General features: G+C 39.5%; 3 protein-coding genes and 1 non-coding gene across 7 annotated transcripts; 2 read left to right on the forward strand and 2 right to left on the reverse strand.

The window, feature by feature from the left end:
- Positions 1 to 26050: 26050 nt before the first annotated feature.
- LOC122660471 (zinc finger matrin-type protein 2) lies at positions 26051 to 40447 on the reverse strand. Of its 4 annotated transcripts, none has more exons than XM_043855788.1 (11): positions 40240 to 40447; positions 39907 to 39995; positions 39709 to 39789; positions 39584 to 39611; positions 39338 to 39420; positions 38789 to 38821; positions 28221 to 28299; positions 28069 to 28121; positions 27433 to 27493; positions 27118 to 27200; positions 26051 to 26250 (listed from the first exon to the last, which is right to left on the reverse strand). In XM_043855788.1, exons 2-11 carry the CDS (start codon positions 39925 to 39927, stop codon positions 26158 to 26160), a joined length of 615 nt encoding a protein of 204 aa, XP_043711723.1. In that variant the 5' UTR covers positions 39928 to 39995; positions 40240 to 40447; the 3' UTR covers positions 26051 to 26157. The 4 variants fall into 4 exon arrangements, with proteins under 4 accessions (XP_043711723.1, XP_043711719.1, XP_043711720.1 ...); XM_043855784.1 differs by having other exon boundaries at positions 39584 to 39614; XM_043855785.1 differs by having other exon boundaries at positions 39584 to 39614; positions 39907 to 39991; positions 40236 to 40447.
- Positions 40448 to 40531: 84 nt separating this feature from the next.
- On the forward strand, positions 40532 to 40603 carry TRNAP-CGG. Its single transcript has one exon. It is a non-coding gene; the product is annotated as a tRNA-Pro (tRNA).
- A 2832-nt stretch (positions 40604 to 43435) lies between these two features.
- LOC122660513 (dnaJ protein ERDJ3B-like) lies at positions 43436 to 54948 on the reverse strand. The gene is made up of 10 exons (XM_043855850.1): positions 54736 to 54948; positions 54507 to 54655; positions 54277 to 54403; positions 53355 to 53469; positions 48604 to 48720; positions 48308 to 48394; positions 45051 to 45110; positions 44888 to 44965; positions 43968 to 44039; positions 43436 to 43874 (listed from the first exon to the last, which is right to left on the reverse strand). The coding sequence occupies exons 1-10, from the start codon at positions 54804 to 54806 to the stop codon at positions 43716 to 43718; spliced, it is 1035 nt and encodes a 344-aa protein (XP_043711785.1). The 5' UTR covers positions 54807 to 54948; the 3' UTR covers positions 43436 to 43715.
- A 5201-nt stretch (positions 54949 to 60149) lies between these two features.
- Positions 60150 to 60734, forward strand: LOC122659575. Its single transcript, XM_043854675.1, has one exon. It carries the CDS (start codon positions 60150 to 60152, stop codon positions 60732 to 60734), a length of 585 nt encoding a protein of 194 aa, XP_043710610.1.
- The last annotated feature ends 214 nt before the right edge of the window (positions 60735 to 60948 follow it).

Below are 60948 nucleotides of genomic sequence, written 5' to 3' on the forward strand. Positions count from 1 at the left end.
TGTATAAAATCAAATCCATCTAGACCAAAACCGTTTTCACCAAATCGGACCGATCTAAACTAAACAAAACTAAAACGTAATACTATTCATTCATCTTCCCATTTTCAAAATCAAAAACCCTAACCCAGCCTGCCCCTCTCCCGTTCCGGAACTGATCCCCAAAATCGAAACCGCTGACGAAGAACAAGGAATTCAAAGCCCGGAGAGAAATCTAGCAATGATGAAACTGATGTACCAATGAAAAACTGGAATTCAATGAGAAGAACCAAGATCAAATTATAGAACAATCGATTTTCTTTATTGATTGTAGCAAATTGAATACAAAGTATATCGAATTGAATGAATTTACAAGAGGGGGCTTGGTCCTTCATTTATATGGATGGATCTGAGGTAACAACACTTTCTCTGTTAATAGCTGTTTTCCCTGGCAGTACAGTACGGTGTTTTTGGTACCCTCATTCTTGATGTGGTCCTCTCTTAATTCCCGGGATCTCCGTGATTCTCGGTGCACGTGGAACTTCCTATGGGTAAAAGTTCTTAAATTCGATTTCGAGAATTACACATTACAACACAAAGTGAGCAGCTAAACTTTAATCACAGAGGTTCTCCCTGAGAAACCAAGCAATTGACATCAGAAAGCAGACCCTTTGGACCTAAAGTCTACTTGGCTTAGTTTCATCTGAAGAATTTGAATTCCAATTTGTGAGAATTATTATGTGGTGAGGATGAATATCCAAGAACATACTCACCAGCATTTCTGATGATGTTTTAAAATCAGTGGGGCCTTAAAAGTAGTTCTGTCCTCACTCTCATCATATTTAAGGTTGAGCTAGAATATCAACCGAGTCAGCCTAGCAAATAAGAGGTCAGGATCTATATCAGCAACTTGATCCATTTAGTCCTTTTACTAATGAAAAAAATAGTATGTCAAACACTATACTGAAAGAGAGAGTCCATTGCATTTAAAAAAGATGAGGTGGGGAAGGACTAGGGAGCCCTAAACATCTGTGAAATTTAGCTGCCAAAGCCAAATTGAGCTACAATGCTCACATCTGCAAACCTATCATAAAAAAAGGATTCTCAAGCGAAGGAGAGAATATAAAGGTGACAGTTAATATCAATCTGATACACAAATAAGGTTCAGTCTTGCTGAAATGGAAGATCTTTCCATAGAATCGGTACCAATGGGAACGAATCCTACTTCCAATTTTGAAGTTTAAAACTTTGAAAAAAAAATTATCATCGGGATAATTATTTGGTTTATCAAAAGGCATGGGCTACTGATGCCAATAAAAAATAATAAAAATCAGTAGATGATTCTTGAGAAAAATAAAATTTTATATTCAACAATAAATCATTACCAACACTGGCCGATGCTTGTAGGGCATCTAAAATTCCTTTTTAATATGAGCACCAAGGGTATTGGTATAGTTAACAACTTCTGAAAGCATATATGACATGTTCTTCATAAGAGTCTTCTCATGTTCTTCAAACTACAAATAAAATAAAATGTACTAATAAAATTAAGAGAAATCAAATTTTAACACAATTAAAATAACTTTTAATATATCTATCTCATGAGTCACAAGGTTTCGAAACAATCTAACTCCATCTAGTTGGTCATTGTAGAGAACTCCTTCTCGAGTATACAAATACTGCTTGAATAGTTGTGTTTGTAGAATATATTTTATCCACGTCAATGGGTTAGGTTTATTAACCCTCTGCTCCGTGAAACCTGAATTTACACCAACCACAACACCAATTCTAAAGCTTTTACTCTTCGTGCTAAGAGATTGAGCTAAGCTCGAGAAGTTGAACCGACAGTACGTTGAGAAGTTGAACCGATTGTAGGTTGAGAAATCCGTACACATCCATGTCTTTTACCATTGATTTCCAGAAAGTGCATCGCTGTTCAAAATGCCAAACAACTGAATGCTTATGAATATCATATGTCTCAGAAGTGATCTTCCTATCAAATAAAACACAAAATTACAAATATATTCACCAATTTACAAATAAATTTGTAAATATTTAAAACACTTACAGCGTCTTTTCAAATCCGCTGAACATATGAAACAGCTTCAAATTGAGGAATCATCTTTTTAAATTGTTCAAGAAATTTGGTGATATAGGATTTTTGTTGTACCCAATTTGTTCTTTTTCTTTCTAAAATAAAAAAGTAAAAAAAAAGTTAAACGAGAATATAAAAATAGAATAAGGATGGGTATGTTAGTAATATAAAATTTAAAAAAAATTGAAATAAACATATCACAATTTACCTTCGGCCAACTTTGTCAATTTGATGAATTTGAAAGTTGTCAAATCTCCTGTTCTGCTTACAACTACAGATTCAGCAATATGATTTTCTATAGAATAATCTTTCTCCAGGTAAACTAAACCTTGAAAAATATCAATTAACATCCAATGAAGCAATTTTGTTCTATATATAGGAGTTTTTTTCTTGGGACCTAATACTATCAAACTATCATGATTCTTTGTTATAAATTGCTGTAGATTTAGGACTTTGGGATACACAATAATTTCCTTGGAAAAGTCATTGTCCGGGGAAGAACATCTTATGGGCTGCAAAACGAATCTTTCCTCCAACGTCTTAAGATTTGAAAGATTATCAACGAATGATTCAACATTAGTATATAAATGAAATCTGCATTCATAGACAAGTTCTCGACACAAATAAGTGCCAGGATACAACGGCTTTTCTTCCATCTTCCCTACTGTGTAGGGTACATATTCTCGGCCCTCCAAGTCCGTCATTCGGAACTCCATTTCTTCCTATCTATCAACTACATGAAAAAATAAAAATATGGCACAAAACACAAATCAACGAAATTAGTATGGAAGTATAATTAAAAAAAAATAAATTTACAGATTTTGGACAAAAAAAAAATAGTACAGAAGAGAATACATTATCAAAATGAACGAGGACAACAAACCTCTTGGGGTGGGTTTGATACAATGGTTGAAAATGAAGAACGCAAGGCAGTAAGCTAGGGAGAGATAGAGAGAACCACTGCAGCCACAGCGACATCGCATAGACCCATCAGAAGAAAAAGAAACATTTGGGGAAAGGAGGGAAGCAGAGAGAGAAAAAGAGAACGGTGGTTGTGGATTACAAAATGAGATGATCTCTTTAAATAACAAAGCATCCGGAGAGAACCATACCAGTAGAGACTGGGAGACGAAAGGAGGCAAAAAAAAAGTGTATCAATCCTCCAAAGATAAAGAGTAATTGGTAGTTGTGCTATATTATACTATTCATGGTCATCTGCAGGTTATACTGCTATTTTGGTCAACAGATAATCAATGCACAATATACTCATTGGAAAATGTGGCTGTGATATTTTGATGGTCAGGAAGATATAATCAAGGCTTGGCTTCAGTTACGTAGCTTGGCCATATAATTTTTCTACGCCATTATTTTAACTTATATAGAACCAGATATAAATTAAGGTTTTAAGGATATGGTTTTTAAAAGGCACAGTAGGTTATCTAAAGTATGATCCATCAATCTTTGGATATACTTTTCACACCGTCCGATCATGAATCAAATGTGTTGATTTAAAATAAAAGTACATAAAATATTAAATTACAAAAAACGCTGCCCGACGGTGTGCTCATGCGATGCAGACTACGTCAGGGATCAGTCAGATCCTTATTAAAGTTTTTACCAAACAAAAGAGTCAGATATTTATTGAAGAGTTATGGCTAAACTCATAAATACGTTACACCCATCTTTATTAAAGTTGTTACCAAACAAAAAAGTCAGATCTTTATTAAAGAGTTATGGCTAAACTCATAAACACGTTACACGTCTGACCACATGCCTTTATTAAAAAAAAAGTCTAACCATATGTCTTTTCACTTTTCACCACCCTACGACACCCTCCCCCTCAAGGTACTTAATTCCGGGATCGGTGATGGCTGAAACCGATCCGATACTGATATGAATTGTTCAAAATTTGACAAAAACTCGATTTTGATGAAAAATCTTAGAATCGATCTATATCGATCAACAAAATATTAAAAATAAAATGTGAAAGAAAAAAGAAAAACAAAAGATAATCACGCCTAATTCCTAATCCCTATTTTTATGTTCTGCTCACCTTGTTATTAGTCTCCTTAACCTCATCTATAGCTATCATTCTAACAAAAAAACTCTATATTTAATTCCTAATGAAAAACGTGATAAGATCCCTCCTTTAAATCTTCTAGATTTAAGGTTTTTAATAATCTAAATCACAACATGAAAAGCTTAAGAAAAAGAAAACTTGAAAAATTTAAGTTTTAAAACCCTAATTATCTTGGAAGATAAATGTTTAAATAGAATAAAATATTCCCTCAATCAAATTCCCACACACGATAAGATCCCCTTTTTTTTCTCCCGGATTTTAAGCTACCAAATCTATGATCGCAATTTAAAGGCTTAAAGAAGAAGGAAGGAAAAAAAAAGTTTTAACACCCTTCTCTACAAGTCAAGCGTATCGGATTGGATCGCCCGATCCAAAACGGTTATCCAATCCAGATACCGATTCACAATACCTAGACAGAATCAATCATATCTCCTACCAACAATTGCTTAGCTTAGTTGGTGAGCCGTGGTGCACTTCATGCCCATGCTCACCAAGAGGTCTCCAGTTTGAGTCTCTTGGCTAGTACCTTATCCCCTCCCCAATTTGATTCTCTCTCCCCCCCCCCCCTCCCCCACCCCTCTATCCAAAACGGTTATCCAATCCAGATACCGATTCACAATACCTAGACAGAATCGATCATATCTCCTACCAACAACTGCTTAGCTTAGTTGGTGAGCCGTGGTGCGCTTCATGCCCATGCTCACCAAGAGGTCTCGAGTTCGAGTCTCTTGGCTGGTACCTTATCCCCTCCCCGATTTGATTCTCTCCCCCCCCCCCCCAACCCCTCTATCAACTATATATGTGAAGCTCTCAATTACCACAAAAAAAAAAAATTCGATCATATCTCTGGATCGCGGTTGGTATCTTATCCCCTCTCCAATTCGATTCTCTCCCCTCTTCGGATCGCTGCTGCCCATTTTGGCTAATCAGTATCAGATCGGATAATTTTTGTTTCCAGATATTCCTAAATGGATACGAATGTCACTAACCAAATACGGACACGAAACGAATTCAGATTTTCGAATATCCTTTTTCATCCCTAACAATGTTGTCCAAATTGTTCAATGATGAATGATATCAGGGACTTTGGACAAAAGTTTTCCTTAGGTATAAACAAAAATAAAGGGTTTCAAAGATATGATTTTTAAAAGGCACGTTAGGGTTATCTGTATGTAACCCATCAATCTTTTGAGATTATTTTTTAGACCATACGATCATGAATCTAATGCAATGATTTAAAATAAAATATTAGAAGAATAAATCCAAAGACGCGAAATCGATAATAGTCGTCTCATGTCTAATTGGGGAGTTACCGTCCCGATTCAGCTATATGCCAATACGTATAGTCGGAGAAGGAAGGAAGTCGCCGGAGCAGGGAGCTGGACGCCTTGCTGGAGCAGTAGGTCCTCCTAAGCTTTTCGTTGGTTAGGTTGGGTTGGTTTTTAGGAACAAATATTTAGGGGTAAAATAGTCTTTTCTAATTAGATTAGGGTGATACATAAGTGAGGGCAATTAGGTCTTTTCATTTATAAAAATAAAACAAAAGGTAAAATGGTCATTTTCAATTAGTTTAGGGCAACAAATAAGTGAGGGTAATTAAGTCTTTTCAGAGTTAAGAAAATGGAGCAAAGGGTAAAATGGTCAAAATTTTGGCATCTAACGGTGGTATTTAACGGATCGGACCTACCTGACATTTGGGGTGTAAAGCAGAGGTAGTACGTGGAATATTGAGAGGTGGTACGTGGAATATTGAGCCGCTTAGGGGGTACGAGGAATATTGGGTGCATTATAGGGGGGACGTGTACTTAATCCTTATTTATATTGGTTTTACTTTGAACCTTCATATTTGAGTTATCCTATCTCTGTTTGGCACGAGTGACCTATCAAAATTTTCAGAAAAATGAAAAAAAAACTTCTCTGTTAGGGCTGTAGCAGGGTCGGGTTGAGTCAAGTTTTTTACAACCCCAATCCAACCCTACATCATGTTAACTAGGCCCAGGCCCAACCCGATTTTGACTTGGGGCCTAGAAAATTGAACTCTAACCCACCCTCAGGGCTGGATCGGACTGACCTTGATTGGTCCTGCCCATGAGGTTGCAAAAAGGAGAAGTACGGGTTGTACGCTGACCCACAATGTGTTCAACATAATCAGTAAAAGTGCAAGAAATATTCTCATGATGCAGAAAATTCTAAGACTACTTCACTTTTTTTGGGGGGTTAAAAAAACCTAACCAACACTTTTTTGTTTAGGGGGGTAAGAACTTAACCAACACATACAATCATTAACAATGTGACCCTGGATAATTTATATATAAGTGAATTACAAGGTCGGGTTGGACTTAGCTCAAGACCTCAAATTGGGCTTGACCCAATCCTGACCTAAGATCAGTGTTTTTCAACCCTAACTCGCCCTTAGGACTATAAATCTTAGCCCAGGCCCAGTTCGGGCTCAGGACAGGTCCGAGCTGTCAAGGCTAAATTCACACCCCTACTCTCAGCAACACAAGAACGATGAGTAGGTGAGCGTTTAACAGCCTTATGATTCGGAGTAGCAGAGGGGTGCAAAGTTGCATCTGCTTGTGATGAACAACCAACACAACTATGTGAGCTGGGTTGGGATACATGCTACTGAAGCTATTAACAAGCTTGTCACATAGGCAAGCCTCTCTTCCCCATTTACGAGATTTTTTTATCTACAACCAAGTAAAGGATCTTCGGCCCCTCGAGTTTCCTGCCCAGCCCAATTCCCTTAGTGCCTCTGATAAGAGGGGTGTAATGACCAGCTTACCCCAATCCGAACACCTGGGTGGGGTCTACCCCCTTATTACAGGGACTGGGGGAACTGGACCGGGTAGGAAACTGGAGGTGATAATTTTTCTCAAGTAAATCACTTACCCCTCTCTTTTGAGGAAAGAATTTTATTGAGATGAAAATAAATCACTACATCCTCTTAAAATTGTCAAAATTTTAGTCTATGATAGAGGAAAACTAGGATCTTTTTTCGTGTGTCTTCTTATGGTTGTGTGATCCGATGAACACCACCCTTAATCTACCAAATTTTTGTACCAGTGAGCATCACACTTTGAGCATCTGTTTCAACTTCACCCTTCACTTTTTATGAATGTGGGGTAGTTTGATTGCTTCGTGGCTCTCTGCTTTTTCTGGAAACGATAATGACTCAAATGATCTTTCTACCCTACTCACAGTCACATTTCACTCCAGTCCATTTTCCTTTCTAACGGTTTGGCTTTTTATTTTCCCTTTTGCAGAAAGACGTATATAACATTAAACAACATTACTTAATACCGAAACAAGGATGATGATTTGAAGACAGGATTGTAAAACTCGGGATTGTCCTCAATCTTTAATGCGGTGCACGGTGCACCCACATGGCATATCGGGCGGTGCATCACGTTGGGTTCCTCTGTAGCACGACACAGAGTGTAGTGTGCATTCAACAGCCCACAGTGCTTGGGCATGCAGCCCAACACCTCACTTGTATGTTGGGCTACATGTCCGAGCACTATAGGTCGTCGAATGATGCGTTACACTCTGTGTCGTGTTATAGAAGACCCAAATCCATGTGCATCACACCTAAGAGTAATGAATCTTTATCCTTTTAATTGTGATGCACCGTACAATGCGCCACATGGGAGCATTGGACAGTACACCACACTCGAGGAGATACATTTTCAAAGTCCAGACTCTAGACATGGTCACCTCTAATTTGTTGAAGGTTCGAAATGCCTTTCCTGTAACAACGTCAATTTTGATCGATTTAGTTTCTGTCAAGTTGAATTGGTTTTGATTTAGTACTGGGTCAAAACCGAAACTAAATAATTAAGCTGAAGGTCTGTTTATGTCGATTTTAGTTTTGGTGTGGTTTGACTCGGGTTTTATTGGTTTCCTCTTATTAATGTATTATCGGTTTGGTTCAATCCCGATACAAAACCAGCAGATAAGGGTTCCTTTCAAATGGGTCTGATTTTGTTCGGTCGATTCCGATCAGTCAAACCAAGTCAAGTTGGATTCCGATACCTACCTAGCGCTGAGGGAATTCGTCTTTTACCATGGCTTGAGGAAAATCCGGTCTTTCAACTAAAACTTGGACCGGCTTTCTTTGCTAGGTTTTAGAAATCAGTATTGGACTGGCTGATATTGACCGTGATTGATACTGATACCTAATCGATATATATCAATTGATGTGATACAGATTTGGGTTTTTTTATAAATAAAAAAAATACCGTTTTGATTCAATATCAGACCGATGCAAACAATCTATATTGGTATCAATTTCACCAATGAACAAACTGGTACAGATACCGTGAACTAATTCAACATTTCCATTATCACCATGGAATAAAGAAAGGAAATAAGCAAACAATTTGTGTGTGTGGCCCAAATTCCACATCAAGTGGAAATGTCAATACCTAGCAGCTATTGCATCCAACGGCCCGATTGATAGGGACTGTTGGATGCAATAGCTACTAGGTGTCGACATCTCCACCTAGCACTTCCTTACTGCCCCACTTTAAAGAATTGGAGAGGATAATTTTCCAGCAATACAGGGGTGTCAATCGATCGATTTAGGCTGTTTCGATTTGGTTTGAGTTGGTTTTCGGGGGAATGGTGAAACCAAAACCAAACCAATAAGGCAAATTTGATTTTAGGTTTACATCGATTTTTTGTATCGGTTTTTTATCGAGTCGGTTTCAATTTTGACCCAATTTGGGTTTGGTTTAGCATACACATTTATATAAAACTATAAATAAATAAAATAATAATTAAAAAAAATAGATTTAATGGGCTTTAGCCTATTATCGGTTTCTTATATGGATACATTGGTTTGATTTCGGGTTCTTTCGGTTTGAATTTGGGGTCATTAGCCACCAAACCAAAATAGCCTTATAAGACTTTGTCTTGGTCTGAGCCGAACTATTTAGATTTGGTTCAAATCGGTTTACCTGATTCGGACCCAACTTTGACATCCCTATCAAGCAGGACTTTTTATCCACTGTTGTAACTGCAACGCTGCTGTGTGTATCATGCAGCAACAACGGTCATGTGTACACAGTGGAGCTCGCAGTGCATGTAAGGGTATTTATGTAATATCCCTTTATATGTTCTCATATAATCATACTTGTATTAATGCCCAGGCTGTGAGGGGCAATCTAGTAATTAGCCCATCTGACCTAAACCCTAATTTTTCTATATATACTAGCTGGAGGCAGCAGTCTGGGTATTCCAAACTAGATACTCAGGGTGTAATGCTTTAAGCAACTTTGTGCTTAAACCCTAAACCCTAACAGTGCACACATGCCGCTGCTTCACTACAAGATGCGAACAGCAAACTGTTACAGCATCGGAATAAAATTCCTATCAAGCATGCAGAGATTTCATTCAGTTAGGTGGGGAGGACCATTGAAGCATAAATGCAAGCACTTGAAAGAAACAAAAGAAGAACACAAATATTAATGATGGACACGTGCTGTAGTGGCATTGTAGGTCATAGACTAGTGGTACAAGGAAGAGAACCTCACCTTACCATGTCGTACCCTTCCACTGTAACCTGTCCAGGCCTGGCCACCTCTCCTCTCCTCTCCCGTTGGGTCCCTTAAAGGCCTGTAACCTTACCACGCCGTACCTTTCCTTTGTAACCTGTCAAGGCCTGGCCACCTCTCCTTTCTAGTTGGTTCCCTTACAGGCCTGTAACCTGTCAAGACTGTGCCTCTCCTCTGTAATCTCTCAAGGCCTAGAGAGCGAAGATGGTCCAAAAGCATCACCTTTTCACTTGGTTAGTGCGACTGCATATGATATTTAGCATAGTGCCCAGCGGGAGTCCGGTGAGGCATTCAACGGCTGGGTTACTGTGCACATGCGGAGATATTTGCCTTCGTGGGGCTTGGTTTGTATCCCTACATACGCACAACAACCCTAGATGCTTCCCTGGATATTTATTGGGCGATGTGCTCGGGACGAGCGAATCCCTCTAATTAGATATTCATTGATCTCAATGATTATCCCAAAAAAATTTTATTTGATCTCAATCAATCAGATTTTTTAATTAAACTGAACCCTTAATTAGCAATGAGTACACCTTATATCCATTGAATTAGTGAGACGAATACAGTCATAGAAAAGGAAAAAAGACATTCATTTTCAAGACAACAATAAATGACGGGGAGAGACGTGAGAAAAACAGAATTTAATGTTGAGAAAGTGATTTATCCTGTTTTTTTCTCCTCCTCGTTGCTCAGTACTTGTACGAGGCTCACCTTCTTTGTCGCTCCTCCGCCTTTTGAAATTGATTGTGATAGGTTATTATTTTTTGTGTGCAGAGGAAGAAGTCGCGTTTAAGAGAATATTAATGAATTGAGGATTTTTTATTTTTTTGTTTTTATGTTGGTAAACAATGAAACAATGCCAATCATGGTTTTTTTAGTACACGGTTTGGGATCCGGTATTCGTCACGTAAAATCAATATGCCCGTATCGGACAATTTTATCTTGAAACTCCTTTAGAAATATAATTTTTTTTTTTTATTTTTTTTTATCATTTTACACTTTATCTGTACCATGCCATTGATTCGAATTGATAAAGTACCATGATTGATTACTTGCAAAATCGGTATGTATCGTCCGTATGCATTTTCTTTTTTTCCTCTTCTGTTTTGGATTTTTGACCTTGGAAAACAACAATTATTTTTGAAAGGTTTTATATTCAAATTAGTTTCTTTTATTTATTAAAAATCAAAATAAATAATAAAATTAGAAAAAATTGTCCTGAAATCATGGGAGTATCCTAACTCACTTTTGTACCTTTTTGGTTGGTAGAAAATTGGGACCTTCATCCGTTGCAGGAACTAGAGCGTTGCTGAGCACATCGTGCGGTGCAGCAATGGTCATGTGTGTATAGTGGGGTCCATTATGCACACATGACTGCTACTGCATTGTATGATACGCACAGCAACGCTCCAGTTACAGCAACAGATAAAAATTCAAGAAATTGTTATAGTAATCATGGTTCTAGGGCGATATGTATCGGTTTTGCATGTACGCGATCCTGATATTGTGTTAATACCGTATCGGTGATATGGTACAGACAAGGGGTAAAATGGTAAGAAAACTCAATTTTTAAAGGAGATTCAGGGGTAATTTTGTTCGACACGACTGATCCATATACGGTATTGGATCCGTTTTACAAGTGATCGATACCCGATTTGATACCGTGCACTAGAACCATGGTAGTAATCCACCACCATTGTTCCAAATACAGTTGCTCCAAATGGGGGTGAATCAAGGATATTTGGGGAATTTTATAAAAATATTGGAGAGTTTTGGAACACTACAACAAAATGACCAAAGGGGCATCTACGGGTAAGGGGGTGTGCAGGGCAAGGGCCTAGTTGTGGCCTCTTAGTGCACACAGCGCACTAGGCCGGTAGGGCTGTGTCATGGTTTGAGGTATTGGTATCATATCACTCATATCGGGTGATACATAATAATTTTATTAATGGCTGATCCCAATATCGTGCTAATACCATATCAGTGACATGGTACAACCAAGGGGTACAACAGTTAAAAAATTTTTTTGTTAAAGGAAACTAAGGGTCGATTATATCATTTATACAAGAACAAATTACATGCACACCTGGTGTTTGGAAGAATAACAAAACACCGCCTGATGACCCAATTTTCAAGTAATCTAAATCAGATTGAAAAATGGAGACCTTCTCTCTCTCTCTCTCTCTCTCTCTCACACACACACACATTTATTAGTTTATACTTTATGAATGCCAATGACACGGTCTTAGGAATCGGCATTAGATTCACCGTGTTTGTGGATTTTGTATCGATATTGTCCGCAACCGATATTGATATCTGATCGATACGGATATAATGAATATGAACTTCTATCTCATTTTCTCCATTTGAAATGACTCTCTTACCTTTTAAGGAAGGGGAGAAGAGAGATACACATAATGAATCTAATGCGTTGATTTAAAATATAATATTGAAAATCTAAATTACAATTTAAAGATATTTTTTAATTTATAAAATTAGACATAAATTAAGATTTCAAAGATATGATAAAATTATTATAATACCCGCAATGCGTGCATTCCCAATGTCCTCATGCCTTTAGAATCCCTTATAAAATTTCTTGTATAATGGATATGTGTGTGGTGGCCGGCCTATGGGAATTTGCAGATTGGTACCCTTCTTCGTTTGGCATTTGTTTATCTTTATGAGTAGTGTAGTCGTTGTCTAGTAGAAAAGTTGATGCGGTTGGTATCTGACTTCTGTTCAAGTGGAGAGAAGTGGTAAATGAGGGTAACTCTTGCTTGCTAGCTATCTTAATAATCGTGTCTATGTTTCATGGATTATTTCATTGGTTCTAATAAATGGCCTTCTTAATTTTACGAAAAACAGAAATGATTTTGCAAGATATCAGGTACGGCTCTAGAGCTGGACGAAGATCATCAATTACGTACAATCACTGCAGCGTCAGTGGGATCTATCTTATAGACCTAGATAGAAGTTATTAGGGTTTCAAAAATATGATTTTTAAAAATAAACACATTGTACAACGTCTGATCACATGCAATTAATTTTTTTGAAATTGGAAAGCTTTAATAAAGGATATAAGGGATTTGAATTCATGACCTTGGGAGTTGGTCTTTGTCAACTGAACTGATCCTGATTAGTCAATCAACTTTGGAGATTGATTTTGATGGATCATCAATTTTTGTGTATTGTCGGGATTCGGCTCTTATCCATAGCTGCATGTTATAGCACCCCTAAGATCTTGACACGTGTCACACATTAAATCCAAGGGTCTCAAATCTATACTCTGAAATGCACTCTTTATCCCTCTTTATTCGTCTCTGTTGACGACCCGACCCGGATCTCACTTCCCATTTTAAGAAAAACGAAAGCAAATCCCAAAACCAGTCGTCTTCCTCCTTCTTTTTCCCTCTTTTGCTCGATCTACCCTAAATCTCAAACCTCACCATATTTCGATTCTTGGCGCATCATCTCCGGCGACGGTGAAAGGCGGCGAAGACTAGAGCAGGTACGCCCGTCCTTCTCTTCCCCTAATCTCCTTTGCGATATGGGTTCTGAACCCAAAATTTCAAAACCTAGAACTCACCTCACCCTTTCGGTTCTTGGCACAGGATTCCGACGATGGCGAGAGGCGGCGAAGACAGGAGCAGGTACACTCGTCCTTCTCTTCTCCTCACCTCCTTTGCGATTTGGGTCTGAACCTAAAATTTCAAAAGTCTCACCCTCACCTCACCCTTTCGGTTCTTGGCACAGGGATCCGATGACGGCGAGCAGCGAATATATCTGCCTTCTCTCCCATTTTCGTTCTCTCTCTTTCTCTCTGTCTCTCATTTTCGTCTTTAAAGGGCTTCTCTCTGGATTTTTATTTTACAGCTTTATCTGTTAATAGATAAACCTCTGTTTATCACAGCAATTTTGTTCAGATTTTAAGAGTAATCAAGATTATGAATACTGGATAGTAAGTATTTACTTGTTTATGAGATGTAATGTAGTGCCATGAATGGGTTTGATTGAAACTTTCAGAGCAGAGATTGAAACTTTCATGTTAGTAAAAATGGTCCTTCTCTCCCATTTTCGTTCTCTGTCTCTCTCTCTCTATGTCTCCCATTTTTATCCCTCACTCACCTCTCCTCAAAGAAGACATACCAGATCTTATTTGGGGCTGGAAAGAGAAATCAACAGTCATTTGAAATTTAGGGCAGATCGAGCAAAAGAGAGAAAAAGAAGGAGGAAGACAGACTGGTTTTGGGATTTGCTTTCGTTTTTCTTAAAATTGAAAGTGAGATCCGGGTCGGGTCGTCAACAGAGAGGAATAAAGAGGGATAAAGAGTGCATTTCAGAGTATAGATTTGAGATCCTTGGATTTAGTGAGTGCCACATGTCAAGATCCTAGGGGAGTGCTGCACCATGCAGCTCCCGCCATGGCTGGATAAGAGCCGAATCCGTACTGTCGAGGAAGAAGCCCCGTCCGTCTTTGGTAATATTAGTGGATTTTGAGATTTTTTATTTATTTATTTATTTATTTTTTGGAGATAAACAATGAAACAATGGATCTTATGGGTTTTTTTAGTCTACGGTATTGGATCGGGTATACGTCATCTACAAACAGATCGATTGTATCAGACAATTTTATGCCGGAAACTCTTTTAAAAATAGGTTTTTTTGACCATTTTACCCTCTATCTGTACCGTGTCATCGATATGATATCAATAGAGATCTTTATCGCCCCCAGTACTGGGGGCATCCAGTGCGTATTGTGTGGCGTAGCATGAGCCATGTGTGCATGGTAGGGCCCATTCTGCATACATGGCTCGTGCTGCGCCGCACGATGCACATTGGACCACCCCCAATACTAATTTTCCTATCAATAGAGTACCATGTTCGATTACTTGCAAAACCGGTATCTATCGCCCATATGATATTTCTTATTTTCCTCTTCTGTTTGGGATTTTTTACCTTTGGGAAACAACAACTATTTTTAAAAGGTTTTATATTGAAAACAATGGTTATCAAAATTTATATTCAAAACAGTTTTTTTTTTTAATTTATTAAAAAAATCAAAATAAATATAAAAATTAGAAAAATTTATCCTCGAATCATGGGAGTGTCCTAACTCAGTGTTGGAATTTTTTGGTTGGTAGGAACTTGTTGTAGTAATCACGGTTCCAGGGGCGATACATATCGATTTTCCATGTAGGCATTTTGATACTGTGCTGATACCATACATATCGATGATACGGTATGGACAAGGGGTAAAATAGTCAAAAAAATTATTTTTTTAAAGGAGATTCAGAAGTAATTTTGTCTGATACGACCGATTTGTTCCAATACCGTATCATCATCATATTAGTTTTGCAAATGATCGATACCCAATTCTATACCGTGCACTAGAACCATGGTAGTAATCCACCAACAACCGTTCTAAATATAGTTGCTCCAAATGGGGGGTGAATCAAGGATATTTGGGGAATTTAAAAAAAATAATATTGCAGTGGAGTTTTGAAACACTACAACAAAATGACAAAAGGGGCATCTATGGGTAAGAGGGTGTGCAGGGCAAGGGGCTAGTTGTGGCCTCTTAGTGCACACGACACACAAGGTCGGTAGGGCTGCGCCATGGTTTGAGGTATCAGTAACGTATCACCTATATTAGATGATACATAATGGTTTTGTTAGTGGCTGATCCCGATATCGTGTCGATACCATATCGACTACATGGTACTGACCAAAGGATAAAGCAGTCAAAAATTCTGTTTTTTAAGGATATCAAGGGTAGATTATATCATTTATACAAGAGCAAATTACATGCACCCTTTTGGCTTTTTCTTTTTTTCTTTTTTTGGTGCGAATAGATCTATTTATTAGAACTTCTCAAAAAATAGAATTATAGTGAATAGCTCTATTCATGCAACCCTCTGGCGTTTGAAACAATAACAAAACACCTCCTAATCCACCTTTTAATGACCCAATTTTCAAGTAATCTAAGCCAGATTAGAAAATGGAGACCTTCTCTCTCTCACACACACATTTATTAGTTTATATTTTATACATATTAATTATATTTAAAATAAAATAAAAAACATGACTCGCCATGATTAGGTTTGGCCAGGCTGAGTCACCAGGTTTTCAAAAAGATGAGTCGAGTCAGAAAACCTGGATTTCAAACTATGCCTGGCATCACTCCTCCAAGTTCAGACATGGTGGAAAAAGAATTACATCATCAATCATATTATTATTATTTTTTTTTTTTTATGAAAATCAAATATTATAAAAAGCTAAAAAAGATTACAGGGTTTGACAAGGTAGATAGTTCTTAGGATTAAACCAAGTGAAGATAGGGGTGTCAATAAAGCCCAGTTGGCCCGAACCCGCCCTGAGCCTAGCCCGGACCCGACCCTGAATTTTCAACCCTGAGGGCGGTTTGGCCCTGACAAAGTCGGATCGGGTAAGGATTTAGATCCCGGGCTTAGCCCATTCCGGCCCAACCTGACCCTATATTAATTATAAATATATAATATTGCATATATATATATATTGGTATTTATTTATATATATGGCCCAATAAAAAATTAAGAAGCAACAGCAAAAAAGCCCTAAAGGCACATGGGTTTACAAACAAAATCTGGATCAGGGTCAATCAGGGCTAACCCGACCCTATCAGGATCAATCAGGGCAGGGTCGGGTTAGAAAAAACCCTAGCAAGGTCGGGTCAAAGTTGAGGGTTTCTTGGCCCTACCAAGATTGAGTTGGATCAGGGTTTAGGTTAAGGCCTCTAGCGTTAGGTTAGGGTTTAGGGCAGGCCCAATCCAACCCAACCCATTAACACCCCTAGGCAAAGAGGATCCTTGTAAAGTTAGCAGATGCCTCAACTAATTCAAAATGTTTACCAAGAAAAAAAGCTAATTCAAATTTCAAAATATGTAGAATATGTTTTTTTTCTTGGCTTTACGATTTCTTAACGGGTTTGATTCCAAGTTCGATTTTCCGGTTTTGATTGGTCCGGTCATTTGTTTTACTAGCGTAAAAAAATTCCCAATCCAAAACTACCCTATAAGGGTTTGTTTCAAATGCGTATAGTTTTGTACGATCAGTCAAACTTATTCAAATTGGATTTTCCTACCTAGCCTAGAAGGAATTCCTCCTTCACCGTGGCTCGAGGAAAACCTGGTCCCCAAACTAAAACTTGGACTGGTTTTCCTTGTTAAGGTTTTAAGAACCGGTATTGAATTAGTCGATATGATCATGATCGATATCGATATCGATACAGATAGGTCGATGTGATATGGATTTGGGTTTTTTAATTAAAAAAAGGGAAAATTTCATGGACCCCTTAAAAGTATCCAATATCTTAGAAACTTACCATACTTGGTCAAAATATCACAGACACCCTAAACGTTAAGTACAAATAATACCCAAAGGTGAAATATCCATTTTACCCTTTAGTTATTTAAATAGGAAGACAAAACTATCATTTCATCTTTTTCCCTAAATATCTATTTTATCCCTTAGTTATTTAAATAAAGGGATAAATACGCATACCCTTCTAAGTGGACCAAAAAGGATAGATGCACCCCCAATTGTCTGATAATTCCACCTGGACCCCTCGACATTCCAGTATACATCCCTAATTCATAACATAAGGCCATTTTGGTCCATTCCATTCAAACGGAAACTATTAACTGGATGATGGTGAAAGCACAATTATACCCTGTAATAAAAACAAGAAAAACGAATTTATAAAATACCCAAAATACCCATCCTTTTTTTTCCTTTCATCTTTTGTCTCTCACTTTCCCTTTCACGATCGAGACTCTGCAACCTAACTGGAGTGAGCTCAACCAGTGGCGTCCCCCCCCCTCCTCTCTTTCATCTTCTCTGTTCACAGCACAAACGATTAGAGAACTTTTATTTTTTTGGTTCTAAATGCTTCACAGCACAAAGGGCAGAGAATTCTGAAGGCGGTATGGCAATTTGTGAGAATTTTACGGTTTTGCATATGAAAACGATTTCGAAGAAAAGAAAACCAGAGGCGGTATTACTGGAGGAGTTGATGGCTTCGCCAAAACTTGGATTGGGATAACCCAATCCCAAGTTCCGAACTTGTGGCAGGTTCCCATGGTTTTTATTTATTATTCCTTGCTCTTCTTCATGAAACTTCCTTAATAATTGAGAAATAAAATCGTCAATTTATCGATTTTAACAATTTAACCCCCTATTTAAGCCCTTCGGCACAGTTCCTCACCCTAATCTCTCGTTTCAAAGAAATCTCTGATAATTTATAAAAACGAAAGAGGAGTGGCAGCAATTCACGATTTTGCAAATTCGAGTCAGCCTTCGAGAAGCAATTTGGCAGCGTCCGACAAGTCCAGCCAAATTAGGCGCTTCTCCGGCGGCGTGAGCCAACAAGAAATATCTAAGAATAGCAGCGACGACATGGACATGTAGAAGAGACGAGAATAAGAGAAGACCGAGACTCTCCTGCACTTAATCTGCTGGGGTCCCAAGCATTTAGAACCAAAAAAAAAAAAATTCTCTTCCCTTTGTGCTGTGAACAGAGAAGATGAAAGAGAGGGGGGGACACCACTGGCTGAGCTCTAGTTAGGTTGCAGAGTCTCGATCGTGAAGGGAAAATGAGAGAGAAAAGATGAATGGAAAAAAAGGGATGGGTATTTTAGGTATTTTACAAATTCATTTTTCTTGTTTAGTTTTCATGTTTTTATTAAAAGGTATAATTGTCCTCTCACCGTCGTCCAATTAGTAGTTTCCGTTTGAATTTAACGGAATGAACCAAAATGGTCTTTATATTGTGAATTAGGGATGTGTATTGGAATTTTGAAGGGTTCCGGTGAAATTGTCAGACAATTAGGGGTGCATTTGTCCTTTTTTATCCACTTAGGGGGTATGCGTATTCATCCCTTAAATAAAAGGACAAAACTGTCATTTCATCTTCTTCTCTCTATGGTTGCGGCTCCGGCGACCATGGAATCAACGCATGCAGCTGCCCCATTTGCAAAGGGAGTCTTGACACAGTAGTCGTTGCTATCTCGTTCTAGTGGTGTGGCTGTTTACGATGCATGCTAAGTTTGCATTGCAGGTTCTGGCACCAGCTCCAGCATCGTAATTGGATGGGCCTATGATGCCAGACGATTTACAGGAATGTGTGAATTCACTGCAAACGTCGCTTCTCAGTCGCAACATCCATATTCCACACCCCAACGCGACATGCAACACAATCCTTTATTTCTGCAGGATTCAGCTTCATTAGATCACCTCCTTAGTTGTTCCGCTGCATTTACTTTCTTCGCACCATAACGCCACACCCACTGCCGCCGTTAGAAACTTGGAGCGAAATTGCAGAAACTCCTCCTATTCGGCTTCAGTAGGTGCCTTGGAGCCCTCAAGAGGGTCAGTAATCTCTCTTTCTCTCTCTCACACACACACACATTTCCCCACAAGAGGATTTCCGATAAGGATTACTTCCCCTGTGTTTATCAATTTGACTCGTTGCAATTTTCTACAAAATTACTACTTGTTTTAGTCGGCGTTCATTCAAATACAGTATTAAAAATCAAAATATGATGAAAGGATTCTCTCTCTCTCCACTTATTCATTTTTTATTTTTAAATTTTGAATTCTTGCCGATGGGAAGAACCGAACAAAGTTTCTTATGGGTGGAACAAGAAAGATTAGGAAATGACCGGAAAAAATAAAAAAAATTACAAGATTAGGCAAAATCAGGTTTGCTTTTACAAAACTAGCTACTCATTGTTTCAGTTAATAAAAATACATTTTTTTGGGTTTGGGTTTACAAAATTAACCAAAACAGTACTTCTCTGTCAATTAAAGAATTTTTTGGACAATTTTACCCCCACCTCCCTTCCTCCGATCCCTCCTCTTCCCAATCTTTTTCTTCTTCTTCCTGCAGAACCTCCTCAAACGAACAATTTTTTTGTCAAAATTGAATTGTCGAATCGGAAGTAGTAGTCCCCATAGAACCACAGATCCTCAAATCCAAAGAATATTTTAACCATTGATGTCTCGGAGGTGTTGATTGAGGTGGGTTCTCTGAGACGGGTTTTGAGACATGAGCAGCGACGCCATTAACTTCACCCGTGCTGGAGGAATTGGAGGAGGAACTATCATCGTTCCTCCTATAGGAGAAACCCACAAGCAATAGCGAAGAGAACATGCAAGAGGTTAACTGAATCCCGAAGAGGAATTGGGTTTGACACCCTAAGAAGCAAAGAAATTACAAAAAAAAAAAAAACAGCGACAATGGGGACTGGGAAGCAACACGATCGACAAAGAATGATTAAGAAGGAGAGACGATGAATGGTGATTGCAGTGACGATGTAGAGTGTTGCTGGTTTGTAGCCAAAAGGGTGTCGCCAGATCTCGATCTTCTTCTATGATCAAATATGATTGTATTATGGTTCTCTATCAATTGTAGATCGAGGAGTTTGGTTAATGTAGTTATATACGGTTCAATACATGGAAAAATATAGAGCAGGCGATGATTCTGAAATCTTCACCACTTTGCAACTGTAATATCATTAGCGGATCTTGTTATATATGTCATATACAAGCACACTTTGATTCGCCACCTATTGTAGCTCTTAAACTTTCTATTTTCCTCCCCCAATCTTTCCTTTAATTAGTTTCCTTTTCCCTTCTATCTCTCTTTCTCGCTTATAAAGTCGGCCTGAGTTTGAGAGTCTCAGTTGTTTTTCTGGGTTTTTTGTTACTTATTATTCTCTGTAGGCATGGAGTTGCAGGCACCCACTAGCCTTTTTGTTGCCATGTTAATTGGGTTCCCTCTGTTCATCCCAAGCTTGTAATTTCTGTGTTGGAAGAAGAGATGGATGAATTATGAACCCCTCTCAAAACTACAATCACTGGGCTGACGAAACAGGTTCCAAGTTACTGAAACTCTGAGTAATCTCTGGGTCACTCTAAATTGTTTTTTTTTTTTTTTAAATTATTGCTTTCAATATGCATGGAAGATGTAACACAGAAGAAGAAGGTGGGGTAGGGGCGAGTTGGGGGGGGGGGGGGGGTTGGGGTGCAGCAGGGTGTGGGGGTGGGTGGGCTCAAGGGCATGCATGACAGGTAGGTGGTAAGAAGAGAAGAGGAGTAGGAGCAGGTGGACTCATGGAGTAATCGGACAAGGGGAGATGGGGGCAAAATTGTCAAAAAAAGTTTCTTAATTGAGAGAAAACACTGTTTTGGCTAGTTTTGTAAACCCAAACAAGGAGTGGCTAGTTTTATAAAAGCAAATCTGATTTTGCTTAATTTTGTAATTTTCCCAAGAAAGTATTTGCTCTATATGTATTCTACAGTCTAGTCTTCACTCTTTCTGTGTTTTCCTTTTGTTGTGATGAAATTGGTAAATTCTATTTGTGTTCCTCTCCGTCTATCGCCAATCTACAACCTTTGCTTTCGTTTTCATCTGGGCAGATGGGTAGAGTATTCTATGTTTGTTTCCTTTTTCTATTTCATATAGCATAAGCATTTTTTGGACTATGCCATACGTTGGTGGGTTAGGATTTTAATTTGTAGAATTAGCATTTTTATAAGGTTGGATTGCTGAGAGCATGGTCAGGAGGGACTCTCGAAGAGGGTGGTGGCGAGGTTGTAGGGGAGCAAGAGAAGGAGGGCTGGAAGTGGTGGTGGTGGCGGTGGTGGCGGTGGAAGAAACAGCAGCAGGGGAGCAAGAGAAGGAGGGCTGGAGGGGGTGGCAGTGGTGGTGGTGGTGGTGGTGAGGAAGGAGAAGAAGAGAAGAAGAAGGGGAGAAAAAAGGAATAAAACAAGGCATGATAGGGATTTTACTGTGGTAAGGGTAATTTCATCATTTAAAATGAGTTAACAGACACTTAACTGCATAGACTAATAGAGTAGACTAAATTGAAACATATTCATAAAAATAGGAGGTGTCTGTGACATTTTGACCAAGTATGGTAAGTTTCTAAGATATTAGAAACTTTTAGGGGGTGTCCGTGAAATTTTCCCTAAAAAAAATAGTGTTTTTATTTAGTATCAAACCGATGTAGATGATCTATATCATCAATTTTGCGAACGACCAAAACCGGTATAAGTACCGTGAACTAAATCCATGTTCTCTCTAATTTGCTTGCTTTTTTTTTTCTTTTTTTTTTTTAAATTATAACCGTTGATTAATGGATCGAATAGGGATCAATGTGATCCAATTTGGATATTTCATGACCAAATACAAATATCCCTAAACAGATACAATTGCGAATCGAATTCAGATTTTCGACTATCCGTTTACATCTCTAATTTGTGTAACTCAGACCTTCCTCCTTTAATAAATACGATTCACTCTCAATCCATATATCTTAGTTGTCATAGTCTCATGATTCTCATTTCCACATTCTTTAAAACTTGTAGAATCTTAAAAAACCCTCAAGATCATTAGTAATTAATTTTTTTTTATTATTTGGATATCTAATTGGATCGGATTTTTTCTTTTTGCTAGATATTCCAAAATGGATACGGATGCCCCTAAACAAATACGTATGCACAAACAAATTTGAATTTACCAATATCAATTTACATCCCTAACAATGTTTTCCCAATTGTGTGATGATGAATAATATCAGGGACTTCAAACAAAAGTTTTCCTTATAGTCGCGAGCTATGAACAATGCTGCAGATGCTCTGGGCAGGAAGACACTATCTATTGTGTGTAGACGGTAGGATAGAGTGGTCGCATTCCATATTGTGGCACAGATTAAATTTGCTTTCGAATAAAAGAAAAAATTACATGCCCTTCCCCTATACTATCGCTTTTAGCCTTCCGCCTTACATTTTCCCCAATTACACCCCAACCGCCTCTGGCAGACGGTGTTAGCATGCTGCTAGTTTTACTTTGTAAAAGACTATTTTATCTTTTTTTTATAAATGAACTGTCTTGACAAAAAGGTCCCAAAATAAACGATTCAACCGCCGATTGCGGCTCTGTACGACGTCCTAGGGCCCCGCGAATATCCGCCTCATGCCGGAGAACCTTATTCTGGCGACCAATGCCAGAAAACAACCCAAAAAAATTTGATAAACTCCTTAGGTTGCCGCCCCTGTTGCGGTTTTGATTTCGGGTTCATGGCACCCATGGCTGCTGACTAAATTTTTTTTAAATTATTGCACTCAACAGATAGAGAGTAATGGTAGCTAGGCCCTACTGTGGTTCCCACAGTAATGGCAGCCTTGGCTGCCTGAGGGTTTTTTTTTTTTTTTTTTTTTTTAATTCTGCCTGCCATAAGAGGTTTAGGAGGGTACCCGACGATGGCAGCGACAGCAGTATAAGGGAGATGGAAGGCAGAGGGCTGAGCGGCCAGGGCGATTTGCCTTACCATTCTGGTTCCCATGAATGTTTTTAAATTGAAAAAACACCGCCGCATAAGTTCAGTGAATCTGATGCTAGAGCCTGATTTCATCAGAACCCTTTTTTGTATTCTACTTTAATGGCTACTGCCTCATGGTAGCGGTCAGTAGTTCACACACGACGAAAACCTCTCAACTGCTCTGACGACGAGCACAAAGACAACATAGCACCCGTTCCCGTCGCGTACTCCGTCGCTGCTCGTCAGCCGCATCATCGGATCGGCATTCCTCACACTAATGTTATTGTCTTAGCTGTGCTTTTTTCGGCAGGAAAGAGGTTGCACGAGAAGGAGGACGAGGGTAAAAGGGTTAGCTCACAAGCACCCAGGATTAGTTTGGAGATTATGAAAAATATTACTAAATCAGGTCACCCCTTAACAGACTGACCCTAAAGGTAAGGGTAATTGGGAAAAAGTTCTCTGTCTAGGACTGCGGCCTACTTCAGTACTCCCATGAGTCTATCTCTCTCCTCTCTATGTGAAAAAACATCTCTATCCCTTATTTTGAAGAGGAAAGAAATAGACACATGAAGTGCTGGCGTAAGCTATACTCCCGAACAGAGAATGTAGGGAAAGAAGGTATAATTAAGCCATACTGAAGTTAGGGCATGTAATTTTCCCAAAATTTAAAAAAAAAAAAAGAGAGGAGAAAGAATTTCTTTCTCATCATCAGTCACTTTGTTTCTTTCTAGTTTGGATTGAGAGATTTGGGAGATTTGAAGTGTTTGAAGGGTCGTCGAGGGTTTTACTTCGTCTCTCCCACACACATCATTGATTTTGTTTTCTCTTTTCAAGTTTTATCAGTTTATTCGATGCCGTCTGCGTTGAATTATTTGGTGTCTCAGTGGGTTCTTCAGTACTGCCTCATCTTCAACCACGCCGCACCCCTCTTTCCTCCTTCTGCAACACCCTCTACAACTTGCAAGATGGTGGCGTGGTAGCGGCGACGGTGGGGAGATGAAGAAGACGACAGGACGCACAATTATGTTTTGTTTTAAAACCAAGCCATCCGACCGGTTTTGATCTATTGTAGCCGGTCGGCTTGGGATTGATAAGCAAACAAACCAGATTCTCTCATTTTTTAATTAATTTAAAAATTGGCCGCTGGATTGGGATAAGGCCATGTGTCAAGCTCACCTAACCGGGTAGGACTATGGCTGCGCCGTAGAAGTTCTAAATCCGTGTGAACCCATAAGTTTGGGAACTGGATCCTCTACTGCCAAGCTGCCCGGCGGGACCGTGCTGCCTTGGCATGGGTTTGCGCGCAAAGCCCGCCTTACCCCTGTTTGTACCTTCTTTGTTGTTTCTTTGTCTTGCATATTTTTCAAAATTATTCCAAAATGAATTATTAAACACAAGTTATTTATCAAAAAAAAAAATGTATAAAACAGTAGCATTTTACCATATTACTGTGATGGCTCCTAGCCCTATTATCTCTTTCTTTTTATTGGGGTGCATTATTTTGGATCTCTGTCCCCTCCACTTTTCGTGCCCGGCCTAGTCCACCAATGTTTGTAATAAGGGGGTGGACCTTGGAAAATTATCCTCTCCAATTCCTTAAAGTGTGGCAGTGCGGTAGTGTTAGGTGGAGATGTCGATACCTGGCAGTTGCCGCATCCAACCATCCATATCAATGAGCTTGGACCGTTGGATGCGACAGCTGCTAAGTATCAACATCTCCACCTAGCACTACCACACTTTAAGGACTTGGAGAGGATAATGATTCGGTGGACCCCACCTAGGTAGAATGTTTAGAAAATTTTCTTGTCCGGTTTCCTGACCGGTATAGTTGTCCAATTCGTCTCATAGGGAAGCAAAAATGACAAATTAACCTCAGGTAGTGTGTTCGAGCAAGGGGTTAGGTCATCATTTCCAAGCCCTATGAGGAATCAAACAATTATACCGAGCAGGAACCGGAGAAGATATGTGAGTTCACATATTTCGTCCACTGGGCCAGGCAGGAAACTGGAGCAAATAATTTCCGCATTATTTTCATTCACTTAATTTTCAATCAAATGTCTTACCCCAAAAAAAATAAATTCAGCCAAATGGAACATTGGGGCAAGTACGCATATCGCTGTGGTGGCTCCTAATCCTACCATGTCTTTCTTTACAGATGGTAAGAACAGCTGTTATGGATATTATTACTTCCTTCTGCTATTAGTTTTCTTTTATTTTCTTCGATCAAGAAAATATATGTATTGGTTAGACCAGTCACATTTGATTGGATAGCAACTCTTCCAACCTTGAAAGTCTGAGACTAAAAAAATCCCTGATGCAATGGAGTCCAAACTGAAATCGCTGGGAATAAGGTTATCAACTTTGAGAAGACCTTCTCTGGGTGGACAGCTGAGACAATCACTCCTCCCTTAAGAGGGCTGAGAAGTTAAATGGGCCAAGATTTCATTCTACCATGCAATCTTCCTGAGCTCCAGGTCCCACCTTTTTGTAACATATTCATCACTTGGTCATTCCATCCATCAAATAACAGGGATATCCTCAAGACAGAAAGTTTGGTGACATATTTAGATACACACAAAATCTGGTGATCTCTCTCTTTTAATGTGATCAGCAAATGCTTTTCCTTTTTTCAAAAATTGAAAATTTTGAAATAATTTTTTAAGCAAATGTGACCAACTTATGTTGATATTCAACTCATGGTTTACTGATGACATGAAACAGAAATTCACAATTTTGAAACCCCCCACACATGAGGATGAAAGTGGAAGGCCTTGCAATTGGAAAAGTTAAAACATTATTTTAGCCTTGGTAAATTAAACAGACGAACCACATGCAAGTGACATAGAATCAACCCCAACGTCCCCAACCATTAAAGACAATCAATCACTAAAACTCAATATCAAACAATTACCCATATAATATAAGAATTAGGGTAGGAAGGGGGGGAGGGTGAAGATAGGACTCGCTACTGGATACAACTGTTCCTTACAAATCCTTTGTCACTCTCAACAGCTATGTTCTGGAACAGAATTGCAGCAGCACCAAATTTTTTGGTTAAGAAGATGGACCTGGATTACATTATTTTTTAGATGAACCAAAACCTCCAAATCCCATTAAAGCTGCAACATCAGGGTCTCCTTCTTCAGTTTCTTCCTCTGCTGCCTTCTCTTTCTGGTCGTACAAGAAACTCAGTAATTATATAATATCCAAGGTAAACCATGCATGTCAAAAAAAGGCCATACACAATCATGTGCATGCCCCTCAGAGAGTAGATATTGGCAATAAGCTGATCAAGAAGGGCCAGGAATTCCAAACCTGACACAAAACAACTCTCTCAGCTTTTGCTTTTGCGCTTTTTTTTGGGTGGGGGTTGGGATTATGGAGGTGGGCGGTGGGAGATAAGCTATGTTAAACAGTAGGACAAGGATTTCACAGGAAATGCATTTTCTGGATAGTAGACATTGTTTGATTCATTGTAAACTTTTGCCTGCAATGCTGTTTTACATAATTTCTGGTTTTTTAAGGTCATTTTGCATTAAATCTTATTTCACAGGAAAATTTTCCTTTTCTGCCTTTTTTACATTGAAACAAACTGAACTATAGGAAAATATTTCATAAAAAATTTGGAAAAGAACGATTGAGTTTTAAATTCCAAGTCATGGGATGATAATATCCCCCATCATGTGGGGGAATTCTTTTCCTCAATCAACAATGCCCAAAATAAAAAATAAAAAACTAAAATTAAAGAAGGGCTCAAAAATAGTGGACAAATGGCAAAGAAACACAAATTTCTAAGTTGAAATTGATTTTCTACTAAAAACTTTCTGTTGAAGCAAACTGAGCTGAGAGGAACCCAAGTTTTACCCATTAAAAATGAATACCCTCAGGTCATAGGATCCAACTATGCCAGGCTCTGGGTGGGATAGTGTTATGGACTGCAGCTGGTATGAACCCAGCCCAACCTACCTGTCTAGGCTAATTCTCCCCTTTCCCCCCAAATGTCTATGCAGTTCAAGCAAGCTACTCAGCGTTTCTTACCTTTTTCTCTTTCTTCCTTTCTCGTCGCTGTCGCTTCCTTTCCTCCTCTTCTTGCTGCTGTTTCAGGATCCTTTCATCTAGATCTGAAGGCCAATATAAAACTGATCAATTCAATGAGAGGGCAGAGGGACTTTTAACCATTGGATTAGTGTCAGAAGGAATTCATGCTCTCACAAGTCTATGGGTGTCAAATGCATTCCAAAAAAAATTATTGGCCAAGAGGAATTGAACCCCAGAACCAAGGTCTCATGAGGTTCAGAGCATAAAACTAAATTAGGTCACGATAAGAGGACATTATTTCTTTTCGAGTCCTACCTTGCTCAGTAAAGCTTCCTGCAACTTTGCGCTTCTTAAGAATTTCAAATCGATTTTGGACCTGCACCATCAAAAGCTTCAAATTTAAGCTATGTAACATTGTAATCCTTATTACATGATGTATTTGTGATGCAAGAAACAACAAAGCCCAAGGCTCATCAATAGCATGAACAGTGAACACATCTTCAATCATTTTTGTCCATAATATTTCTTCATTGTTTACACGTCAAATGTTTCATATCTACCTTGTTTTCTGCCAAAATCCAAACTCAAGTCAATACAGCAGAGAAAACGTCTTCTCTACCAGTCTCATACATGTGGCACACACCTGGAAGGGCAATAACCATCACCATAATAATATATCTCACGGCTGACAATCGGTTACAAAGACCTACTTAAGCTATTGGCCAAAGATATCTATTTCATGTCACCAATCAATTTGAGACCTACTTCATCAATTCAGAGACACCATTTGCAAGGACGTAAAAAAAGAATAGCTTTTTGGTACTCCAGACCTAACTTAGATCAAGACTATACCCACACTTGCATAATTTCTATTCATTCATGTTTTCAAGAAAATGGAGCAGTTCATGCACGCTTTTTTCTTTTTTTTTTTTTGATGAAGTATGTATGTACCTGTTCAAGAGAAGCTCGTTCTACTCGCATTGACATACCCAAAGCTCTTTGATCTAAAAATAGTATCATGAGAGAACAATCAAACATGAATGTAGAACATCTAAGCAGTTTTCTGAAAGTACATGGAAACCTAAGCCAGGAAAAGAACTCACGCTTCTTTCCATTAATGTGGTCCAAGTAGTTTGCCGAATCCTTAACTACACATTCACAAACAGCACAATAGTATCCAGCCTGCAAAATAAGTAAATTTCAACGCTGATAGCTGAAATGAAACAGAGATTTAGCTTAAAACACGGAAATATGACTGCATATAATTTCTTTAGAAAAGGCAGGGATACTTATGCGCACACACACACACATACAAAAGATACAACACGTATAAAGGAAATCAAGGACAGAAAGATACAAAAGTAAACAAGAATAAAGAACAGACATGCCCAGAGGCAGCAAAACAATAAACAGAAGCAGTATTACAAGGGTAGTGATCACCCACAATAAATTGCTGTTCTAGAGCTCCCACTAATTAGCAGGCTTATTTTCTAGACAGAACACCAACTTAAGAGACCAATCAAAATCCTAATACTAAGAATTTCCTTCCTCCTCCTTTATAAAGTATCTTTGAAATGAGTACTTTCTGGAACTTTCCACTATTTTATGATAGCTTTTTTTTCTTAAGACCGATCCTCTTCATTGTTTCTGCCATCAATCACAGGACTCCCTGTAAATTTGTAACTCCTAAATTGCATCAGCTCACATCTCTAACTTCCAAATAAAAAACTGAGAATGAAACCAAATTGCAAAGGTTGCAACAAAATTCACTACTCAGTTAAGCAAAGGGTCATTAGCTCAATAGTTGTAACTAATACTAGAATTGAACTCCATTAAGCTCAAGAGTGTGGAGGAAAACTGAATTACATGAAAACACCACAACAGTACCTGCAATATTTACCTCAGAAATCTTAACAATCAACTTCTAAAATGGAGTGAAAAAGTATTCTAGGCCGCTGTTGGCATCAACCCAAAGAAGTGATACTTTTTGTGTTCATAATCAATGGAAAGATTCTATCCATGATCACAGTGTGTAAGTACCAAATAAACTGGCTTTTTTTAAGGGCAACACGTCAAAAGTATATTTCATAAGCAGAAGTGTTGAGATAGGCTAGTTACCCGATTGGGGGAACTAGTCCTAGTTGTGTTAGGATTGCAGTCCTAGTTGTGTTAGGATTACTCTTTTTCTTTCTTTTATTTTTTATTTTCCACTGTTTTATTGTATTTTCCTCCTCAGCCGAGTACTACTCTGGGATTCCTAGTTGTACTAGGAATTCCTAGTAGGATTAGGACTGAGGAGTTTTACTTCAATTACATGTACTTCAGATTACTATAAATAAAGGGCCTGGGTGATCGATTCAGATCACTCAAGCATTCATATTCAGAGCTGTCTACATGGTATCAGAGCCATCTCTGATCTGAAGAACAGCTTCCCCTCGATTTTTGTCTGGTTTCCATCTTCAACACACTCTCGGCTTCTGGTTCTCTTCTTCTCCAACTCTCTCGGACTCTACTTCATGCAGGGCAGCATCTTTGAGGTGATTCAATGAAGAATTAGCTGCTGCCCTCCATGACACCTCTCTGAAAATCATTCAAATACTGGGGTGATCTGAACCTGCCGCAGGTTTCCTCCAACCTTGGAGATCAAGCTGCTGCCCTAATCGAGCTGGATTTCTGGTTTTATTTGGAGATTAATTCCTGCACCTTCTGATCTACACCCTATTGTTTTCAAACTGCAGATCCAAAGCTGCAATTTTTTGCATTCAAACTGCAGATCTGAATTCAATCCACAGCAGATCCAAATCTGCAATTATTTTGCATTCAGATCTGTCCCTGCTGATCTAAATCTTCTCCAATTCAGGGCTTTTATTGGCTCATCCGAAGGGGCCACTATCTGGAGGACACTTTCTCTGCTACAAGGAAGACACTCGAACCTTGTTTCAGCCAGTTCTAAGGGCTGCAACTCATACAGCCTTAAAACCCAGGGCTCTACTCGATTAGGGTTTCCTATTACATCATCAGTTTTTTCTGATTTTTGAAGGAACTTTACATGATGTCGACATCACTTCAGCTGACTACGATGGATCTTCTCGACGAGTATCTTCCTTTTGCTTCTCCCACCAAACTAGATGGGACAAACTATTTAATGTGGTCCAGATCCACTTACCTTACAGTTGCTGGCCGTGGCTACGGACACCTTACGGCACTACTCCTATCCCTCACGAAGAAGGAGCTGCCAAGACTAAATGGTTATCCACTCGACTCCATGGTCATGTCATACCTTATTCATTCTATGCATCCTTCAATTGCATCGGGCTACCTTCTCCTGAGACACTTGCTGCCCGGATATGGAAGGCTGCCAAAGACACCTATTCACGGGTAGGGAATGATGCTCAGGTCTCTACGAATTAAGGAAGAAAATCCATGACACAAGCGGAATGATTCGTCAATCCCTCAATACTATGCTGAACTCCGCAAGTATTGGCAAGAACTTGATCATTACTCTCGATTATCAGCCCACTAATGCCACTGACATTGCTGCCTACGAGAAAGCATATTGACAAAATTAGGGTTTATGATTTTTTGGCTGGACTTAATGTGGAATACGACCCAATTAGGGTTCAGATTCTAGGCAAAGACCCTTTCCCTACATTGGAGCAGTCTTATGCCTTGGTTATGATGAAGATCGCCGAAGAACTGCTATGCTCAATACTACAATTCCGGATCGATCGGCATTGCAGACCGGGGCTGGTTCTACTCCTTGATTCTTGATACTTCTAAATTTGAGAAGACACGGTTAAATGTGAGCATTGTGGAAAATTGTGGCACACCAAGGCCACTGTTGGAAGATACATGGCAAACCAGCCGACTTTGAGGCTAAACGTGCTTGCTCGCAAATCGAAAAACAAAGCTAATCATCTAAGCTGTCACTCCTACCCCTCCCCTACGACCTTTGGACTATCAAGGATGAACTTCGGAGCTTTCCGTCGTATGTTACTGAGGCTTCATTGCTACAACAACACCTGCCAATTCTTCCACTCCTCCGGAGTTCAAATGTAGCTCACTCAGGTATTTCTTTTGTTGGTCGTGCATCGGTAGTCTCCTCTCCCTGGATCATAGACTCCGGTGCCATCGATCATATGTTGGATCCTCCAAGTATCTTTACTCGTTACTCTCCTACATCACGGTAAAGACAAAGTACGAGTAGGCGATGGCTCTCTCTCCTCTATCTCCGGAAAGGGCTCCATCGGTTGCACACCTTCCTTACGTTATCATCATTTTACATATTCCTAAATTTACCACTAATCTTCTTTCTATCAGTAGTCTTACCGTGACCTAAATTGTAAAGTAACCTTTTTCCTTCACACTGTGTGTTTCGGGATCGGCAGCGGGGCGACGATTGGATGTGGTAAGATGCATGGTGGATTGTACCGCTTGATCTTGGGAGTCTTACTTCACCTTGCCTTTGGCTTCTCCCATCCCTCAAAGTGCGTTAGTTTCTTCTAAACTTCACCAATGGCATAATAGACTAGGTCACCCCCTTTAGGAACATTATCCCTTTTATTTCCAGCATTAGCTAAAGAATGTCATAAAGATGATTTTTTGTGAAGCCTGTGTTTTGGCTAAACAACACCGTTCTACTTATTCTATTTCTAATAAAAGAAGCTCTTCTCCTTTTAATATTGTTCACTCTGATGTTTGGGGGCCTAGCCGCAAACCATCCCTTAAAGGCCACCGTTGGTTTGTTTCTTTCATTGATTGTTATTCTAGGTGTACATGGGTATATTTAATGCACAACAAAAGTGAAGTTTTCTCTTGTTTTCAAAATTTTCATAAAATGATTCAGACCAATACTGTCACTCTCAAGATATTGCGTAGTGACAATGGTAAAGAATACATGGATGGTCGGTTCAGCGATGCCTTGCTGCCCATGGAATACTCCATCGAGACCGGTTGTGTTGATACCTGCCCAAAATGGTGTGGCTGAAAGAAAAAACCGCCACCTTCTTGAGGTGACTCGGGCTCTTATGTTTGCCCATTCTGTCTCTTCCCAATATTGGGGAGATGCTGTCCTAACGCTGCCTATCTTATCAATAGGCTCCCTACTCGAGTCCTTGACTGCGCCACCCCGCTTCATTACTGAGGGTCCTCCACCTTGTTGTCCCACCAAAGGAGTTTGGGTTCTGTTATGTTCGCGATACCCGATCTCCGGCAAGCTTGAACCCGTGGGACCCGGTGTATTTTTTTAGGTTACTCTCCTTCCCAAAAGGGATATAAGTGTCATCATCCTCCTACCCGTCGCACCTTCACCAGTATGGATGTTGTCTTTCATGAAACTCTATCTTATTATCACCCCACACCTTCTTGGGGAGACTTTTGGTGAAGATGTGATGGTTGACCTTCCCATACGGACCGGACGAGTCCAACTACCTATTTCACCCACCCCTCAACCGATGTTGTTTCCTCCCCTCTCCCTCTCCTACTTCCCCACGGCTTTTCCCCGGGGGAGAACTTAGAGGATGCTGAAAATCCTATTGGTGATAATTCCCTTCGGGGAGGTGACTCGATCCAACAAACCATTAGGGAATTTGAAGAAAATTAACGACTCTAATCTCAAAACATATCACAGGGGACATTCCCAATACAAGCGACTTCCATCCACGCGTAGCTCCAAGACCACCACAATTGTCGCCACGGAACCGATCGATCTCCGGGTAACATATCCTCTCCTTCATCTCTGATTTACCTATTGCTCATCGTAAAGGTGTTCGGGCTTGTACCAAAGACCCCATTTCTCATGTAGTCTCTTATGACTCCCTTTCTCCATCATTTCGTACATTTGTCTCCTCTCTTTCTATTCGTATTCCCCAAAATTGGCGGGAAGCTTTTGCGGATGGCAAGTGGAAAGCGGCAATGATGGAAGAAATGCAAGCCTTAAAAAAGAATAATACATGGGAACTTGTGGTTCTTCCTCCAGGAAAGAAACCAGTTGGATGTAAGTGGGTGTTTGTGGTGAAACAGAAGGTAGATGGCACTGTGGATCGATACAAAGCACGTTTGGTTGCAAAAGGATTTACTCAGACCTATGGGATCGATTACCAGGTTCTTTTATTTTTTATTTTCCACTGTTTTATTGTATTTTCCTCCTCAGCCGAGTACTACTCTGGGATTCCTAGTTGTACTAGGAATTCCTAGTAGGATTAGGACTGAGGAGTTTTACTTCAATTACATGTACTTCAGATTACTATAAATAAAGGGCCTGGGTGATCGATTCAGATCACTCAAGCATTCATATTCAGAGCTGTCTACAAGAAGAAATAAGCTTCTGGTCTTTAGAAGTGACACACTCCAATTTGCTTAGAGTTTGACTCAGTTATAAGAATCCAAACCCCTTGATACATGATGTGTGAATAATGTAGGCCAGTCACAAGTGATAACCAGTCCACATTCCACGAGAGCATCAAACTTCAGGTTCAGGAACAGAAAATACTTCGATCGGTTTTCCGATTTGCAGGAAATTTCAAAACAATAAAATCAAAAACAAGAAATCGAAGAAGGGAAGAAGAAGATAGAGTAGTCTCTCTCAGACTCAGGTCTCTCACCCATGGCCTCTCACCATACTCACAGAGCAGACCACAAAGCTATGTTTTTTCCTCAATCTCATTAATTAAATTCTTGTACAAGGATTTAACCCCATACAAACTTATGTAGAAGACTCAAACACTAAAAACAAAGGCCTAATCCAATCCTTAACTAATAAGATAAACATAAACTGACTAAGAAACTAAAATAATGAAATAACTAACTCAAAATAGGACTCTAACTAAACAAATGAAGTAAATTCCATTTTCCTACTTTCTACCTATATTTTAGGCCCATTATATTGGCCCACTACAAAGAAAACACATGGGATCAAAGGCCTAATACCTACATAACCCAACCTAAAGCTTATTTCCAAAAAAATAAGCCCTCTAAGTGACTTATCTACATCAATTCTCCCATGCTTGAAAAAAAAAGAGGAGTTTGGTAGAGATGTCAAATCAGACTTGCACGATCATCCTTCAATGGGAAGTAGAATTTAGCAACCTTTGACTCTATCTGCCATCCCTCCATGGCTCTGATACCAAATAATGTAGACTAGTCACAAGTGTAACCAGTCCACAAGAGGATCGCAAACTTCAGGTTCAGCAACAGGTAAATACTTCGATCGGTTCTCCGATTTACAGGAAATGTCAAAACAATAAAATCAAAAACAAGAAATCAAAGACGGGAAGAAGAAGATAGGGTAGTCTCTCACCGTATAGTGGTCACTCACCATACACTCTCACAGAGCAAAGCACAAAGCTATGTCCCCTTCCCCCCCCTCCCCTAATCTCATTAATCAAATTCGTTTCGTGTACAAGGATGTATCTCTTACAAACTTGTATAAAAGACCCAAACACTAAAGAGGAAAGGTCTAACCCAATCCTTAGCTAATAAGGTAACATAAACTGACTAAGAAACTAACTCAAAATAGGCTTTAACTACACTAATGAAGTAAATCCCGTTTTTCTACTTTCTACCCATATTTTAGGCCCATTATATTGGCCCATTACAAAGAAAACCCATGTGATCAAAGGCCCAACACCTACATAACCCAAAGCTTATTTCCAATAAAATAAGCCCTCTAAGTGACTTATCTACATCAGTGAAAGGGAATTATACAAAATATTTGTGACGCAATTAGATGTTGGATTCATTAGGGATTATTTGGGATTAACATGCAATATTTAGTTTATTTTATTCTCTTTATTTTAGGAAGTTGAGTAGATACATAGGGGATTTTGCTTGGGGTTATTTAGTTTCTATTTCAGTTAGTTTCTTCTTTTAGTTGGTTTCCAATTTAGTTAGATTTCTATTTTCATGCAAGAGAGTCTATATATTCAATGTAACACGACTGAGAGAACCCGATTGGAAAAGAATAAAATTTTGAGTTGATTGAAGGTTTTAGCAGAGTTGTTGTTGACGTACATCTTCTCCCCTCTCCCCCTTCCATTATTTTGTCTCTCCTCTTCTCTCTTCCTCTTTTGTTCCTCTCATATATGTGATCCATCCTTCACCCTCGAATTTCATTGAGTCCCTTGGTCATGGTACCCCCGTTCCAGCGGTGCCATAGTTTTTTCAAAATCAGGTTAGAACCCTCCATCCCTTTTTTTTTTTTCCCTCACCTCTTGAGAGTGATTAATCCAACACCAGACGACACTAAACTAAGGGGTTCAGTTTCGAAACTCTGTTCTGATCGAGGGATATGTAGCAGCAATCATACATGAGACTGCAACCTTCGCTGGTTTGCTTTCAGAGGAATTAATTCAGCTTCTTGGTTGCTGGTTCAACCGATAGAGGAGTAAATACGAGGTAACCCTACCTCAGTTGGGAGATTCGAAGCCATCTAAAGCCATACCCAGAGCTCTAATCGAGTTTTCTCTCTCTCGTTGGCGCTGGTTCACAAGCTGGAGGTAGGAGATGACTGATTGCTTTTGTTTTTAGAACCCTTGGTCTGGTTTTTCCATTATAACCCTCCTTTATTTCAGTATAATTTCGTATCCCTATTTTGTGTCCCATTCCAAGTATACCCCTACCACCTCCCATTAACACGTTATGGTTCATTCACTTGTTTCTTTTTATATAGTTGATTCCATTTAATTACAATACTGCCATTCCATTATAACTTTCAGTTATTTACCATTCTGCCATTGCTCTTATAAAACTTCAAATATTTACTGTTTCGCCACTTGTGCTTATGATTCGAGTTATCTAACACTTGGGTGAGACTGTAAGCAATCTGAGTCAGGTTTTCGAACCCTGGATCCGCATCAATTTGCCACCTTCCAGCTCCCAGAAATGGAACTTCCCCATACTTGCAGCAATGCCTTCAACAGCTACCTCCACGCATCCCCCACCCCAAAATTCTGGCTGACCAGATCAGGTATGCATAGGGAATAGATGTGGAGCAGCATTCACTGTTCTTGAGAGCAACTGCCACAGATGGGGAAGTTTCCTCTGCTTTACAAATGTTGTGAATCACAAATGTCCTTCCAGCACCAAATACCACATCTACTTCCTGACTTCAATAACAGAATTGATGCCTTACACCTCTGCCAAGTTCTGATACGGCATTACCATCAACCTCAGTTCTTTTGACATTGTCTCTATCTGATGTTCTGCCAAATACTTTATGATGATTTAAGGATGATGAAAAATCTCAACTCTTCTTCAGTGCATGCATCCTTCAGGAGGGGAGGGGGGGGGGGGGGAGTCCATTGTAACACTACAGATCATCAAATCCTTCCCATTGTAGTCTGAAGAACTTAGCATCACACAAGGAGATGCATCCAGTCATGAATGCAGCATTGGTGGAGTCTGTGGGTGTTCCTTTGCCATAATCACAAGCAAAGAATAGTTCTTCTAAGCCTGCAATGGCCAACAGCAACGATTTTGTTAATCTTACTATGGCAGTTCAAGGCATCGCCAAGATTGATGTTGTGGTAGGCGAAGGGGCAGCTGTCAGGACTCATTCAATTTGTTCTTAGAATGGCATTTTTGGGTTCCATTTTGTCTTAGTTTGCTTCTCTGAGGTGGAAAGCCTCAGTGTGGCTATTATGTGTTGTTTTCTTGGGGTTTCCTCATTTTACTTACCTATCATTTTTTCTAATAAAAGATGCTTTATTGATACAAAATATTGAAAAGATACGAGAGAAGAGACGCAAAACAGGCAAGGTGCCCCTTGCACAAACCAAACGAGACAAACAAACAATAAAATATGGGCAGATACATGCAGCACTGCCAAAGGCCAGGCTCTGGCTCAATTGCAAACCTGTTACCCTGCCCTCTGAAATCATAGATGGCGAGGCGATGGCGACACCTAGGTGACAAGGCAAGGCTTGTCAAGGCTACCAGTTGCCTTAGGTTTTAAGGTGCCCAAACCCAGATGACGAAGGAAATATACCTGTAATATGCCTAAAAATCACCTAGGCGCCATGGCCTCACCTTGGCACCATGACAACTATGCTAAAAATTGAGAGACAGTTCAGACATAACGTACTTTCAAAAGGAACATCCGACAAGTTCCATTGGTTACTACACACTACTCTACCTTGTATTATGATATATGAAGTATGAGAGAGAAATAGAGTGGATCAATCCAAACATAATTACACCATAGAGAAGCAAGAATCAACAAGAATTATACATATGTGCTCCTGAATCTGGAATCACTCCAACGAAGCAGGAATTAGTCCACAAAAAAAGTAACTTTAGAGAATAAGAATGCATGCCAAACATGGCCCTAGAGGGCTTAGAGACTCATAACAGGAGCCCTAATATCTTCCACTTCCAGTTTGCTGATGACATGGAAATTTTCTGATCATCTCACATAATGAATTGCGTGTCTTGGGGAACAATTTTCCAATGTTTTAAATTCATTTCAGGATTAGATTCCAACTTTTCCAAGCTACTTTGGGCCTGAAAAGCTTTTCACCAACTGGTTTTTATCATTAGTTTATTTAGGTCTCCCCTTGGATGCTTCCTACAACATGTCAAGTGTGTTTGAACCACTTAGTCTCAGGTCAGTGAATCTTTTCAATTGGAAGATCTCCTGTATGGAGAATTACGCATTATGGAAAATACACATTCCAGTTGACTGGGCCTGAAAAGCTTTTAAAAAGCTGGTTTTTTGCGCCCATTGTAGAGTTGGAACTTTATCATCAGTTTATTTAGGTCTCCCCTTGGATGCTTCCTACAACATGTCAAGTGTGTTTGAACCACTTCGTCTCAGGTCAATGAATCTTTTCAAGTTGAAGATCTCCTGTATGGAGAATTACGCATTATGGAAAAATACACATTCTAGTTGACTGGGCCTAATTCTAATTGTTTTGCTCTGAAGCAAAGATATCCACTGGTTCAAACACGTTGAGTGGAAGCTGGACAGGTGGATAGCAAGCAATTTAGGAGTTAACTGTACCAAAAGCTTCACTTCCAAGTTCCAAATGTTCCCGTAGAGAATATATCTTTCAATAGTGACAGTAATGATTGATCACAATATGGGGTTTCAACTAAAGAGAGTTCTTTGGGGATGCATTTAAGTCCCCATTCGGTAAACCATAACCAAATTTGTTTACCTAAACAACAAGGTGGCATTGGCATCAAGAATGCCTACTCAGTCAATTAAACCATTCTACGTAGTTATGTAAATGCCTAAGGAAATTAGACACAGCCTGACAGCTAATGGCGAAAGATAATAATTTATAAATGTAAAGGAGTTGGTGATCTCGTAGGCCCTGTTCGTAGAAGGTTCAGAACCTTACAGAGTACAAATGTTCATTATAACCTTTTTTTTTTTTAACTTTTGTTGTTCTTACTATTTTTTTGGGTAGCCTTATCCTTTACATGATTCTCCCGTGCTAATAACATCCTTTACTCATCCATACACACACACAGAAAGAGAGAGGATCATTGAATGCAAGAGAATAGAAAGATATCTACGTCCCAAAAACTAAATAAGTCAACATTAAAAAAAAAAAGGTATCAAAAGCACAACCAAGAATATACATATATCCGTTATCAACTAAACATGAAATCAACAAGAATGCATAAGCAAATTCTATTGCACAACAAATAAGGGAGAAAAAAGTACCTGCTGACTTAAAGGTGCTATTGGGGTAACAACCTGCAACAAAAGTTGTCACAAGTCATAAGCTAGAAACAGTACCCCAAATACCACTAAAATCAAAAGTACATTAAACATCTGATTTGTATTAGGAGGAAAAAAAGATAAAATAAATGTAGGCTCCAAAAAACAAGGAGATTGATCTGGAAACTAAATAGAGAAAGATAAAATTGCAGAAGTATCCTTGCAAGATGATTAAACATGCCCATTATATGTTTACTTAGTAAAGAATTTCCACATGAATGAGGGATGCATCATACACAACAGGAAGCCTAAAAGGATCAGTAGCAAAAGGCTCAACACAAACAATATTATGAAAATTATTTACACTTCATATTAATTGAAGTACCTCTCAGAATAGTTAAATCATAGTCAAATAAAAAGAAATCATGATCACTAGTACAACACTCCCAAAGTTTCTAAAACTTTACTAGTATAACAAAGTTAAAAACATTACAAGAGAAACCTAAACAGCTATTTCAACAATAAAAGTACAGTTGAGAGAAACTGACAAACCTGGGTTTTTCCCAGGCGAGAATCTAGGTCTACTTCATAATCCCTGTGCTTTAAGGGCTTCCTTTGCACCGGAGGACCTTTTGCTGCAAATGAATTATTAAAAACGAAACATTCAAATAACTTGTAAACAACCAGATTTTTCAACTACTTCATATCATATTTCCATAAAAAACAAACAACCCCCCCCCCCCCCCTCTCAACACACAGAATATAAACTAGAAAAATAATTGAATCAAAACCACTTACATTTGGATTTAAACCGTCCCTCCTCATCCTCCTGCATCACAATGCAAATTTAAAAAGAACAATAGTGAGTCAAAACATACAAGATTAATTCGGAAGCTCACAATTTAATCACTATACCAGCATACCTTCTCCTCCCTTTCGCGAGCTCGTTCTGCATATTCTTCTCGGTTAAATTTCCTTCGATATGTATTGTCAACTCCAACGGCCTACAGATAGACAACAAAAGTAACAATTCCACATCAACCATATCATTCATCCTAAACAAACACATAAGAAAAGAAGACAACTCATTTATTTGAACTGTCTCACAAAATGAAGCTCACATTATTGCCAGGCTGAGCCATCGCTTGAAAATCTGCACCCAATTGCTCTTAAAATTTGAAAACCGTAGATTAGAATATCCGGATGCTATTTGCGAGAAATCAACAATATTAGCACTGGAAGCATCTCGTTATTAGATTAAAAAAAAAAGCATCAAAATAACATATTTGAACACAAACCCCACCAATAACACAAGTTCATTGAATTCAAAACTCTATACATACACATATGACTTGATTCATGACTTTGCACAGAGAACACAAATTAAAGTAATAAGTTCTGGAGGAAAGTTCAGAAAGGATAAAAGAGATAGTGAGGAATGAAAACGTACTACCAACTTATGATGTCGAAAAGTAACGAACCCTAATGCTGGATTCGCATTCTGCACTGTGAAACGGAAAGGTTATGAACGAGAAATTTAATAGGAAACTTTTTTCCCTGTTTTGCTACTCAACTGATGAATTTGAACAAGTACAGAACCAAAGCTCTGAATGACAGAAATGGTTTTGAGACCTGCTTCCCGTTGGGAAGGCAGGGCATGCCTTGTGAGGAGCATAGTGAGACGGGGGCAGCCGAGTCAACTATGTTTTGGATTAATGACAATAGAATAGCAACAGATGGCAAACAGGGCGTTTGGTCTAGTGGTATGATTCTCGCTTCGGGTGCGAGAGGTCGCGAGTTCGATTCTCGCAACGCCCCCATTTATCAAAATTTTTTTTTTTCTTTTTTTTCGAGGTAGAGTCTTTGTCATTTTTTTATTTTTTATTTTATTTTTTTTAATGAAAATGTAATCACACAAACCACACACCAATCCCAAAAAGATTAACTGACTTTTAAGATCGTGGAATGACGGATATACACAACAGACACTACACTCACACACTCACTCATTCACTCATTTTTCATACGTCTTGTCTTGTGAGTAGAGGACCAATGAATTCACCTATTCACAAATTTTTTTGTTTTTTTCTTTGAGTAAAACAAACTAAAATTAATTAATAAGATATACATCAAAGTTTATATTACAAAACGATTGTTCTCCAAGGAGAGTACAAAAAGCTAAGTGTTGCATAATTAGGACCACTGGGTCATCCAAGCAAGTCATCATTTTTAACACAAAAAAATCTGGCAAAAACTTGAGCAATGCAGGAAGGAGATGTGATGGCCAGGATTCTGTAGAAGAAGTCAGCAGCATTGTGAGAACTTCTCTGTGGTGGCACCATAGTTCAGTTATCAAATAGTAATTCTTCTGTAGAAGAAGTCAGCAGCATTGTGAGAACTTCTCTGTGGTGGCACCATAGTTTAGTTATCAAATAGGAATTCTTTCATGCTTGACTAATTCCTATTAGAATACCAACCATCTCCGTTTTTGCTTTGCTCTTCAGTTTTTCAAAACCTGCAACTATCAGCGGAAACAAAATGCAATAAGCCGAGGCAAATGATACTAATGCGTTAGCAACTCCTGCACAAATCAATACGTAGTGGTTAATAACAAGGAATAGAGAGATTAACTAAACAATTATCAACAGATAAACACGAATCAATAACAATAAAATCCATAGAGTTCTGATGAGGGGGAGAAATGTTAAGATTATACAACCAACGATTCATTTGTTCACAAAATTGAGCCATATCCAATCATGCCATTGTTGGCAAAATAGGTGATCATGAAGAGAATGCTCTCTTTGCCTCCTTGAAGAAACCTTTTGCCTTTCTCATTGAAACCTAACCACAAGGTGCTGCACTGCGTGGGTCGACTGCTAGCCGATTGAGTCTAGCGTAAGTCTAGGATTGGCCGTATATTTGACCCTTTGACACCCCACCCTATTTAACATAGTAAGCCATAGTATTTAACAAGTATAGCCCTTTGGATCCAATTATTATCGTCTCCAATTATCTGCCCCTCCAATTTCTCCAATTCCTCTAATAGGGGGGAGTGGACACCACCCAGGTAGTATGTTCGGGCAGGGGATAGGGTGGTCATTTCCGGCCCCCTATGAGAGGAATTGGAGGAAATAAAGGGACAGTTAATTGGAGACGATAAAGATCCCTTTGGATCTGGCTCCATTTTGGGTCTCGAACCAAAAAAGAAAAAACAATAACAAAAGAATTTTCCCTTTTTTCCAGTAGGGAATTGTAAAGGCTATATGTTAAAAGTTTTCCTATATTATTTCGCTTGGTTGAACCACATGGAAAGGTGATGCAGCAATTTCTACTATTTATTTTTTGTGTTTACAACAATTTCGATGATTTGATATTTATTAGGGAATAGTCTAATTGGCTTTATGATGGATTTCATTCTCAAATTCAATCATGTCTTCTTGTATATTGGCATTTTTTCCTTAAATTTTTAGTTATTATTTTCGATAATTTTCTTTATTGTTTCAATTTTTCAGTGTCTTACTTTACTATGGCCGACCTTGTTTGGGCTAAAACTTCCTAATTTATATGGACCCTATGGTTTATTTGTTCACAAAACATCCACCTCATCTAACCTATCATGTGGTAAATATTAATGCTTCTTAGATCCCACAAAAAGATTTTTTACTTGGATCTTTCCATTTGGACTGAATTTTTGGGTGACTTGAATAGGAATCCTTATCCCCTCCAATTCGCTACCCCCTTCAATTCTTTCAATTCCTCAAATGGGGGAAAATGACCACCCTACCCCCTACCTAAAAATACTGCCCAAGGTGGGATCCACTCCTCTCTATTAGAGGAATTGGAGGTACCCACAAATTGGAGATGATAATTATTCCTTGAATGGTGGCTAGAGAAATAAAGATTTACAACGGAGTTAAGGATAGGAGGGGAGGGGAACCCATTGTAAAGTTCTTTCTCAAGGGTCCTTATAAGTGAAAGGATTGCTGTTATGTTTGTATCCATCATAATTTCCCACATCAACAACCATGGTGAGTGGAGGAAACAAGGTCCATGTCATTGGTCAAGTTTTACCCAACTCAAGTATAAGTACACCTTAAAAATGATTTCAAACTGAAAACAATCAAAAATGGCCAATAGATTTCATTACAATAAAATGGTATTTCTATAACAAGAAACTTAGGTTTTTATGTAATTTTATGCAATCAACTGTCATAATTGCTCCATTAACACGGATCTATAACAATGGTTGTTAGGGAAGAACTAACGTCTACCATTTGTGCTAGACCTTTGAAAAAATGAAATTTCATACAAACAACATATCGAGTCATTTGGTTGAGTTAAACCACAAAAAATGATAAGTAATCAATTCAAAGAATTCCTATCTTATCCAATTATCAAAATGAGAGATCTTGTTCATGTAGAAAGAAATTAGTGGGAGAGTAGGAATGTGTTCTAATTGGTTTGTATGAAACTTTTCCAGATAAAGAAATACAAAAAAAGAAAATTCTAAAACCAATTTAGAAAGATCCCAACAGTGAATTCCACTTTGCAATAGGTATTTCCCGTTTGTCCATTGAAGGACAGCCTTGCTGCCACCTTATACACTGTACTTTCGTTCTGATAAAATAAACTTGGCATGAAGAGTAAGTAAAAGAAACAATTGCACAACAAAATTAGAGTTCAATATCTTCAACACTATTTTCTGTTAGAATCTTACATTAATTTGGAGGGTTGGGGCGGGCGGGGGGGAGGGGAGACTATTCATGTAAGGTCAAAATCAGAGCAAAATCTGCCTCATGGGAATAGGGCAGTGTCAAGGATTAAAGCATTGACTAAATCCTTCGGCTGCCTTTGGCTTCTGGTTGACCTCGATCATAATTGTACAATGCGGGATATCTTGGGACTCAAAACGGAAAGAACTATAAGATTAACTCAGAATTGCCTTGATCTTCGTCTTCTGGTCTTCCGTTAATGAAGTAGGGAACAAAACCTCGAATGTAACATATAAATCCCCTTTTTTTGAACTAAAATGCAATGGCATCCCTTCACCTTTGAATTTTCTCACTTCTTTGGGCTTCGTAATTCCCTGGAAGTATTATCCCCAAGTCAATCCCCTGACTGAGTGTTTAAATAACACAGACAACATCTAAAGTTCAATAAAGCACATATTCATGCTCACCTTTGAACTGATGTCTACAAGATGTTCATCCAGGTGTTTGATGGTCTTTTCAAATCCAACTAGTGCTTGGACCTGGAGCAAACCATGGCCATCAAATCAGCTAAGGAGAAAAGTGAAAATGTTTCCTAGTTAACAAGATAAGAAAAGGAGAGAAGAAAAGGAGGAGGGGGGAATGTACAACATTTAAATACAGATATACACGGATGATCTCAGGATTTAAAAATCAGAATCAGGATCGGATCAGGCAAATCATCTGATTTCAGCCGATTCCAGCTGATCCGTAATGGAATCGGCTGGACCCGATTCAGATACCAATTCCTTGTGTTGGTATCACATTCATTGAACAACTTGAATAGTACAGGGAATGGACCATCACCCTGCATCAATGTTTTAAATCACAGGCTACAAAGGTCAAGCTTTCCAGCCAACGCAATCATATCATCAGATAGGCATAGTTTCAACATGACAGTTGGCAACATCAGCTTAGAATCACTTCCTCCCACGGACAAAATCGACAAGGAGTTGAAGGTGCCGGCTAGTGCAACCATTAAGGGCCTCAGCTGGATGTAGCAAGGTCTTGGGATCAAATCCCACCTTGGGAAGGGGTCTAGGGGTTAAAATATAATATATCTTTCCTATCCCAAAAAGAAAAAGAAAAAGAAAAAGAAAAAGAAGACGAGTTTGGTTTCCAGGTCAGCTAGCTGGCAGGTTCCCGTTTATTTATTTAGAATGATCATATATACCTACATCAGTTAAGAAACGGAGATGCTGAAATAAGGAAACAGTACTTTACGTTTTAGATCAAGGTTCCACTTCAACTTTGGTTAGGCACAAGCATAACTAAATAGAAAAATAATAGTGAACAAAAGCCTATAAGAAAACAAATGAGAACAAGAAACTAAACAAGAAAAGACAATTACCAGTGCTATGGTAACAGTAGTATGCAGGTCATTGCCGTCTCTTCTGAATCGCTCATGTGGTGCAGTACGAATACGGAACTGCTCAGGAGGAAGATGAGTGTTATCCTGAATCAACAATTTGAACTAGTGTATAGGCAGTAAAATGTACATAAAAAGAACAAACCTTGAGATCTCCAGCTTCTCCATCTATTATAGGCTCACCATCCTCATAAAACACTACCTCCTGTAAGAAACAGAGAACATGTAATGTTTAGGAGCCAAAGAAATAAACATGAAAAAAAGGTTCCCTGATGAACTATTATTAACTCCTGATCAGTGCTAGAAAGTACATCAACCGAAAGCCTGACAACTCGTAACTGTTCAGAGGGCATTCTAGCACAGCAGACAATATGTTCTAACTTCTAATTGGACAGATCAAACCTAATATGCCAAAAAAATGCAGCAAGCTTTGAATGTGAAGCAGAAGTGCATAATAGAGAATAACCGATCAAAGGGCATGCTAGTCAACAGACAATGTGAACTAACTTCAAACTGGAAAGATCAAAACAAATATGCACAAGGAGGCAGCACACCAAACCACAAATGTACAGGGAAATAGAAGAAATCAGAGATTTCAATTCAAAAATAATTGGAAAGAAATTAAAGAAGAAACTACAACACAAGCTGACGGCTAAAATTCATCAACATCTATCAAAGAAATCCTTTTAGTTAGGCATAAAGCCTTATAACTAAAAACCTGAAATATTCTAGAATTAATCTAAAAAAAAAGGAGGGGGAAACTTTTGACACAAGACTTAAATCTATTTCGTTAATATCATAGTTATTTAACCACCCCACACCGACGGCTCAGACCAATCAACTCCCCATCATGCGGTCATTTGGTGGGTCAGTCACTGATCGAAAAATATGTTGAAACCTGGAAACATCAAATGCTTGGCCAGACTTCTATTTGAGATGAACAAAGGCCATTGCTACACCCTTTTTTTTTTTTTTTAAAAAGTAAAATAATATATCAACTTTAGGTCCACACAATAAGAGCTTTTCTTGTTTTATTAATAAGAAGTTCTAAAACTGGAGAGAGACTTTTCATACTCCATCCCCTTTTTTATCCTATATCTTTATTGCCTCTTTTTATAAGTTTATAAAACAGATTAATATATGGCCAACCTAATCCAAGTAGTTGGCCAAGGAACCAAAGCAAGAATAGCAGACCCTTGAGGGCAAAGAAAAGTTACAGCTGTTAAAATCAAAGAGAACTCCAGCAATGAAACAATGACTTGATGAACATGTACGGCAAAAATTAGTCACCGTACGATGAGGAAGAGAGACAAGCAAGAGAAGAGCTGGGCTAGGGGCTAGTACCCAACACAACCTGTTAAATACAAGATCAGGCTGGGTACTTTCAGGTTTGGGCCAGCTTTTGGTTGACATCAAGTTGCAATAAATTTGTAGTGGAAGGTGGGCCCCCCTCTTTACAAACAAAAGGCATCCCTCCCACCTTGACATTTAAAATTTTTGATTTCACATATTACTTGGGTTGGAAGTGGGTCCTAGTTTTTTTTCAAGGTAAAAGTTGGTCCTTATTTTAAAAGGAAAAAAAAGGGCATTTGTTTAATATATGTTGCGGACTGTAAGATGGGTCCTATCATGTAACGGGTGGTCCGTCTAAGTGAGCTCCTACAGAAAGACATCTCTGTGAATGTCCTTGCATTCCTTGTGAACGCTTGTTGGTACTTAAAATTTGTGAACATGTCGTCCAGGTCACCCTCTGCTCGTGTTAAATTTCAACCCAAAAGCATCATGCCACATTGATGTAGATCAAAGCATAAAGAGGAGAAGGACCAAAATAAAATTCTGGAAAAAAGTTACTGTTCACACATTACTATTCACGTGAGCGGTACTCGAGTCACTATTCACGTGGTGCTGTTTACGTGAACAGTGTTGTGGGTCCATAAGCCTTGAATGGGGAAGGAAGTCAAAGCAAATAATGGAGATTCTGTGGGCCCCACTGAAGATAGCAAGACAAAGTAGCTTTTATTGCTGCCTAGTTACTTTCTAAATTTGTGTCCTTCCTTTTGGTTTAGAAGGCTGGAGTCTATAAAGTCTTAGTAGTTTCTATTTCTCTACTTTTTATTTTCATTTAGTTCCTATTTTAGAAAGTTTCTATTTTCTTACTTTCTATTTTGTAAGCTTGCCTAAGCTATAAAATTGGCACCCATGGTAAGAAAGAGTCGCCAATTGATTAATGAAATTTACAAGCAATGCTTGCCTCCAATTTTGAGAAAGAATTTGCCTTTCAACAGCTGAGTTAGCTGTGGGTGAGAGACTCAAGGCTGAGATAGCCTACCTTCCCTCCTAACCCTATCCCTATCCCCCTTTCTATCTATCCTTCTACTTTTTTTTTTGGTTCTTCCAATCGACCCCTACTGTTGCTGCCATCTTGTGACTGCAATAAACTGCTGCTGGAGAACTCTTTGATGAATCAATCCACAATCATCACCAATTACTGCTGCTGCTGCTTACACAATCAAGTGAAGGACTGCTACACCTGCGATCTCAGTTCCGACCAGAATCTGTTGCAAACTTCAGACTTGAATAATTTCACAACCAGCCATTAGAATTGGCTGATATTTGGAGCACAAACCACCCTTGCCTTGGTCTTCACTCGATCCTACTTTGGAGCCATTCCTGCTGCTGATTTGGTCCCTATTCACTAAGTTACTAATTCTGATTCAGTTTCTATTTTGGTTTTCTGCTGCAACTCTCATCGATCCTACTGTAGAGTGGTTCTTAGTTGAACTCCTTCTACATTACACATGGCATAGTTAAAATGCGCGACTAAATATACATATATATGAGGGAAAGGTTAATAGAGTATGTTGATATGTGATTGAATTTTTGGCTTTGATATTTGTTTAGTAGCCAATCAACAAGTTCACTGACATAAGGTTTATCTATTAATCAAAATTAACACATCAGCCTTCCATTTATCAAAAAGATAAGAATCCAACTTTGATACAGGACCATTTAGTTGAGTTGGGCCAGAGGCTTGGCATGCATATCATCCAAGTGGTGCCTATTTTTCAAACGGTTGGATTGGATACATCAACCCTTTTCAAAGGCGAGATTTTTTTTATAGGAACTTCAAATATGAACTGGATGTGAAGCGGGTCCTAATTCGACAGAGGGTCAACTATTGAACCTAACCCCCTCCCCAATGTAAAATTCCTGGCTCCAACCCTGCTTCTAGTTAACTTCCCAAGGAAAGAATGGGAGGACAGCGACATATCAAGATTAATTATTTATCTCAACACCAAGATCAAGAAAGAATAAACTGTTAGGGATTATGAAGATGAATACAGAGAAATTTATGAACTGAATTTCCTTCATATAAAAGCATCTGCTTGAAATAAAGCTTACTTGCCCATCTTGCATCCCCTTTTCAATATCAACGGTGATGAAGTACCCCTCTCTTTCATATTTCAGATTTGGACATTGCTCACAGACCTGAAAGAGTAGAGCTTAATGTTATTATACGACAGTAGAAATCTAGCCTTGAGCTGTTGGTAAAAAGGATATGAAGGCAAAAATGAAATTAATGCTTGACCAAAAATTCTAAAAGTCTGTGCAATCATGAAGCATGATCTACAAAGACAACTTACAGAAGCAACCTTGCATAAGCATTTCTTTGACAAGTCTATCGAAAAGTGGATTACCTGCTCTGTCATCTGCTGAAACATTCCCGGGCCAATTTGCTTGTGATAGACCTCATTTCTGCAGTTACATCGCCTCTTACCAGGGGCTGGTTTTAAAACATTTTTCTCCCTCCATACCTAATAATTGGATAAAATACATAATAAGTGAAGAAATAACTATCCAACTTATTGCATGACTAGTAGTTATAGGAGAGCAACACAAAAAAAAATATCCATGTAAAACTTCTGAAGCAAACAGAAGCATTCCAGTTGTGGACCAATACCATCATGCATTAGTACAGCATGTCAAAAAAATAGTTTTAGCCTGTCTACTTGTCAGGATGGAGATGATAAAACAGAAACCAAACTATCAGTAAGAATATGCGAACATGTGCTGCACCGGGTAACCAGATTAGACGCCTGAAAGGAGATAGCTTTATGAGTCTTAACCCTTCTTTTATGTGTTTAACTCTATTTCCCAACATATGTATCTCAACAGATAAAACATGTTCAAAAAAAAATGGTGAGACTTCAGGGTCGAGGGAATGATACTAGATCCATTACATGATTAAAAAATCAGTACCTATAATCAAGTACATGCCATGCACGATGTATCAAATCCTGCAGGGAAGGGCTAAAGAGATATTAAGTGAGGGATAAGTATGGCCTTTAGCATAGTTGTTAAAGCATAGCCTAGGCATCCAGGCGCCTTGGTCACCTAGGTGGTTTCGCCTTGACTTTGGACCCCCTCCAACACCTTGGGTCGCCTAGACGCCGTGACAACTGACAACTATGGCCTTTAGTCATGAAAAGACTCCTACTAGGCTCTAGGATTGCGATCAAATTTCACTCAATGGATTCCAAATTTTGTGGAAGTTCACAGGCATATACTTCCGTGAACAAATAAGACAGAAGAATCTTCAAAATCTGATCAGGACATGGTCACTCGGTGTGCAAATTGAGATGTCCGCTGAATTCAAGACCCAATTTTTCAGGTCAGGTTAGTAATTCAAGACATAGTTGTCACAGCATCTAGGTGACCCAAGGCATTGGAGGGGGGGTCCAGATGTAAGGTGACCAGGGTGCCCGTCTAGGCGACCAAGGCAACACTTGACAACTATGAATTTCAAGAAACATCTAAAATGATCTTAAAAAATCATGGAAATTGGTGGCCAGCCTATTCTAACATTAGGAATTTCAAGTCAATTGGGTAAACAAAGTTGAGGTTATAGTTCAGTTGACCTCGCTAATCAGACAAAGAATTAGCAGGAAACAACTATAAAGAAAGACTAAAGGTAAAGAAAACAGATACTTGGCCTTTATATTGGCCCAGAATCAACACAGTTAGAACCTTCACAAGATCTGGCAATTAATAATCTCCACAAACAGTAGGAATAGTAGAAAATCCATTCAACATTACAAAAAAGGGCGTACACAGTGAACGAGGCTCCCGCCACTGCGAGGTCTGGGGAGGGTCTTAATGTACACAGCCTTACCCCTGCTTTCGTAGAGAGGCTGTTTCCAAACTCAAATCCATGACCACTTGGTCACAATGGAGCAACCTTTACCATTGCACCAAGGCTCACCCTCCATTCAACATTACACCTGTAAGAAAAATAAAAAGGGTAAATTACACGGACCTCCCTTGACAAATGCCTAAATTACACTCCCCCCCTGTGTTTCTAAAAAGTACAGACATATCCCCAGCTTTCCAACCTAATTAACACTTAAACCCAACCATTAGTAAATTCTGTTAGTTGCCAATGGTAGGAGCTTATAATAATTTTTATGACAATTCTACCCTTGAAGAGGGTAGAATTACATATTTGTCCGTTTATTTACTTCTTCTTCTTCTTCTTCTTCTTCTTCAACCACTGCTCCACTGCTGCAACCTCCGACCACCCCTGCACAGACCCTCCTGCACCCCACCGCCCCATGTTCTTGCACAAGGCTTCTACCCCATCTCTATAGCCTTCTTTATAAATGCTTCAGCCTTCTCCCAATGACCCCTCTTGCAATAAGCAAGGCAAAAAGTTTAGAACACGGAAGTCATATGCAGTGCCCTCAGATTCCCACTCTGCCAAGATCTTCTAGGCTCCCTCAATGCCATCAGCCATCCAGGCTCAATTGTGAACTAATCATGCACATATATGTCGAGTTGGGACATGCTACATGAGGCAAGCAAACTGACAGGGACAAACAGCTGTACAGACTATCATATCTCAGAATCGTCTACTAACAGATATTCACAATTCAAAGCCCTGGAGTGCAAGCTCCTAGACTGCCTCTCCCAATACATGGGCAGCGACAGCAACATTTGGAGAACTTTGCTGTAGAATCTTCTCTGCCACTACGGGAAAGCTTTTTTTTTTTTTTTTCCTATTTTTCCTGGTTCCCTTCCATGGAATGAACTTGATCGCAACTAATACTCAATAATGAACGACCTATAGAAGGGAAGGGCACTGAAGAACCCCTGATAATCCGTCGCTGGCATCCTCACTCAAGATAGGAGAAAAATCCTTATTCCTTCCCCCTTTTTTTTTGTCTTCTTGTCCCCACCGCCCCTTTTCCTGCCCTTCTCTCTTGTCTAGAAAAGTTTGCCAATAGAACACTTCGATAACCAGAATCAGAACCACCGACACAAACCCCGCCAAAAACCCTAAATTTGATAGATCAACAAGGATAGCCCGTAATCAACACTTGAGATGGAGCAATTAGAAGCCGACAGGATTTGGGAATCGTATTGAAATTCCAACACAACCCAAAATCCTGGCAGACCTCTGGAATAAAACGAAATGCTTGAAGAAACAGGCACGGGAGAGAAAATAACAGAGCAGCAGCAATGGATAAGAAACGGAACCCTAGCACGTTATCGAGAGAGACAGAAACTGAACGAGGAAGGGATCTTAAATAAGGGAAACATGAGCCTCTAGTTCTGGTTAAAAAGGAGAAATTTTCTAAACCTTGAGTGAGCGATTTGTGTGAAAATACCGAAATTTTCTAACCCCCACAATTATATAGGATTATTTAGTGTAAAGATTGGAATTTTATTGCACTAAAAAAATCCTGTGAAAGCTTTCCTGCATGAGGTTGCAGCAGCCAGCGGTGGTGGGGTGCAGGAGGGTCTGTGCAGGGATGGTCGGAGGTCGCAGCAGTGGAGCGGTGGTTGAAGAAGAAGAAGTAAATAAAATGACAAATATGTAATTCTACCCTCCCAAGGGAAGAATTGTCATAAAATTATTATAAGTTCCTACCGTTAGCAACTAACAGAATTTACTAATGGTTGGGTTTTAAGTGTTAATTAGGTTGGAAAGCAGGGGATAAGTATGTACCTTTTAGAAACACATGGAGGGAAGTGTAATTTAAGCATTCGTAAATGGAGGTCCGTAAGTTACCCAAATAAAAAAAAGTGACCTAACCAATAGATTAACCCATGGATATTTCCCTTAACATCAATGAAGACACTAGCACTGAAAATAGGTAAAAATCCAGACTTACCATGCCTAAATATGGCTGCTTATAGCCCCATAAAGGCATTTCTTTTTCAGACTCCCATTGCACTCAAACTCTAAAAAGGATCCAAACTGAAAAAGAACCGCAAGAAAATAAACATATGCCAGGACCTACTAACATCTTAACTTTATTAGAACTAAGTACCAATATGGAGAGCACAGAGAATAAATAATCAGTTGACTTTGGGTTTCTGATGGTCAAGAATATGAGCTCCCTGGAACCTTATTATTGTGTTACTAAGGCTGTTACAGAGAATTCAAGGAGCATCACAGTCCATTTGTAAGGACTGCGTGCAATTGCATTCCATGCTTTCTGTTTCAGCTTCAGGCCAGCCTATGATCACCTCCAACTTTTCGATATACAACTGCACACAGCCTCATCCCAGCTAGATGAGGTTGGTTACACATATCCTTTCACTCCTTTCCACTCTATTTATCTTTGTCAAGATTCAATTCGCCAATAAGTTATGGGAGATTTGGCATAGAGATTGGATTATCTTGAGGTGCTCCTTATAGACCACTTCAACTCAGGGAATCCCATTCTTCAACATCTTCAAGGAACATCTCTAATTTGACTGCATGCCTAGGTCAGAAGACCCCAAATGAACTAGTCAGAAAGGGCCAGAGGGGGACACTGATTTATATCTGGAAATAGCCTAACATTTAAGGTTCTCTAATCTCTATAGCAGGCATGCTTGTATTGGGGTCTGGTTGGAATAAATATCTTTCGTACATTCTCAGTAAAGAGACCCTTAGCAAGCAGTATGCATCAATCCTTTCTATAGGGTATTTAATCTAGTTATACGTTAACGTTGACTTTTGGATATGGAAGATGTAACAGCTTATGACATATCATTGTGTTCCATTGACCCCAAATTTCTCCCTTTCCTTTTTATTTTTTATTTGCTTTGTGCTCTAAAATTCAGAAAGACTAGTCAGAAATCACCAGTTGGGTTGGTCCGATAAATATATCTCTTCTCTGCAAACATTAACAACAACCGGTTTGGATTTACTGGGTAAAAAGACATTTACAAATGAAGGTTCGTTTATATATTTATATTTGTGTGCATCTAAGACTTAAAAGAGAAAACACATGACTTTAGAAACTCAAACCGGTTGTTATATTTGTGTGCATCCAAAACTTAAAAGCCATATTTGTATGCATGATAAAGTTCAATCCTACATTGATTAAGATACTATGTTTGTGATGACAGTTGTAGACACAAGAGAGGGCTCATTCAGTAAAAAAATGTCTAGTACCTTCAGTGAACCTCCCATGTACAGATCTTCCAATGTTGCATCCAGTTCAATAATAACATCATCACCTTTGACAATTTTCTCTTCTTCTTCTTCTGCTGGACCTCCACCAAAGAAGCTGAAAGACAAATCAATCTTGTCAGCGAAAAGGCCAAGTTGATTGAACCATATTCTAGAAGCAGATAAAAACACCTTTATAACTTAAATGAAGAAGCTGGAAAGAGAAACACAAATTCATCATAGCTAGGAAACAGATACACAATTACAAATCTTGTTTGTTACATCGATCTCTGATAGTTGTATTGTTCTGGGTATAGAAAATAAGTCATTAAATATCTATTAATCACAAGTAAATGTAAAACAGTCTAGCCTGATACAGCCTTATTATTATATAGTAAGTGTACATATGACTATTAATCTACCAGATCAAATGGATCCAGAACAGAAATGATTCCACAAAAGCACGCTAGCCAATATTTTTAGTTTGTAGATCACTGTATTTCTTGGGCTTATTGTCCCTAATTCATGAACTAGTGCTCATTTCTTGAGTAGACAGTCAAGCAGTGAGCAATTTTATTTTACAGTAATTTCATGGCACTGATTCCGACCATTATATATAAATAAACATAACATGGGGAGATCTTTGCACCTAATAGTTACCCTAGATTAACTACCCTTATTTACCTTCATTGCAAAAATACAGAATTTCATAAGACACGCCTAATGTGGCTATAGATGTGATTATTTGGGAGAAGCAGTGGCATGGGGTTTGTTAGATATACTCTACTTCCTATTCAGTTACAATAAAATCCATCCAGTTTTGTAAAGAAGAGAAAGACATCAGCTCACTTCACATAACATTCCACCGTTACAGAAGTTCAATAATTTAATGAAAGAGACTGCCTGGCAAAGGACGTCCACTTACGAGCTGAAGATATCCTGGATGTTCATCCCTCCACCCCTGCCGCCACCGGCTGCGTTCTGCTTCAGACCCTCTTCGCCATACCTATCGTAGATACTCCTTTTCTCGCGATCCGACAGCACTTCATATGCTGATAGCGTAACAATAAAATCAAAGTAAATTAATGCAGCATTATAAACAAAAAATGGAAACAAGACACTATGAAGCGGCGGCATCCGCCATTCATATTGTACCATTATTAATCTCCGCAAATCTCTTATTAGCCTCCTCATTTCCCTGGTTCTTATCAGGGTGATACTTCAACGCTAGCTTCCTATAAGCTCGTTTGATCTGTTCATCCGAAGCGCTTTTTTGGACTTGCAGAATATCATAATAGCTTTTCCTACAACATTTCGATAATTTTATCAGAATAAAACAAAGGTTCTTAATTTGTAATTTAAAAAGAGAGAGAGCTGTTCTTACCCTCCAAGAACAGAAAGCGCATAAGATAAAACGCAAACGAACAGAAACAATCTCGTTCTTTGAAGCGCCATTGAGTATTAAGTACAGATATCTGGAGAGATTAGATCTCTCCCTGAAATACTAGGGTTCAGTCACAGATCTACTGATTACTGCTGACGACGAAGATAAATTTGCCAATAAATGTAGAAAGTAGAGTTCTCGCACGATTTGGTGTTACTCCGATAACAATAACGATTATATGCATACAGAGGGATCACTAGCAGTTCCTGGTTCTCGCTTTGAAAAGCCAACTTTATAGCCGTTTAACGAAACGGCTTTTATAATTTTATATCGACGTGTGTTCTTTCAAAACTAACCAATGAACGAATAGCAAATGGTAGCTTTTCCAATAGTAATGCGACACGTGGTCCCGCGCTGTGTTCCTACCCGCTTACAGCCCTTTCTTTTCGGATGAATAGCTTCCTTGTTGCTTGGCAGAAGGGGCCTGTTTCTCTATACGATCCAAGCTTGTTAATATCAGGTACAACCGGAATAGGCCCCGCCAGATTGAACCTAGAAACGCGGTTGGAAATTGGCCGCCCCATAATGAAGAGAAAAATACTGCGTTTGATAATGTTTATGTTCTGGCCAGAAGTATCTTTTTTCTGGTTCTATTCTTCAACTGTGTTCTTTGGCTTTAGATTAATGTTAGGTAAACCTATTCCAAAACAGCAATGACTTTTCCAAACTTATTCCATAACAAGTTCTCAACACTATTACTGATAAGGAAAGAGAACGCCACCTGATCGCACAGAGCACGCTGCCCCTACGCCCTGACACATGGGCATACAAAATGATCATCGTACCCCTAGAACCTTGGAAATGACCAGGGGTATGGTAGTCATTTCGCACACCATGTGTCAGGGCGCATGGGTGGGGTGTCTAGCACGACATGATGGCGTTATTTCTTTCTCCCTACTAATAACTACAGAAATGTCATCACCATCATAATTAACCAAAATAGTTACGTAAATTGCATTACCACCCAAGGCACCATAACCAAAAATTATGAAAATGTCATTACCATTTCACTTTCCTAAAATAATTATGAAAATGTCATTATAGCAACTTATCTTAAATTACTATTAAACTAACTACACAAACCAAATGACAAGTTCTAAACATTCATTAACAAGAAATACACATTGAAGCTTCGGGAGCTGGTATCTTCATCTTTGTTCAAGTTAAGCTTACTAGCAGTATCAAAGACGTCTCTCAACATCCTTGTATGATTCTCCAAGCCTTTAATTGCTCCTCTCAAGTATCATTTGATAAAATCCGACGAAGGTGGAGGAGCTACAGATGTCAAGGTCTTCGGACCCTCAAATGAATGATCCACTTATTGATTAGAAGAGTAAGGTCTTCCTTCTTCTTCTACCCATTGAATCATTCCATATCCACGATTGTGAAGATGTAGGCCAGTTAAACATGGTTGGTAAAACACAATGTATAATTCTCACATTATTGTTTATAAAGAAAAATAATTAAAATTTTGTTGGTAGATGATATGTATAAAAATACGCTCGTACACATGTCGACATGTCCTCAGAGCTCCACGACAATACATTGCCATGTGGGCCATGTTATACCGTACCGGGATATAATTAAATATCATTTCTTCTCGTGACGTGTAGATACATGCCATGTATCTTGGTGACTGTTCTCCATGATGGTCAAACCTAGCTACAAAATCGTTGACCACAGACGGTTTGCTCGTGGAGGAAAGATTCCTCAACCGCCGAGGGGGAAAGTTCGTTGACGGCGACTTCGCCGACTACCCTCCAAGTACCACCCGGAAGCGAGGAGTTCGGAGAGAGCATCCTGGACCGTCACCTCGTGGATATTTCGTTCGGTGATGAGCTTAGCGTTGCGCGTGGCGTTTCGGGTCATGGGTAATAAACCATGAGGGGAAAAGTAAGTTCTAGCCTCAAGTCTTATTAATTATTCTTCCCTTGGTAACCTCGGCGCGGGTCCGGGCTTGAACCGCTCGAGCTATTTCATGAGAGAAGGGAATAATTTAAGTTCGGGTCCCGCGTACCTTTAGGAAGAACATTGGGGACTTATACCCATCTCATATGAGCCCATCTAAGAATGGGCTTTTCCCTAATTAAGGTTGTGGGCAGGCCCACTTAACCTATTGGCCCAATGGTGGGTTATTCCATCCACTTACCCACATAGGACTAATGGGTTGACCCATTAGGCCTCATGACCCATTTGACTTGAGGTACCCCAAATACCCATTTATTATAAAAGAGAGGAGGAGGGGAGAGAACATTACTTCTTCTTCAACATCCTCTTCTACCCTAAATCGTGGAGGAGAGAAAGAGGAGAGAAAGAGGAGAGAAAGAGAAAGAGGAAGGAGAGAGAGGCTTGGAGGAAGGTGGAGACCCCATCTCTTGGGCGAAATCGTGGAGCTCTCATCTTGGGGGTAGGTAAGCTTCTTCCTTCTTCTATTTTGGATTTCAAAAAGGGGTTGGGTAATGGGAGAGATTGACCTAGATCTCTCTTGGAACCTAGGGAGTAGATGGAGCTTTAAAGCCAAGCTATGGTGGAGTTAGTTCACTCCATTATGAGCTCTAATGTGAGGGTTCTCATTGCCAATTGGGAGATTTAAGGTTGGACCCTAAGGAGCTTAGGATAGAGTTTTCTAGAAGTCCTTGTGCTTTAAAAACCACTTGAAATGGGGTCCTTGGAGGGGAATCCTTGGATTTTGGACGAAGGTGTGAGGGTTACATGTGATTTCGACTGCAAGAAACCCCCGAAACTACCTTCCGAGAAGGATTCTGTGAAGGTCGGATTTACACTCGGATTCGCTTTTTTCAAAACCACATCTCGCATCCGACCTTGACAAAAATTGTCCTGAGCCCTGTGAAGCTCGGATTTACACTTGGATTCAGTTTTTCGAAACCACATCTCGCATCCGACCTTGACTAAAATCGTCCCGGTTTCCTAGGATTTACTTGTGGTTGCAGAATTTGGGCATGAAACCACTCCTGCAACCACTTCTTCGTCTCGAAACCTTATACTTAAGTGTTTGTGGGAGATCTTTTGGGATCCGTTCCTTTCGCTCGTTTAACCTTATTCCACTCTTTGTATAGGTTAAAATATTCACTTTTGTGGCTTATTGCTTGATCGAGGCGACAAGCGATAAACCGGGTGCTTGGCGTATACGTTGTGAGTGGGTTTGGTTGTATGGGCTTGTTATTATTATTGCATTATATATTATGTACTCATTATAATTAATAAGCATGTTTGCGCATATTGCATAATTTTATATCTATTTGTTATAATGTTGATTGGTAATGTTGTATCTTGATGGGTCTCGGTTGGAACCCCGAACTCTATAAACATTTATGAAGAAATTATGTTGAATGTCATGTGAATCAGATATGCGCCGTGCCGTCTTGTGTAAGGGCACTAAACCGGATGAAAAGTTGATGCGCCGGATTACCTCTCGGGACGATAGGACTTGCATGTAGTATATTGTGGCTAGGATTTCACACCCTTATGCTACGACCCTTACCAATGAGGGGTTTAGGTGTTGGGTAATCGATACCGGATTCTCGTGGAGGTGGGAGAGCCATCATGGTAGTATTGGTTATCGGGGTCCGCCACGAGTGGTCTTGGAGGCTTCGATCGGGCGTAGGTCCCACGTGACAATTGAGGTTTCATTGTGGCGATAAGTTAAGTGACCCACAGTGTCTCAGAGTTGTCACAGAGCATATGCCATTGGCTTAGTTGTTTGTTAGGTGGAAAAATGAACTTAACATGTGCATGCATCATTGGACTATGTGAATTACGTGTTTGTGCATTCCCATCCCCTCACCGGCTCAGTGGAGCTAACCCCCTCGTGCGCACACTTTTAGATTATGATGCAGTGAGCGGATATCTCGCGGGACTTGGAGTTCAGCCCTCGGGATACGATGAGATTGGTGAGGAGGAACCGGAGGCCGTGTTTGAGGAACATGGCGACGGTGTCCTTGCGATGATTGTGCCTACGGGCCGTGAGGATATTCGGGACTCGATCCCTTTTTGATTACTTTTGAGGCTAAGGCCTATGGTGAAATACTTCTTGTAATACCATTTTTGATAGTTATTAGATGGTCATTGGAAATGTAACTAATTCTTGTATTTATCATCTAGCCTTGAACATCTTGTAACTATTCGATTTATACGCTTCCGCAATACTACGATCCTTGGAATGTAATATTCTCTTTTTCGCATTCTAATATTATATTGTGTTAATATTGGATATGATCAGCGTTGGGACACCGTGTCGGTGATCCGGCGGTTTAGTAGGATGACACGCGTCGTCCTAGTCACCCTTTATATGATATTATATTCCTTGTCTGCGGAATAGGGCGTGACAGCCACCCCTCATTAAATTCGTTTGCAAAGTGTTCCTTCAACCCTTTCTATTGATAGCTCATCACGGCCCAGGCTGTCCAGGAGTAGCTGATGATTGGATTATCTGTCCAAAACCTAAACCGACATGGACTATATAAGGAATAGTGACAGTGGAGGTAAACCCCATCTTTTTACCATTCTTACTTTCACCTACTTGGAGCAATAGTTGCCTAATATTGAGAAAACCCCCAGAGACATATCGAAACAAGCCCGGTTCAATCCGAGCATCCACCCCATTTCTTACGAATTGTCCGGATAGGCTGGAACAGAAATTAAAGACAACAAATTGGCGCCGTCTGTGGGAACGACAAAAGAAATCAACAGTTACCCACGAAAACCCAAGCATGGTTAACACCAGGGCCTCTCGGCCTTCCGCATCCAAACAGCCTCAAACTTCAAGAGACAAGTCCTCCCCGGAGCGGCAGAGCATGGAAGCCCGTAGTGCGACTCATGCCTCCCTTGTTTTGCGTACTCCACTTCTAGTAGAACTTCCACGAACGAGTGTCGGGCACAAAAACCCGGATCCGAAGTCTCCAGGTAAAAACCCGGATCGATCTCGTCCTGTGTCTCCTATCATTCCACAAGCCCAAAAAGGTGTTGTAACCCAGCTGCAGTTCAATACACTCCAACAGCAAGTTTTGGCCTTGACCACAGCAGTCAGAGAAAACACTCAGGCTGTGGAAAAAGCTAAATCCAAGGAGAAGTCCCCTCCCATTAGCTCGAGGCGAACTTCTAGCCTGCACAGCCAATCCTCATCGATAAACCCTGGTCACAACCCAAGGAACCAAGCCCACAGTAAGAAGAAGTCCAAAAAGGCATTGTTCCAGACCGAAGAGCTTCAAGAGGACCTTGCAGCCGGACCATCCCACACAACTGATCTTCATCAACAAATTAAACAGCTGCAGGATCAAATGCAGCAAATGGTATAGGTCCAAGCTGAGGCCAAAAAGCCAGTCTTTTCAGGCACAATGGCACTCTCTGACCATATTTTGGCCTTCCCCTTCCCAAAGGGTTCCAAAATGCCCGTCCTGGAGTACTATGATGGAACCAGTGATCCCGTTCAGCATTTAGAAGGATTCAACGCCCTCATGGCATATTGTGGGGCATCAAACCCCATAATGTGCCGAGCATTCCCTACCACCCTCTGCGGAGCAGCAAGGACCTGGTTCAATAGGCTACCCCCGAAGTCCATACATGTCTTTCGGGACCTTAGCACGGCGTGCGCAACAACTTTCATCGGTAGTCGGACACACAAGCGAACTTCCGCAAGCCTCACTAGCTTGGCCCAGAGGCCTAACGAGACCTTGCGTGATTTCTTCTCTCGTTTCAATTCCATGAAGTTGGAAATTGATGACCTGGACCCCGCGATGGCTAAAGTTGCGTTAATCGCCAGTATAGCAGATGTGAATCTCAGCTTTTCTCTATGCAAGAAGGAGCCTGAAGACCTGAACGAATTGCTGGCCCGTTGCAAGAAGTTCATGAACGCTACAGAAATCATGCATGCTCGCCAAGAGACCGCTCATGTGAGAACGAACAAGAAGAGGCTTGAATAAGAAGAACGTGAGGATCCCAAGATGACAGGAAGCGGCAACGGTCGGAGAAGCGTCGACCTGTTAGTCCCATAAAGGTATTTGATCGGTATACCCCTCTCACTCAGCAGCGTTCACAAATCTTGATGCAAATACAGAATGAGAAATTCGTCAAATGGCCTCCAAGAATGAGTAACCACCCCGGTTGTCGGGACCCAGACAAGTTTTGCAGGTTCCA

The sequence above is a fragment of the Telopea speciosissima genome, chromosome 4, assembly GCF_018873765.1.
Source record: "Telopea speciosissima isolate NSW1024214 ecotype Mountain lineage chromosome 4, Tspe_v1, whole genome shotgun sequence".
NCBI classification, from domain to species: domain Eukaryota; kingdom Viridiplantae; phylum Streptophyta; class Magnoliopsida; order Proteales; family Proteaceae; genus Telopea; species Telopea speciosissima.

Bases quoted from the DNA above. Each gene is read 5' to 3' on its own strand.
- LOC122659575 (XM_043854675.1), top strand. From the start codon at position 60,150: ATGGCACTCTCTGACCATATTTTGGCCTTCCCCTTCCCAAAGGGTTCC.
- LOC122660513 (XM_043855850.1), bottom strand. From the start codon at position 54,806: ATGGCGCTTCAAAGAACGAGATTGTTTCTGTTCGTTTGCGTTTTATCT. The intron at 44,040-44,887 runs GTAATTGTCTTT...GGTTTGCTCCAG, and splicing joins CTACTGTTACCATAGCACTG to GTCCAAGCACTAGTTGGATT. The intron at 43,875-43,967 runs GTGAGCATGAAT...TAATACTTCCAG, and splicing joins TTGTAGACATCAGTTCAAAG to GGAATTACGAAGCCCAAAGA.
- LOC122660471 (XM_043855784.1), bottom strand. From the start codon at position 39,927: ATGGCTCAGCCTGGCAATAAT. The intron at 38,822-39,337 runs GTTTGTCAGTTT...CTTTTGTTGCAG, and splicing joins CTCGCCTGGGAAAAACCCAG to GTTGTTACCCCAATAGCACC. The intron at 28,300-38,788 runs GTACTTTTTTCT...CTTATTTTGCAG, and splicing joins TAGCACCTTTAAGTCAGCAG to GCTGGATACTATTGTGCTGT.